Below are 72,089 nucleotides of genomic sequence, written 5' to 3' on the forward strand. Positions count from 1 at the left end.
TGAAGTCATAACCAGCGCATTGCCGGGGCATACGTTATAGTTAGCTCAGGTCAGTATAACTTATGAATTTCAATGATTTTGTACGAGTGAAATCTGAGCCTAAATATAACATCGTTGTAACCTTTGTTTTTTCCAGTGAATTTGTAAGTTTTTTTTAAATCTATTTACGTCTCTGTAAATTTCGTTTTTTAAATTCTATTTCCTAACTATAACGTCTCTGTAACATTTGTTTTTTTTTCAGTTAATGTCAATGTTTTTTACAAAGTTATTTCCTAAATGTAACCTTTCAGATTAGATGTGTGAGTGGTCATATAGGTAGGTGAGAAGGTGTATGAGTGGCTGTATGGGTCTGTGAGTGGGTGCATGAGTGCCATATTGAGTTTGTGAGTGAGTGCATGCGTGTCTGAGTGGATCTATGAGTGAGTGCATGAGTGTCGGAGTGGGTCTATGAGTGAGTGCATGAGTTTCTCAGTGGGTCTGTGAGTGAGTGCCTCACTCTCTGAGTGGGTCTGCCAGTGGTTGTGTGTGCTTGTGTGGGTTTGACAGTGGGTGTATGAATGTCCGAGAGGTTTTGTGAATTGGTGTGTGAATGTTTGAGTGGGTCTCTGAGTGCTTAAAATGAGTGTCTCAGTGGGTGTATGAGTGGGAGCGTGATTGTGTAAGTGGGTCTGAGTTTGAGTAGAAGAGTCTGTGACTGAGTGTGACTAGCTGTATGAGTGTCTGAGTGAGTGTCTGAGTGCATCTGAGAGTGTTCGTGTGATTGTCTGTGTGGGTGTGTCAGTAGGTGCATGAGAGACTTGGCCATAAAAAAACTACATCTGCCCAATTATTCAACAAGTGTCCACTGTTTTGCACAACATCTCTGTGCAGCTGAAATACTTCCTACTGGTTAGTAAGTGACAGCTACTTCTTTGAATAAATGTCCAGTGAATATTCTACACTACAGCTGGTTAATGGACCACGAGGAAATGTGCTCAGCAACCTTGTCTGCGTATAGCAATGTGATTGCGCCTCATGTCTCTTTTTGCAGTGTCCTGTGTTTATATAAATTATCCTATAGAGAGGCCAACAACAATACAAATATATAAATAAGAACCAAACTAGGGTCGTTCTCCTTAGCTATATGTTGTAAGTGTTTCTTTCTTAGGTAGTGGTCTCATATTCCTGACCATTAAAAAATGCACCACCAAAACCTGCAAGATAAGCAATACAGGTCCCTTTGGTAAGCTGTTTACCATTACGAAAAGGCAGGAAGACTTTAATACTTTGCAGAGTTCTAAGTTGGATGGGGCAGGACCCTGCTTTTTGAGATGGCAGTGGTGATGCTGCTCCATAGTATATCTGAAATACTTGTGCAGTGGGTAGAGCAATTTTTTTATAATCATTTTTTAGATCAGCCTGTCGCGTTGGCTCTCATTATCCTAAATGAGACTACTGGATTTCTAGGTGGCAGAGTTGTTCCTGGTGTGGGGGACTAAGTCTGACCCACTAAGAAGGACCCCTGTCACCTTCAATCCGGTTTTGCTCCGGCTAACTAGCAGTGCCTCATCTCTCCCAAGGGGAAGGGATGATTTGGCAGCCGAGCGCATGACATCTTAGAACTTCTCAGGGAAGTCGTGGTCGCTCAGGTCCCAACCAGCTCTCTCATTTACAGTATGATCTCATATAGAAATGACAGAGACAGTTTAAGTTTTAGAGATTGATTTAATAAAACGACTGTATTCTAGATAATAAGGCGTGAGCCGCAATAACCTGAACCATACAACACAGTAGGATTAAAATAGTAACGAAGAGAGTGAAACATAGGAATAACGCTATCATAGTATTAACAAACTACGTTCCCTCTAGTTTTGTTCTATTTCGAGCACAGCATGTTAAGCTCCAAGCTTGCCTTTCAGATTCCCTGGGAAGACATCAACCCTCATACCTGAGCAAAGGCCTGTGATCTGGATCAGCATCTGCAACAGGGCAGTCAGTGTATAGTTGTGGTTCCCTGGTCGGAATCTCCCTCTTGCCTGTATTAGGACAAGGAAGTGTTTTTATAACTAATATGTCGATGTGTTTGTGCCAGTGTGAGAGTGGGTGTATCAGTGTATGCCTGGGTATGTCAGTGCATATATGAGAGTGTGCCTGGGTGTGTCAGTGTATGCATCAGTGTGTACCTGGGTATGTTACTGTGTGCATCAGTGTGTGCCTGGGTGTGTCAGTGTTTGTGCCAGTGTTAGAGTGGTTGTTTTGTTGTTTTGTGTATATGGTGTTTGTTATATAAAGACCTCTGTCTGTATGTGTGTTAGTGTATGTATTCATTTGTATCAGGGTGTGTTAGTGTATATATGAGTGACTGTGTGAGTAAGTCTGTGAACGCATCAGTGTGTGTCTGTTTGTGTCAGCGTATGCATGTGAGTGTGCCTGGGTGTGTCAGTTTATGCATCAGTGTGTACCTGGGTGTTTCAGTGTATGCATCAGTGTGTGCCTGGGTGTGTCAGTGTATTCATCAGTGTGTACATGGTTGTGTCAGTGTATACATCAGTGTGTACATGAGTGTGTTAGTGTGTGCGTGGATATGTCAGTGAATGCATCAGTGTGAGCCTGGGTATGTCAGTGTATATATCAGTGTATGTATTAGTATGTGCATGGGTGTGTCAGTGTATGCATGAGTTTGCACCTGGGTGTGTGAGTGTGTGCATCAGTGTGTACATGGGTGTGTCAGTGCACACTTCAGTGTGTACATGGGTGTGTTAGTGTATGCATCAATGTGAGCGTGGATATATCAGTGAATGTATCAGTGTGAGCCTGGGTATGTCAGTGTTTGTGCCAGTGTGAGAGTGGGTGTCTCAGTGTATGTATCAGTGTATGCCTGGGTATGTCAGTGTATGTATGAGAGTGTGCATGGGTGTGTCAGTGTATGCATGAGTTTACACTTGGGTGTGTGAGTGTGTGCATCAGTGTGTGCCTGGGTGTGTCAGTGTATGCATCAGTGTGTACATGGGTGTTTCAGTGTATACATCAGTGTATACATGGGTGTGTCAGTGTAGGCATCAGTGCGTGCCCGGGTGTGTCAGTGTATGCATCAGTGTGTACATAGGTGTGTCAGTGTATGCATCAGTGTGTACATGGGTGTGTTAGTGTATGCATCAGTGTGTGCGTGGATATGTCAGTGAATGCATCAGTGTGAGCCTGGGTATGTCAGTGTATATGTGAGTGTATGCATCAGTATGTGCATGGGTGTGTCAGTGTATGCATGAGTTTGTGCTTGGGTGTGTGAGTGTGTGCATCATTGTGTGCCTGGGTGTGTCAGTGTATGAAATAGTGTGTGTCTGGGAGTGTCAGTGTGTGCATTAATGTGTGCCTTGACGTATCAGTGTATGCATCAGTGTGTGCCTAGATGTGTCGATGTATGCATCAGAGTGAGCCTGGGTGTGTGAGTGTATATATCAGTGTGTGTCTGGGTGTGTCAGTGCATGCATCAGTGTATGCCTGGGTATGTCAGTGTATATATGAGAGTGTGCATGGGTGTGTCAGTGCATGCACGAGTTTGCACTTGGGTGTGTTTGTGTGTGCATCAGTGTGTGCCCGGGTGTGTCAGTGTATGCATCAGTGTGTACATGGGTGTGTCAGTGTATACATCAGTGTGTACATGGGTGTGTTACTGTATGCATCAGTGTGTGCGTGGATATGTCAGTGAATGCATCAGTGTGAGCCTGGGTGTGTTAGTGTATGCATCAGTGTGTGCGTGGATATCTCAGTGAATGCATCAGTGTGAGCCTGGGTATGTCAGTGTATACATCAGTGTATGCATCGGTGTGTCAGTGTATGCATTAGTGTGCGCTTGGATGTATCAGTGTATGCATCAGTGTGTGCCTAGGTGTGAAGATGTATGCATCGGAGTGAGCCTGGGTGTGTGAGTGTATATATCATTGTGTCTGGGTGTGTCAGTGTAAGCATCAGTGTGAGCCTGGGTGTGTCAGTGTACATATCAGTGTATGCCTAGATGTGTCAGTGTATGCATCAGTCTGCGACTAGGTGTGTCAGCATGTGTACCAGTGTGTGCCTGGGTGTGTCAGCATGTGTATCAGTGTGTGCCTGGGTGTGTCAGTGTATGCATCAGTGTGTACATGGGTGTGTCAGTGTATACATCAGTGTGTACATGGGTGTGCTAGTGTATGCATCAGTGTGTGCGTGGATATGTCAGTGAATGCATCAGTGTGAGCCTGGGTATGTCAGTGTATATATCAGTGTATGCTCAGTATGTGCATGGGTGTGTCAGTGTATGCATTAGTGGGCGCTTGGATGTATCAGTGTATGCATCAGTGTGTGCCTAGGTGTGAGGATGTATGCATCAGAGTGAGCCTGGGTGTGTGAGTGTATACATCATTGTGTCTGGGTGTGTCAGTGTAAGCATCAGTGTGCACCTGGGTGTGTCAGTGTACGTATCAGTGTATGCCTAGATGTGTCAGTGTATGCATCAGTTTGTGACTAGGTGTGTCAGCATGTGTATCAGTGTGTGCCTGGGTGTGTCAGCGTGTGTATCAGTGTGTACCTGGATATCTCAGTGTATGCATGAGAGCATGCCTGGGTGTGTCAGTGTATGCATGGCTATTTGCCCAGGTATGTTACTGTATGTACCAGTGTGTGCCTGGGTGTCTTACTGTGTGCATCAGTTTGTGCCTGGGTGTGTCAGTGTATGCATGAGAGTGTGCCTGGGTGTGTTATTGTATGCATCACTGTAAGCCTGGTTGTGTCAGTGTATGTATAGGTGTATACCTGGGTATGTTAGTTATATGCATCAGTGTGTGCCTGGGTGTGTCACTGAATGCATCACTGTGTGCCTTGATGTGTCAGTGTATGCATCAGTGTGTACCTGGGTATGTTACTATGAGCATCAGTGTGTGCATGGGTATGTCAGTGTTTGTGCCAGTGTGAGAGTGGGTGTGTCAGTGTATGTATCAGTGTATGCCTGGGTATGTCAGTGCATATATGAGAGTGTGCCTGGGTGTGTCAGTGTATGCATCAGTGTGTACCTGGGTATGTTACTGTGTGCATCAGTGTGTGCCTGGGTGTGTCAGTGTTTGTGCCAGTGTTAGAGTGGGTGTGGCAGTTTATGTATCAGTGTCTGCCTTGGTATGTCAGTGTATGTATGAGAGTGTGCCTGGGTGTGTCAGTGTATGAATCAGTGTGTATCTGGGTGGCTCATTGTACACATGAGTGTGTCTGGGTTTGTCATGTATACATCAGTGTGTGTCTGGGTAGCTCAGTGTATATATGATTGTGTACCTGGGTATGTTAGTGTATGCAACCGTGTGTATCTTGGTGTCTCACTGAATGCATCAATATGCATGGGGGTGTGTTACTGTATGCATCAGTGTTTGCCTGGTTGTGTTAATGTGTGCATCAATGTGTACCTTGGTGTGTCAGTGTGTGTACCAGTGTGTGCCTGGGTATGTCAGTGTATGTGTAAGTGTATACCTGGGTTTGTTAGTGTATGCATCAATGTGTGTTTGGGTGTGTCAGTGTATGCATCAGTGTGTGTAACTGTGTGCATCAGTGTATCCCTGGGTGTGTCAGTGTATGTATGTATCATTGTGTGCCTGGGTGTCTCAGTGTATGTATCAGTGTGTGCTTGGGTGTGTCACTGTGTGAATCAGTGAGTGCATGCATGTGTCAGTGTATGCATTAGTGTGTGTCTGTGTGTGGCAGTATATGCATTAGTGTTTGCCTGGGTATATAATTTTATGAATAAGTGTTTCCTGAGTGTGTTAGTTTATGCTTATCTGTATTCATAGCTGTATTGACATTACAGTGTTGGTATGTCACTAAAACTAACTATGTGTACTCTGGTACATTTACGAGTGGTCTTTTCATGACAATATATGTAATTAGTCACCTACATTACTGCAATAAAAGGTACTTCAATCTATGTAAAAATAGACAAAACATAAAAGTTAAACTTTTATATTATTAAGTTATTTATTAGAAGTTCAGAATCTGTAATAAAAATGATATTGTTAATTACAAGATACAACATTTTATATATTACTGTGTAGCAATCATATGATTTCAGCATGTTACATTCCGTTGGCCACTATTCTCAGTTTCTATGCTTTTGCACTATAAATAAAGTTTGTATAGGTACTCATCCTTGAACATTGGAGTGGGGGGGGGCAGTCATATGGACTAAAAAAAAAAAAAAAGTACATAGCACGTTATTTCAAATTAACTTTATTATGTATGGATGTATGGCACTCACTAGAAATATTTACAAACTCTTTTAGCTATGCTTGTTAAGTAATAGAAATTATATTATAGCTTTGCAATATAGTTAATGTGTATGAATCACCGTAGAAGTTAATAATGTGTATAAAGACATCACCCTTGATAGGCCGCATGATGTCATAAAGTTTGGTAATCCATTCAACAAAAGTTCAGTATATCAGTAGTGTTATATTAATGTGATAGTTTTCCAGCTCTTCTTGAAGCAGAAGTTTTTCTTTTTATCTTCTGAAGGTGTTTTTTCTAGTTCAAACTTTCTGATCTCTATATCCAGTTTAGTAGTATGCATGTGGTTTCTTTCCAAGAGTAAGAAGATTTGAAGATTTAAAATTACTTTGAAAGACATCACCCCTGTTGGGCCGTATGATGTCTTATTTTGCTTTATTGAAAATCCCAGACAGTAGTCCTTTTTGTAGTAGATCTCTGTCCTAGTTTATACATTGTGATCTGTCTTTGCAATTTAGTGCTATCTCGCTCGTTTCCTTGCAAGAGTAAATAGATTTCAAGATTTGGAATCCCTTATGAAGACATCACCCTTGATAGGCCTATGATGTCTTAATTTGTTGTATTTTGAAGTTCTAGAAGTGTCCTATTCCATTTCTCCAGCATTAATCCTTCTGAGAACTCTGCTTTAGGGAACAGAAGGTAAGAATTTGGTGATTTACAGGGCAATCTCTTCTTAAATGTAAGTTTGCTATCATTACACTCTGTCCTTCAGTTGTATTTTTTTATGTAGATGGTGTAATGTCCAGATGTAATACTTACTCCTTCATGGAAAATAATGGCTGTATAAGTATAAGTTTTTCCAGAAACTGAGATTTGTCCAGCTTTAAAACTTGTAATTTGAGTTTCCAATTTAGTTTCATCTACTTTGCATTGTTATAGCATTAAGGTGATATACTTGCCAGTTTTTCTGATGTTCAAAGTTGATAGAAGGTTAGACTTACATTTTGTGTAAGTACTATTCAGTGATACATCTTCAAACAGTTTGGGAGAGTTAGGTAGATAAATCATTCTGAATCTACTTCTGGTTTTGAAGAAGCTGCCATGAGTATCTTAGTCCAAATAGTCCCTCAAAATGTACTATTTTCTCTTCTAAAATACCCAGTAAGACCATCAAAAATGTGCGTGCATCTTCTTGAGTGTTTTGAGTGGAGTGTACTGATCAAGTGCACCGATCTGCAAGATCTCTGATAGAAGATGCAGAATATTTTTGTTCTATCACTGCACAAGCGAACTAACAAGGTAAAGAGTGCAGAACACAATCTTTTATCCTTTTTCTGTCTAATTTCATTAACCAGAGTAAGTAAAGAGAATAGTACATTGATAACTACATTGGCATAGCAGTTGACCAGAGATGTTTGATGGTAACCTACAATTTCAACAGCATTTTTAGTATTCTTTTTCTCCAATACTTCTTTCTTCTCTTTTTTCCTCTTTATTCTCAGGATCATCACTCCTTTGAAATCTTTCATTTTGTTAAGATTGTAGGCTTTTTGTAAACTGGGTACTGTCCTAGCTGCGGAGCATACAGGCTTCTCAAACGGTGGTACTCCAGTACACAAGTGGAATCAGCATTTACTTTGCTCTCCTCAAACTCCATCAGATGCAAACCAGATGAAGTTCTAATCAGAGACAATGCTACATATGACATACCTTCCTTGAATACAGTGCTGCTAATATTAATAACTGCTTCATAGATACTTAAACCTTGAAACTTATGTATTGTGAGAGGATATGCTAGAGATTTTGGAAACTGCATTCTGCGAAGTCTTTTATAAGTAAGAAACATGCAACAGATTTTGCTATCTGTTTTGCTCTTTCAAGATCATCACATTGAATAGCTAGATTTCAAACCTCATTTGTGTTTGGATACAAAATGTGATCAATTATTTTATCCATAGCTCCATTAACCAATTCTTTTTCAACATTTACGTTATGCCGCAAAATCACCCTACAGTTCTTACAAACATTGAAACACTTTTCTAATCCTGCACTTTTAGAAGCAGATTTTTCCAAGAGCTGAGTTTTGATTGCAGTTTTTCACTCAACAGTATTGTCACTGCTTAGCATTCAATGTTATCAATTAATATTAATTCCAATATTTTATCTTTCTCCAGTTGTAGTAAATCTTCATTGAAAGAAGTATGTTCTTTAAGAGTAGGTATTAGACACGTGGTGGATTTTCCTTGTTGAATGAATTCAAACATTAACTGTGCTGCAGATGTTTATGAAGGAAATATGTTCTTTATAAGTCGGGTTTTCACACAATGCTTCCTTACTTTTGACAGTATTCCTACTCTGATATCCTTCAGAACATTTCCATATTGCATATCAAATGATTGACGCATGTTTCCAATTAGTTCTATGTAGAGAAAATTCAACCAAATGTTGACATTTCCAAAACTTTCTAATCAATTACGAATTTCTTCATGTAAGAGTTTTTTAAATACAGGCTGTCCTTTAACTGGGGTAAGTTGTAACAAATCTCTGAAAACAACGTTTTTCATTAAAAAGGACATCATACTCTGTCTTCAATATCTATTGCATTTTTAAATGTACAAAGGAGAGCATTAAGTTTGAGACCCTGCTTACCTTATTGATGATTAAAGGTTTAAATTTCTTCAAAACTCTGGAAAATTCATGACAAGCTTCTCCAGATAACTTTTGCTATTCCAGTATATGATTGTGTTCAAGCAGGAGAACAAGTAGACAATATAAGGTAATTCCTTTAATGTTGTATGCAGCTAATCCAGTAGGTGCTATTACTGCACACAATACAATACAATCTGTAATCGTTTGTAAATAGGTGTTCAAACTTATAAAAAAATGTTTTTCCCAGTTCCAGCTTGTCCACTGACATGCAATATAATTGATTTAAAGCTTGAACATTTACATTTCTGGTTTTCATGAAGGAATCCATGCTCTATTTTATCTTTGACTTCTATATATATTTCTTTCTGCTCATTATTGAGTTTCTCTACTAAGTCTTCCACGTTAACATTTTCTTCTCTTGCTTGTCTCTACTTCATTCATCGCTGTGGCAGCTTCATTTTCTATTAGTGGCTGTCCAAGAGGATCTTGACTGAGAGGTGCAGAACTCTGGCTACTTTGTGAACATCCCTTTGCTATCTCAGTAGCAATTGTTTCTTCTTGTTGAATTTCTTCATTTAACATTTTCAGGTAGTTAGAAAACATTGAAACCTGAATACTGTCTTTTATAACATTAAAAGAGTCTTCATAGCAATCAAATTGTCCAAGTAACTCTGTGTCAGATCGCCATGGTTTGAATATTTGGAGAAGAGACAAGTAGAAACATTATTTTTTGTCAGTAGTTCGACAAGTACGATTTCTCTGGTTGATTAAGTTACCCTTTGCATACCAAACTAAACAACCATCACAACCAGCTACACCATATTTGCTTTCATCAATGTTTTCTGACAGATTATTTCTGTACTTATAGTTTTGCAGAACTTCGTAAAGACACGTGTTTTCAAGGCGTGGACTTCTTGGATAGTAAGATTCCAGGATATTTCATGTAACTACATCTGTACTCTCTGGATCAAATTCTACTAAGTACTGAATTTCTGGTTAAGAGTTCAAGACTCTGTGTTGGCAAGGCCTAGACTAACCCAAACAATTTCCCTGTGTCTGTGTTGGTGTGAGAGTGGATGTGACAGTGTCTCTCTGGGTGAGAGAGTGTGTGTGACAGTGCTGTGAGAGTGAGTGTAAGAGTGTTTGTGTGGATGTGAGAGTGAGTGTCAGAGTGTGTCTCTGGGTGTGAGGATAGATGTGAGAGCATCTCTCTGGGTGTGAGAATAGGTGTGAGAGTATTTCTCTGGGTGTGAGAGTGAGTGTAACAGTGTCTGTGTGGGTGTGAGAGAAGATGTGAGAGCGTGTCTCTGGGTGTGATAGTGAGTGTCACAGTGACTGTGTTGGTGTGAGAGGAGATGTGACAGCATCTCCCTGGGTGGGAGAGTGGTTGTGTGAGTGTCTCTCTGGGTATGAGAGTGGGTGTAAGAGTGTCTGTCTGGGTGTGAAAGTGAGTGTCAGAGCATGTCTCGTGTGAGACTTGGTGCAAGAGCATCTCTATGGTTGTGACAGTGTCTGCCTGGATGTGAGACTGGGTGTGAGAGTGTCTCTATGAGTGTGACAGTTAACGTGTGTTTGTCTGTGTTACTGTGAGAGTGGATGTGACAGCGCCTCTGTGGGTGAGAGAGTGGGTGTGGCAGTGTCTCTCTTGGTGTGAGAATGAGTGTGAGACTGTTTGTCTGGGTGTGAGAGTGAGTTTGACAATGTTTGTCTGGATGTGAGAGTGTCTCCATGGGTGTGAAAGTGGATGTGAGGGTGTTTGACTGGGTGATTGAATAGCTGTATGACTATATATATATATATATATATATATGTATATATATATATATATATATATATATATAAATTATTATTATTGTTTTTGACGTTTCACGAGATCCGTGGATCCACTCGTGGATTTACACCGGGGACTTGCTGAGTGGATCTGTGGATCTCACGAAACCTCAAAAAAATATGTTTTCGGGTACTTGAAGCCTATTATTTACTGATTCATCACAACTGTTTCACCCCCATGGAGTCAGGAAACCTGTACCCTGACCCCATCAGCTCCATTGCCCCCCACATTTTAGAGCCGGGGACAGTTTCCCGACAAAATAAAATGGTGGCTGCAACATTTCTGTCAGGTTGCAGGCAGCCAAACAGATTCTTCCTGTGGCACATGGATCCGTGAATCAACCTGCAGTGGATAAACGGAGGATTCACATTCCTATATATAGTTTTTTTTGTGGCCTTAAATTACTCCAAAACTACTGAACAGAATTGCACTAAACTGCAAAAAGTAGAATCTGTGGAACAGTATCTAGCGTCCTGCCAAATTTAATGTAATTTGGTTCAGTGGTTTGGGATGTAGGCGTGTCTAAAGATGCAGGCAAAATTGAATGGGGAAAACATATTTTGGGACCCCCCCTTTTCTTTGTCCCTGCTTAATGAAACAACCCGAAACGTTCAAGACAGTAGCTCGACTGATCGAAATATACGTTTTGAAAATTTCATGAAGATTCATAAAGAGGCACCAAACTTATAGGCAAAACAAAAAAAACTCCATAAATGGAAACTAGGTAAAAAAATAAAATAATATATATATATATATATATCAACAAAAATACATATGTGTGTGTGTGTGTGTATATATATTACCTAATGGTGGTCACCACTAGGTATAGTTAGGACCTAGTTTCTCTAACAAAAATGTTTTTTTACTTAACTATTATGGCCCTCATTACAACATTGGCGGTAAAAGCTGCTTACCGCCGTGCAGAAGACTGCCAACACACCGCTGCGGCAGCAGAATTCCGCCACGGTCATTATGACCCACAGCTCGGAATCCGCCAAAATCGAGACCGCCACACCAAAGGTCAGTGATAAACTGGCGAAAACAAAACCTCCACCGTCACGCCAACAGAAATACGCCCACAGTATCACGACCCACGAATCCCCGCAACGGTCTTTCAACCGTGGTATTCCATTGGCGGTACACACCGCAGCGCTCAAAATACACACACATTTACAAAACACTACCACATTGGACAATTCCAAATACACACACCTGATACACATACACACACCACTCCCACACACCCAATACAATATAAAACACACACCCACATCACCCACAAACCCCTACGACCAAAATCCGAAGGAAGGCCAGAGAGAGACACCACAAACTACAACCAAGCATCCACAGGCACACAATACTATCACCCACATAACTTCCACGCACCTCACACAACACACCACTAAATATCACCCCACTTATCACAACACACACCACCCCACACATCACCCACACCACCCCATGGCACGGCAAAGACACCCTAGGTTCTCTGAGGAGGAGCTCAGGGTCATGGTGGAGGAAATCATCCGGGTAGAGCCACAGCTATTCGGATCACAGGTGCAGCACACCTCCATAGCTAGGAAGATGGCGCTATGGCGAAGAATAGTAGACAGGGTCAACGCAGTGGGACAGCACCCAAGAAATAGGGATGACATCAGGAAGAGGTGGAACGACCTACGGGGGAAGGTGCGTTCCGTGGTCTCCAGACACCACCTGGCGGTTCAGCGGACTGGCGGGAGACCCCCACCTCCTCCCCCACAACTAACAACATGGGAGGAGCAAGTCTTGGTTATTCTGCATCCTGAGGGCCTCGCAGGAGTAGATGGAGGAATGGACTCTGGTAAGGCAATTCTTTACTACTATATCCCCCAACCTACCTGCATGCCATCACATACCCCCACCTTCGCCCTCACCCCCATCACTCCAACTCCTCACAAATGTCCCAATATCACAAACCACACATCCCAACACCAAGCCCTGCATGCAACAACAAAGCATGGACACCCATCACCAAAGCATGGCCACTGCACATACCCATACACCCCCCTAAACCATAATCACACAAGGTCCCACACAGGAATGCAAGCACTGGGGTACACGGTCACCCACCCATTGCACACCATGACACACACAGATGCAATAATCATGCTTTTATACCCCTGCAGGACCCCTACCCAACGTCACCAACAGAAGAGGCCCACAGTGATGACAGCAGCTCTGTCCAACTGGATCTAGATGACCAGCCCGGCCCATCTGGGACTTCGGGACAGTCGATTCCCCTGACACAGTCACAGGTCACCACAGAGCTTCCCTCCTCTGGAAACACCAGCACAGCACCCACCCAGCGGGCCCATCCCTCTGTCCCCAGGACACGTCAATCAGCAGTGTGTCCACCACTGCAGGGAACCCAGGCTAACCCACCACCCCAACAACAACAGGGACCTGGGGGCAGTGGCAGTGGGCACACGGTCAGGGAAACAGGGGGACTGGGAGGGCTGCTGTGCGACAGGGGGAGGACAGGCCCAGGGAACCCACTCTCCACGAGGCCCTCTCCAACATCATGGGAGCGTACCATCATTCCCAGGAGACGATGGTAACGGTACTGGCCAAGTTTCAGGAGACCCAGCGGCTGCAGGAGGAACAGTATTTGGCGTTCAGGGAGGAACTCAGATCCATCAATTCTACCCTGGGCACCATCATAGGGGTGCTGAAGGAAGTCCTCAACACCAGGAGGGACACTGTGGCACAACAAGGGGCCCCTGACACTAGCATGGACGATGAACTGCCCACCACCTCCGCTGGCGCTAGTGGACAGGAGGCACCGCCACAGGACCACCACACCAGCACCCCACCCCCTGCAGAGAGAGAACCACCCTGCAAACGGTCCCTGAGATCCAGAACAAAGACAGAGAACGATGCCAAGACCCCCACCAAGAAATGAGACCACCCTGAATGTCATCCTTTTGTCCCACCTTGTCACCCTGTCCATCCTCAAACTGCCCCAGCTCCACTTCCTATGCCCCTTTGGACAATGCACCTGTGAGACTAATAGACTGGACTCTGCCATGGATATTCCTCCACCATCACCCCTCACCATTTTACAACCCCCTCCAATATTGAGCACTTAAACACCCTTAAAGCACAAAACAATCTGGAGTCTGTCTGTGATTTCGAAATAGTGTATTAGCAATTACAGTGACAAAATGCTTTTTCAATTGTAATGTCAAAATACCTATGTCACACAGCTCTAGTCCATGAGGAAACAAAGCAGATGTCACACAGTGGGACCCACATCTGTGAAATCGTAAGGGAAAGTGACAACTCAGTGACCATACACTGGGTGAAAAGGACAGACAGGAGAGAGGTAGTAGTGTTAAAGTACATTTAGTAGGCAGGTTTGTATTCTTACCTGTGTCTCACTGGAAGTATTGCAGGATCACAGAGTCCCTGTTGTCGACGTCCTCTTCTTCTGCTTCCTCGTCTTCGCTGTCCACAGGCTCCACAGCTGCCACAACACCTCCATCTGGACCATCCTCCTGCAGAAAAGGCACCTGTCATCGCAAAGCTAAGTTGTGAAGCATACAGCAGGCCACGATGATCTGGCACACCTTCTTTGGTGAGTGGAATAGGGAACCACCTGTCAAATGGAGGCACCTGAACCTGGCCTTCAGGAGGCCAAAGGTCCTTTCTATAATACTCCTAGTTCGCCCATGGGCCTCATTGTAGCGTTCCTCTGCCCTTGTCCTGGGATTCCTCACTGGGGTCAGTAGCCATGACAGGTTGGGGTAACCTGAGTCACCTGTAAATGGCGAGGGACAACTGTTAGACACACACTAACCTGTAGGGATATCCCTAGACCCCGACAACTATTCCCAACAATTTGGTTCCAGGTGCTCACCTAATAGCCACAAACGGTGCCTCTGGAGTTGCCCCATCACATAAGGGATGCTGCTATTCCACAGGATGTACGCGTTATGCACTGAGCCAGGGAATTTGGCATTAACATGGGAGATGTACTGGTCTGGCAAACACACCATCTGCACATTCATCAAATGGTAACTCTTCCGGTTTCTGTACACCTGTTCACTCCTGCGGGGGGGTTACCAAGGCCACATGTGTCCCATCAATGGCACCTATGATGTTGGGGATATGTCCCAGGGCATAGAAGTCACCTTTCACTGTAGGCAAATCCTCCACCTGAAGGAACACGATGCAGCTCTGCATGTGTTTCAGCAGGGCAGACAACACTCTGGACAACACGTTGGAAAACATAGGCTGGGACATCCCTGATGTTATGACCACTGTTGTTTGAAATGACCCACTTGCAAGGAAATGGAGTACTGACAGCACCTGCACTTGAGGGGGGATTCCTGTGGGATGGCGGATAGCTGACATCAGTTCTGGCTCCAACCGGGCACACAGTTCCAGGATTGTGGCATGATCAAGCTTGTAGGTGATGATCACATGTCTTTCCTCCATTGTCAACAGGTCCACCAGCGGTCTGTACACCGGAGGATGCCACCATCTCCTCACATGTCCCAGCAAACGGTGCCTATGAAGGACAACAGCGAGCACAGAGTCACCAACTCAGAGGTACGTAAACACAGCTTACTCAGAAATCCATTCATAACCCAAATTTTGCCTGTATGAGTGTTTAGCCAAGGCCTAGGTATGTGTGACGCAGTTATAAATCAAGCCATGTGGGCCCCTGAAATGGCGGCTGCCTGACCTGTAAAGTGGGACAATGGGTTGTGAGGTAAGTGCGCTGGCGTTGTACACCGTTGCAGTAGGCGGTCGAAGACCGCAGCGCAATTCTACATTGGTTAACATTGGACCCTATGGGTCCCAGGAGCCAATGACGATGTACGTCGGCGGTGACGGTACGCACCGCCGCGGACGTGACGGACATTTTCTTTCTGTTCAATCACTTGATACCTGATCTTCGACAGGAGAGGACCTACACTGCAAGTGCTGCTGTGATCTCAGTCTGGAAGAGACAATGGCTCGTGCGTCTGGGGAAAGGGCCCCTGCCTTCACCACGGAGGAGTTGGAGAAACTCGTGGATGGGGTCCTCCCCCAGTACACGCTACTCTACGGTTCTCCAGACAAACAGGTAAGTACACTGTGAGCATGTTGTATGGGCAATGCCTGTGTGGAGTGGGGTGGATGAAAGATAGGAGGGGGAGAATGATGCGTGCATGAAACGACGGTGAGTGCGTGTGCCACATGGCAAGGATAGGGATGCGGGCCAATGACTGTGACGGTTCAGTTGGTAATAACTTCTCCTTTTCCCCTGTACAATTCCTGTAGGTCAGTGCCAACCAGAAGAAGGATATTTGGCGTGCCATCACCAAGGACGTCTGGACCCTGGGGGTCTATCACAGACGGAGCACCCACTGCCGTAAAAGATGGGAGGACATTCGCCGCTGGAACAAGAAGACGGCGGAGGTCCAGCTGTGGAGGGCCTCCCAACGTGGGAGGGGTGCCCGTCGCACCATGACCCCCCTGATGTTCAGGATCCTAGCGGTGGTGTACCAGGAGTTGGATGGGCGCTTGAGGGCATCACAACAGCAACAAGGGGGTGAGTACACTCTCATTTTGCTGATTCAGCGCACAGTGGAGATGTCTGGGTGGGGGAGGTGGGCTGTGGGTTTCCCTAGGCCAGGGTGAGTGTGCTAGTTAAGTCCCCTTTTTCAGGCAGACCCTGTGGCACCTTCCCCACCTGGGTACAGTGCCAACTACACCTAGTCCGGCTCCTGTGACATCCATGTGTGTAGGCTATTTACCAGGCAATGAATAGTGGACCCCAAGTGCGCGGCGTAGTGCAGGGGGCTTATGTGTCTGTCATGTCTGTCAACGGTAGCGGCAATGCTTGCACTCAACATGTCTCTCTTCTGTCTCCCCCCCCCTTTTTGTGGTCTCCCTGTTCTTGTGTGCATTAGCATCATCAGGCGGAGGAGCAGTGGCACCGGAGCATGAGGGAGCTGCATCCCACATGGCCCTGGAGGGCTGACACTACGGAGTCTGATTTCACCAGTGGGACGGAGGCGAGGGGAGCTCCACAGCGGGCACAGGAGCTGACACCAGCGATACAGACTCGTCCTCTCAGCCTTTGCCCCGTGCCCACTCACCCAGGAGGGTGGGCATCTCCTTCGCCCCAGGCACCTCAGCCCCTGCCCCAGTCACCCCTGCTGCCCTCAGTGAGGAGGCCATTGACCTCCTCAGGTCCCTCACTGTTGGGCAGTCTACCATTTTGAATGCCATCCAGGGTGTAGAGAGACAGTTGCAACAAACCAATGCATTCCTGGAGGGCATTCATTCTGGTCAGGCAGCCCTTCAGCGAGCTTTTCAGACTCTGGCCTCAGCACTGATGGCAGCCATTGTCCCTGTCTCTAGCCTCCCCCTCCAACTTCCTCCACCCAGACGCAATCACCTGTACCTCAGCCTATCCCAAGCACACCATCAGACCAGCATGCACACACCTCAACACACAAGGGAAGCTCTGGCAAACATAAGCACCACACAACCCACAGGCACTCACGCAAGCATCACACACATGCAGACATAGCAACATCCACTACCTCCACTGTGTCCCCCTCCTCCTCGCCTCCCTCCTCCCTCCCAGTCTCGTCTCCACTCACACCTGCATGCACTACATCTACAGCCACTAGGTCCATCACCAGCACACCCACCACCACACCCCGCTCACGTGCAGTCACCACCCCCACTACCATTCACACATCCCCTGTGTCCTCTCCCAGTGTGTCTGTGACGCCACCTCCCAAGGTACACAAACGCAGGCACACACCCACCCAACAGCCATCCACCTCACGACAGCCTCCAGCGCATGCACCTTCACCCAAAGTCACCAAATGTACACCTCCTACAACCACAACCTCTTCCTCCACTCCCAAACCCCCTCCAGCTACCCGTCACAGTGTTCCTAAGAAACCTTTCCTGTTCAACCTTGACCTCTTTCCCTCACCTCCTCCACCCCGTCAGTCTCCTAGGGCCCGACTCTCCAGGTCCCAACCTAGCACCTCAGCCACAACATCTCCGGGACCAGTGGTGCCAGTAGTCACAGGATTCTGGAGTGCACCAGGCAGCAGGGCAGCCAGTGTGGCAAGGAGCCACAGCACAGACAGTCCCCCACCTGTCAAGCATCAAAAGTTGGCCAGTGCCTGGCGGGAGAAGGGGAAGACAACAGCCAGCAAAGCCGCTCCCAGGGGCACAGGTGGGAGTGTGGAGTCAGCAGCGACACCTTCCAAGGTGGGGAAGGGGCACAAGAAACCCGGCAAGTCTGGGAAGATCACCACGGCGGAGAAGACCGCCAGCAGCCCTGCTGGCCCAGACAGGACCGCCAGCATCAGCCCCGCTGGCCCAGACAGGACCGCCAGCAGCAGCCCCACTGGTCCAGACAGGGCCGCCAGCATCAGCCCCGCTGGCCCAGACAGGACCGCCAACAGCATCCCCGCTGCCCAGGAGGCAACCGCCAGCAGCCCCACTGGCCCAGGCAGGACTGCCAGCAGCAGCCCCGCTGCCCAGAAGGCAACCGCCAGCAGCCCCGCTGGCCCAGACAGGACCGCCAGTATCAGCCCCGCTGGCCCAGAGAGGACCGCCAGCATCAGCCCCGCTGGCCCAGAGAGGACCGCCAGCAGCTGAAGCACTGCCCAAGACAGGACCGCCACAGGCACCGCTGCCAAAAACAGGACCGCCACAAGCACCGCTGCCAAAGCAAGGACCGCAATAGGCACCGCTGCCAAAGACAGGACCGCCACAAGCACCGCTGCCAAAGACAGGACCGCCACAAGCACCGCTGCCAAAGACTGGACCGACACAAGCACCGCTGCCAAAGACAGGACCGCCACAAGCACCGCAGGCCCATGAGTGCCAAATGCACTGAGGCTACTGAGGCCGCCAGGAACAGGATGAAGCACTCTGGGCGCCAATCCCATACAGAACCAGTGGAGATTTCCATCCATTACCTCTGTCCTTGGCAGGATGAAGCACTCTGGGCCCCAAGCCCCCTCCAGAACCAGTGGAGTATCACATCCACTACCTCTGTTCTTAGCAGGATGAAGCACTCTGGGCACCAAGCCCCCTCCAGAACCAGTGGAGACTGTTATCCACTTGAGAGACTGTGGCTTTGCACTCCCCAGGATTGAACAGTGGGCAACCCACCCACTGTAGAGACTTGAGAGACTGTGGCTTTGCACTTCCCAAGATTGAGCAGTGGGCAACCCACCCACTGTAGAGACTTGAGAGACTGTGGCTTTGCACTCCCCAAGATTGAACAGTGGGCATGGGGCCCCCTCGTGGATTTGGCGTCGTGCACTCAACCGGCTGAGGTGCCCCCCCTTTCCCTTTCCCCTGAGGTGCCTTTTTTATTTCTATCTGATGCCTCTGCAGTGTTCTCTCTGTCACGTTCGGGTATCTTGTGTGGGCCTCGCCCATGCAGTGTGGGCCCAGTGGTCCACGGACTTTAAGGGTGGAATACCCTGGACTAATATTCTTGGTGTATATATTTGTAAATAGTGTATGTATATTATTTGACTACTGAATTTTAATATATTACAATCGTACAGCTCATTTACTTTTGTCTTTGCATTCTTCCGGGGGGGGGGTTGGGAAGTGTAACTGTAATGAATCATGCTGTATTGGTGCATGTATTGTAGTGCATGAGGGTGGGGGTGGGGGTCTTGCGTGTTGCATGTGTGTGTCACTGTTTTTTCCCTCCCCTGTGTCGTAGGTGCAGTACTCACCGTGGTCTTCGCCGCCGGCGTTCGTGCTCCTGGTAGAGGAGCAAGAAGATAAAGGCTGGTAAAATGTGGAGCTCTGGTTCCATGGCGTCCTGGTTCCTCGTGGGGTGTGCAGAGGTGATTGTTTTCCCTTCAGAGTCCTGTTTCCGCCGTATTTTTGTTCGCGGTGAATCTGCCTCGGAAAAGGTGGCGGATTGGTAGGTTGTGATACTGTGGGCGGTACATTGTCTCCCGCCTGTCTGTTGGCAGTGACCGCTGCGCTGTTTGTTTGTACCGCTGTGGTGGTCGGAGTGTTAAAGTGGCTGTCTTTGTTGGCGGTTTCTGCCACGGTCGTAATTCCAATTTTTTTACCGCCGGCCTGTTGGCGGTTTTACCGCCGCTTTAACACCGACCGCCAGGGTTGTAATGACCACCTATATCTTTGGCGCTGGTTGATGCATATTCACGAAATGTTTCCCAAAAATTGCCAGTCACGTCAGCTGCTGTCCAGAAATGTTCTGCGTGATCCGTCAAGCAGGGGCCGAGAAAAAAGGCACCCGCACTTGTTTAACTGTAGCACCCGGAAAGGAAAATTCCAGGGCCATTCATATTTTAATGCAGGGGGGTGGCCCCTCTGCCCCCACTGCCCTCGGGACCACCCCGGGGCAAATAAATTATGTGTGCGGGGGGGCAACCGGCCCCCCCAGCCTGAGGCACCACCACCTCCCCGGGGCTTAAATGCAATTCAGTGCCGTAGGCCCTGCATCGCTTCCCCTACCACCTCCAGCTGAGAGGTGTAGGAGGCTGACCTGGTGTGTGGTGGGTACCTATGGTACTTACACCTTATACCAGGTCAAGGTATTCCTTATTAGTGTAGTGTAGTCCGTGTCTAGAAGTCAGGCTCTCTAGAGGTAGCTGTGGATGAGCAGCCAAGGCTTATCTATGAGAAATGCTAAGCTCATGCAATATCGCTTTAGTCACGCTTAATACTTACACACATGAAAGAAAACACTCAGTTGTTGGAAATGGTCTTTCTGCAGGGTCACCCCCAAACTTTTTACCTTCCTCCTTCTATTTTTCTGACCTCATTTTTGCTGGTTTTAGGACTCTACACACTTTACCACTGCTAATCAGTGCTAAAGTGCATATGCTCTCTCCCTAAAACAAGGTGACATTGACAAATACCCAATTGGCATATTTATTTTACAAAGTGCACTACATGTTCCCAGGGCCTGTAAATTAAATAGTACAAGGGGCCTGCAGCACTGGTTGTGCCACCCACATAAGTAGCCCATAACCATGTCTCAGGCCTGCCACTGCAAGGCCTGTGTGTGCAGTTTTGCTGCCACTTCGACTTGCATTTAAAAGTACTTGCCAAGCCTTAAACTCCCCTTTTTCTACATATAAGTCACCCCTAAGATAGGCCCTAGGTAATCCATAGGGCAGGGTGCTATGTAGGTACAAGGCAGAACTTGTACCTGTGTAGTTTAAATGTCCTGGTAGTGTAAAACACCTAACTTAGTTTTCCACTACTGTGAGGCCTGCTCCTTTCATAGGATGGCATTAAGGCTACCCTCATTTACTGTTTGAGTGGTAGATTCTGATCTGAAAGGGGTAACCAGGTCATGTATAGTATGGCCAGCGTGGTAATAGAAAATCCTGCTTATTGGTGAAGTTGGATTTAATGTTGCTATTCTAGAAATGCCACTTTTAGAAAGTGAGCATTTCTCTACACTCAAATCGTTCTGTGCCTTACGGCCTGTCTCCAGTCCACGTCTGGTTGGGCTGGTTGACAGCTCCCTTGTGCATTTCACCCAGACAACCACAAACACAGGATGCTCAGTCACACCTGCACATATCTGCATACTGAATGGGTCTTCCTGGGCTGGGAGGGTGGAGGGCCTGACACATGTCAAAGGACAGTGGCCTGCCCTCACACAATGGACTGCCAAACCCCCTACTGGGACCCTGGCAGACAGGATGGAACTGAAAGGGGACCTTGTGCACTTCTAAGCCACTCTTTGAAGTCTCCCCCACTTCAAAGGCACATATGGGTATTTACACTGGGTCTCTGATCCTACCAACTCAGAAACTTCTTGACAAGCTACATACTAGGAAAGGAACTCTGAAAAAGAACCTGCAACCTGCTAAGAGAAGCTGCCTGGCTACCCAAAGCACTCACCTGACTGCTTTGCTATAAAGGACTGCTGCCTTGCTGTTGCCCTGCTGCCTTTCTGCCCTCTGGCTCTGCTGAGAAGTGCTCTCCAAGGACTTCGACTGCTTGCCTCCTGTTTCCTGAAGTCTGAGGGCCAAAAAGACTTCATCTTTGCAAAGGACTCCTTGTGCGGTACAAATCGACGCACAGCCTGCCAGAATCGACGTACAGCCTGTCCTGCGGTGAAAAAATCACTGCATCGCCGAACCAGAACAACAAAGCCAGGCTACCCGGGTGGAGATCGACGCATTGCCAGCGCTGCAACCAGAACTTTGATGCACGGCACACTGGATCGACGCATCGCCGAGCCGGAACAACGCGGCCTAACTTCCTTTGAGAAGAATCAAAACAGCACCTGTTGTGTGGTGGAAATTTCCCTGCATCACCTACTGAATCGACGCAGCTCCTGTGACTTCGTCCTGCACACTCAGGATTTCTCCGCATCGTCCCCGGGGCCTCCAAATACCCGCAACCCGAAGAGGCCCAAAGCCTGCGCGTTAGAAATCGACGCACAGCCCTTGCTGTATGGAAAAACATTGATGCATCGTCGGTGTGCGCACCGAAAAAACGACGCACACCTCTCCATTTTCCATGCATGTTCACCTCTGTGGTCCTATGTCGATAATTTGGATGCAAACCAGGTACTTTGTGGTTGCAAGAGATACTTATTGCTTTCTAAGAACTAAAGACTATATTCATCATTACAAAAGTGATATTTCAACTTGTATTTATCCAATCTTGATCATTTTGACCTTAATCTACTCAGATAAATATTCTATATTTTTCTAAACCTCTGTGGTGTATTTTTTTGGTGTTTGCACTGTGTTATTGCATGATTTATTGCACAAAGACGTTACACATTGACTTCTAAGTTAAGCCTGACTGCTCAGTGCCAAGCTACCAGAGGGTGGGCACAGAATAATTGGAATTGTGTGAGACTTACCCTGACTAGAGTGAGGGTCCTTGCTTGGACAGGGGGCAACCTGACTGCCAACCAAAGACTCCATTTCTAACATCAGTGATACAAAAATAAAGGTACTTTATTTTGGTGACACAAATACAAAAAATACCATACTGTAGTGAATAAACTCCCTTGGGAGGTAAGCAATACACAAATTATATACACAGAAATATGCATAAAAACCGTTAGAAAATAGTGCAGTTAGTGAAAATCACAATACTTAGAAATGGGCCTAGGAGGAGCACAAACTATATACTAAGAAAGTGGAATGCGAACGTTGGTCCCCCAACTAGGTAAGTGTAGTGTGTAGAGGGGAGCTGGGAGTACTAAGAAAGCCCAAAGGTAAGTATCACAACCCACCCCAGCGACCAGGAAAACAGGAGTAAATCACAGTAGGTTTCCCAGAACACACACAGAGAAATAAAGAAGAATATTGCAACACCACCCAGAAGAGACTGCAAGACACCAACAGTGGATTCCTGGACAAAACGACGTGTGGAAGAAGGGGACGAAGAGGCACAGAAGGGTCCAGAAGGGCAGGAGCCCCTACCCACCAGGATGAAGGTGCAAAAGGTGAACCACTGGTGAAGAAGAAGAGTCAGTACTGCACCCAAGAAGATGAAGTCGGGTGCCTGGAGGGTGCAGGTGGTGTCCCATGCCGGATGGAGTATTGCAGTCGGGTTTCTGTCATCGGAGTCCACCAATAAGCCTTGGCCCACGCAAAGCTCGCGGTTAGCGGAAAGTGGCGTTGCCAGGGACCAGGAAGGACCAGGTGTACTCTACCCAGGAGGGGTAGCCAGAGGGGGCCCTCAGCAGCACAGAGAGCCCGCAGAAGACCAGGCAGTGCTCAAAGGAGTCCCACAGGACGGGGACTCGAAAGTTGCAGAAGAGGCCCATGCAGCACTACGAAAAAGGCTCCCTTGCAGCCAGATAACCACTCAGCAAGCTGTGAATTGTAGGATAGAGTGCTGGGTGCTGGAGCTTCAAGATGCATGAAGATGTTAGAGGAAGGATGGCAACAAGCCTTGGCAACTGCAAAGGACGCAGTGCATGGGGGTACTATCTTTCATGGGGAGGCCAGATCTTACCTCCACCAAAGAGGATCGTCTGGACCACTTCAGTCTACCAGCTGTGATGCAGGATACATGCAGCTCAGCAGGGGAGGGGATCCACACAGCCAGTAATTGTTGCAGTTGGTTCCTGCAGAAACTGGAGAGTGACTCCACTCCAAGGAAAATTCCTTCTTTCTTCTGATGCAGGCTGAACACAGGCTGTCCTCAGAGGATGCACGATCGGGGAAATGTTGCAGTTGCTGGAAGGAGCCGGATAGACAATGTTGCAGAAGGTGTCTTGCTTCTTTGTTGCAGCTTGTAGGGTCCTGAAGAGTCCAGATGCAGTTTCTTCAGTCAGAAGTTGAAGTGGAAGGTGCAGAGGATTCCTGCTGGAGTCTTGCAATCCGAACCACCAAAAGGAGAGACCCATATAGCCGTGAAAGGGGGATTTTTCACGTAGCTGGGTGACCAACTATCAGGAGGGGGCTCTGATGTCACCTGCTGGCACTGGCCACTCAGCTGCTCCCAGAGCTCCCAGTGATCTTGAATCGAAGATGGCAAAACCCAGGGACCCTCTGTAGGAGCTCTGAGCACCACCACTGGGGTGGTGATGGACAGGGGACTGGTCATTCCCCTTTCCTTTGTCCAGTTTCACGCCAGAGCAGGGACTGCGGTCCCTGAACTGGTGTAGACTGGTTTTTGCAAGGAAGGCACCAAGGGGTCCGCCAAAGTTCCCCCAGCCAGAATACCGCTGCGCGGTCAAAAGACCGCCGCGGTAATTCTGAGTTTCCCGCTGGGTGGGCGGGCGACCGCCAGAAGGCCGCCCGCCCGCCCAGCGAGAAACCCCCTTCCACGAGGATGCCGGCTCCGAATGGAGCCGGCGGAGTGAAAAGGGTGCGACGGGTGCAGTTGCACCCGTCGCGATTTTCAGTGTCTGCATAGCAGACACTGAAAATCAATGTGGGGCCCTGTTAGGGGGCCCCTGCAGTGCCCATGCCAGTGGCATGGGCACTGCAGGGGCCCCCAGGGGCCCCACGACACCCGTTACCGCCATCCTTCGGAACAGGATGGCGGTAAGGGGGTCGGAATCCCCATGGCGGCGCTGCAAGCAGCGCTGGCATGGAGGATTCCCTGGGGCAGCGGGAAACCGGCGGGACACCGCCGGATTCCCGTTTCTGACCGCGTCTGTACCGCCGCGGTCAGAATTGCCCTGGATGCACCGCCAGCCTGTTGGCGGTGCATCCGCGGTCCCCGGCGCCAGGGTCGGAATGACCCCCCCAAATGTTCCATTTCCAGCGGCTTGGGGAGGCTACCCCTCCCAAGCCTGTAACACCTATTTCCAAAGGGAGAGGGTGTAACACCCATCTCCCAAAGGAAATCCTTTGTCCTGCCTTCCTGGGCTCGAGCTTTTCAAGCAACAGGAGGGCAGAAACCTGTCTGGGAGATGGCAGCAGCTTGGGCTGCCTCGAAACCCTCAGAAGGCTGAGATGGCAATACTGGGGGTCCTCTAAGGATCCCCCAGAGTGCATTGAATCGTAGAAACAATGCATTCAAAAGCCTTGGGGTATGATTCCAACATGTTTGATACTAAACATACCTATGTTCTGAGTTACCATTATGTAGCTGGACATAGGTAGTGGACTATGTCCAGTTCACGCTTAAAATGGCGTCCCCATACTCACAAAGTCCAGGAAAATGGGCCTGGAGTTCATGGGGACACCTCTGCTAGTGCATGGGTGCCCTCACACACAGGTACTTTGCACCCTGCCCTCTGGGCTAGAAGGCCTGACGTAGGGGTGACTGATAAGTGACCTGGTGTAGTGAAAAGTGGTAGTGAAAGGATGCTTGCACCTTTTCACGCAGGCTGCAATGGTAGTCCTGCAGAAGACTTTGCCTGGGCTCCCTTTGGGTGGCAAAATATATGCTGCAGCCCATAGGGATACCCCGGAACCTCAATGCCTTGGCTACCTAGGTACCATATACTAGGTACTTATAATGGGGGCACCAGTGTGCCAATTGTGGGTGAAATACAGAATGTTGGGAGAGAGCGCATAATCACTGGTGTCCTGGTTAGCAGAATCCCAGGGAACAATCAATCAATCAATCAATCAATCAGAGTATTTGTAGAGTGCACTACCACCCATGAGGGTCTCAAGGCACTGAGGGGAGGGGGGGTGCTGCTACTGCTCAAATAGCCAGGTTTTGAGCCGCTTCCTGAAAGTCAGCAGGTCTTTGGTCTGTCATAGGGGTAAGGGAAGGGTGTTCCAGGTCTTGGCGGCGAGGTGGGAGAAGGATCTGCCTCCGGTAGTCGCTCTTCGGATGCGGGGGACGGTGGCGAGGGCAAGGTCGGCTGAACAGAGTTGGCGGGACGGGTTGTAGATGGTGAGTCATCTTTTGAGGTACGCTGGGCCGGTGTTGTGGAGCACCTTCTGTGCGTGGGTGAGGAGCTTGAAGGTTATCCTTTTGTTGATGGGGAGCCAATGTAGGTCTCTCAGAAGGGGAGTTATGTGGCGGTGGGAGTCGAGGATCAGGCATGCGGAGGTGTTTTGTATTTGTTGCTGCCGTTTGAGGAGTTTGGCCGGGGCTCCTGCGTAGAGGGCGTTTCCATAGTCAAGTTTGCTGCTGACAAGGGTTTGGGTGATTGTTCTTTATATACCTGTGTGGATCCATCTGTAGATCTTGCAGAGCATGCGGAGGGTGTTGAAGCAGGATGAGGAGACGACGCTGACTTGCTTGGTCATGGAGAGAGTTGAGTGGAGGATGACGCCCAGGTTGCGTGCCTGTTTGGTGGGTGTTGGGGCTGCTCCCAAAGCGGTCGGCCACCAGGAGTCGTCCCAGGCTGAGGGGTAAGCACCGAGGATGAGAACCTCCATCTTCTCTGAGTTCAACTCCAGTTTGCTGTTCCTCATCCATTCGGCGATGGCCTTCATTCCTTCGTGGAGGTTGGATTTGGCGGTGAGGGGGTCCTTGGTGAGGGAGAGGATCAGTTGGGTGTCGTCAAACACAGTCAAACACATCAGGCAGAAAAAGAGGGGTAGCCATGCCAAGAAAGAGGGTACTTTCCTACACAACTTCCCCCCCAAACGAGGGACAAGAAGGCTAACCTTGCCCAGATGAGTCTTCCTTGTCTAAGTGGAAATATCTGGAGAGTCCATCTGCATTAAAGTAATTACTCCCAGGTCTATGTTCCTCTGTAAAGTCCATACCCTATAGGGAAATGGACCACCTCAACAATTTTGGGTTTTCTCCTTTCATCTGTTTAAGCCATAAGAAAGGTTTGTAGTGTGCCTGAACAATGAAGAAAGTACCAAAGAGGTATGGTCTCAACTTCTTCAGGGCCCAGACCACAGCAAAGGCCTACCTCTCTATGGCTGACCAACGCTTTCCTCTGAGATCAATCGTCTGCTAATAAAAGCTACTGGTTGATCCTGGCCCTCTGTATTAAGTTGTGAGAGAACTACTCCAACCCCATCCTCTGAAGTATCAGTCTGAACTATGAACTTCTTGGAATAGTTTGTGCTCTTTAGAACAGGTGCAAAGCACATGGCCTGTTTGAGTTCCTCAAAAGCTTTTTGACAACTGGCTGTCCATAATATCTTTTTAGGCATTTTCTTGGAGGTGAGGTCATTAAGATGGGAAACAATGGAGCCATAGGGGGTCATTCCGACCCGGACGGGCGGCGGACGCTGCCCGCCGGGCGGAAACTGCCCAAATACCGCCCGCGGTCAGGAGACCGCGAGGGGCATTTCAACTTTCCCGCTGGGCCGGCGGGCGATCTTTAAAAGATCGCCCGCCGGCCCAGCGGGGAAAGCGCCTTCCATGAGGATGCCGGCTCCGAATGGAGGCGGCGGAGTGGAAGGTGTGCGACGGGTGCTGTGGCACCCGTTGCGCTTTTCAGTGTCTGCAAAGCAGACACTGAAAAGCTTAGAGGGTCCCTGTTAGGGGGCCCCTGCAGTGCCCATGCCATGGGCATGGACACTGCAGGGGCCCCCAGGGGCCCCACGACACCCGTTCCCGCCAGCCTGGTTCTGGCGGTTCAAACCGCCAGAGCCAGGCTGGCGGGAAGGGGGTCGGAATCCCCATGGCGGCGCAGCATGCTGCGCCGCCATGGAGGATTCCCCAGGGCAGCGGGAAACTGGCGGGAGACCACCAGTTTCCCGTGTCTGACCGCGACTGTACAGCCGCGGTCAGAATGCCCATGGGAGCACCGCCGGCCTGTCGGCGGTGCTCCCGCGGTCGTTGGCCCTGGCGGATGACATCCGCCAGGGTCAGAATGACCACCATAGTTCTTAATGAACCTCCTGTAATACCCAGTGAGACCTAAGAAGGCCCTGACCTGGGTTTGTGTGGTGGGGGAGTCCAATCCAAAATGGTATGAATCGTCCCCGGTTGTGGTTGAATCTGTTCCCCACATACTAGGTGTCCCAGATAAACCACCTTCCCCTGCCCTATCTGGACCTTTGAAGGCTTGATTATAAGGTCTGGTTTCTGCAGAGTCTCCAAAACTTTCCAAAGGTGGACCAGGTGAATATCCCAGGTTGAGTTACAACAGCTAAATCATCTAGATATGCTGCACTGAAGGCTTCAAAACCTTGGAGGACTGTGTTCACCAGCCTCTGAAAAGTGGCAGGTGCATTCTTCAGACCAAAGGGCATTATTGTAAATTGGCAGTGCCCTCCAGTGGTGGAGAATGCTGCTTTAGGTTTACCATCTTCTGGCAGCTTAATCTGCCAATAGCCAGCAGTAAGGTAAAAAGTGCTAAGATACTTGGCAGATGCAAGTGTATCAATGAGCTCATCTGCCATGGGGATAGGCTGAGCATCTGTTTTGGTTACTGTATTGATCCCTCTATAGTCAACACAAAACCTCATCTCTATTTTCCCATTTTGAGAATATGATTTTGGGACCAGCACCACTGGGCTAGCCCAGGGGCTATTTGAGTGCCCATTAACTCCCAGATCAAGCATCTTTTACACCTCTGCTTTGATGCAGTCCCTTACATGATGAGGTTGCCTGTAGATTTTACTCTTGACTGGCAGACTGCCCCTGTATCAATGGTGTGTTCATACCATGTGGTTTGACCAGGTGTAAGGGAAAACGGTTCTGAGAACTGTCCCAGGAGATTTCTGCAGTCTTCTTTTTAAGACTGAGAAAGGCAATCTACTAAAACTAGCCCCTCAACTGAACCATCAGCTGCAGAATTTGAAATGACGTCAGGGAGAGGGTCACTCTCATCTTCCTGTCCCTCATCAGTGGCCATGAGCAGGTTTAAGTCAACCCTGTCATAGTAGGGCTTTAGGCGGTTCACATGAAGTACTCTAAGAGGACTTCTTGGAGTGCCAAGGTCTACTAAGCAAGTGACCTCACCCTTCTTTTCCACTATAATATGTGATCCACTCCACTTGTCTCGGAGTACTCTTGGTGCCACAGGCTCTAGGACCCACACTTTCTGCCCTGGTTGGTACATAGTCAGGACAGCCTTCTGGTCATGCCATTGCTTTTGCAATTCTTGGCTTGTCTGTAGCTTCTTCCTGGCCTTCTTCATGTACTCAGTGTAGGAAAATGCCACTGTTAACATGGTCACCCCCCACGTTTTGCCTAGTGTTGATGCCAGCTTTGATTGGAAGTGTGCTGGACTCTGCTAACCAAGCCCCAGCACCAGTGTTCTTTCCCTAAAACTGTACCTTTGTTTCCACAATTGGCACAGCCCTGGCACACAGTTAAGTCCCTGGTAAAAGGTACCCCTGGTACCAAGGGCCCTATGGCCAGGGAAGGTCTCTAAGGGCTGCCGCATGTATTATGCCTCACCCAGTACATGCACACTGCTTTGCAGCTTGTGTGTGCCAGTGGGGAGAAAAGACAAAGTCAACATGCCACTTCCCTCAGAGTTCCATGCCCACAAACCACTGCCTGTGGCATAGGTAAGTAACCCCTCTATCAGGCCTTACAGCCCTTAGGCAGGGTGCACTATACCACAGATGAGAGCATAAGTGCATGAGCACTGTGCCCCTACAGTGTCTAAGTCAATTCTTAGACATTTTAAGTGCAGGGTAGCCATACTGAGTATATGGTCTGGGAATCTGTCATTATGAACTCAACAGCACCATAATGGCTACACTGAATACTGAGAGGTTTGGTATCAAACTTCTCAGCACAATAAACTCACACTGCCAGTGTGGGATTTATAGAAAAATGCACACAGAGGGCATCTTAGAGATGCCCCCTGTATGTTAGCCCAACTACTAGTACAAGGCTGACCGGTCTGTGCCAGTCTGCCACTTCCCAACAAGTTTCTGACCACATGGGGTGAGTGCCTTTATGCACTCTGTGGTCGGAAACAAAGCCTGTCCTGGGTGGAGGTGCTTCACACCTCCCACTGCAGGAACTGTAACACCTGGCGGTGAGCCTCAAGGGCTCAAGCCTAGTGTTACAGTGTCCCAGGGCACTCCAGATAATGGAGATGCCCGCCCCCGGGACAAGCCCGCACATTTTGGTGGTAATTCCAGAGGGATAATGAGAAAAACAAGGAGGAGTCACCCCCTCAGGCAGGTCCATCCCTAAGGTGACCAGAGCTGAAGTGACGCCCTCCTTGAGAAATCCTCCATCTTACTTTGGAGGATTAGGACCAATAGGGAGAGGGATGTGCTCCCCTCCCCGAGGGAGTGGGCACAAGGAGGGTGTAGCCACCCTCAGAGACAGTAGCCATTGGCTACTGCCCTCTGACCCTAAAACACTCCTAAATTGACTATTTAGGGATGACCCTGAACCCAGCTCTTCAGATTCCTGATGACCTTGCAAGAAGAAGAAGGACTGCTGAGCTGAAAATCCTGCAGAGAAGAAAAGTAGACGACAACTGACTTGGCCCCAGCCCTATCGGCCCGTCTCCTGCTTCAGAGATCCTGCAACCAGACAGCGATGCGTTCTACAGGACCAGTGACCCTGAAAACCCTACAGGGGACTGCCTGCAACAAAGATGATTAAGAACTCCTCTGGGCAGTGGCTTTGCCCAACAACAAGAAAAGACATCCACCTTTAAAGGGACTCTCACCTCACTCCAGAAGCGTGAGCCCAACTACTCTGCACCAGATGCCCCAGGCCCACTTCCAGAGAAACCAACTATCCAGAGGGGACCCCAGGCGACTCCAACGACGTGTCCACCCTAGGCTGACCTCCCTGCACCCCCCACGAGGACCCCCCTGACCTCGACTGACCGGGATGAAGATATCCGACGCCTGGAAGAAACACTGCACCTGCAGCCCCCCAGGCCCGTGAGAAACTAAATTCCAGTGCAGCAATTGCCAGCAGGTGGCCCTCACACTTGCCCAGTCAGCGGCTTGCCCGAGAGGCACCCCTGTGTCCTGGCTACAGCGGCGAAGTGACCCCCGGTTCCCTCCATAGAGTTCTATTGAGAACCCGACGCCCTGTTTGCACACTGCACCCGGCCGCTCCCGTGCTGCTGAGGGTGTGGTTTGTGTGCCTACTTGGGGCCCCTCCAGTACTCCTCCAAACCCCCCTGGTTGGCCCTCCGACGACATGGGTACTTACCTACAAGCAGACTGGAACTGGAGTATCCCCTATCTCCATAGGCGCCCATGTTATTTTGGCTCCTGTTTGACATCTGCACCTGACCGGCCCTGTGTTGCTGGTGCAGGGTGTTTGGGGTTGCCTTGAACCCCCAATGGTGGGCTATCTATGCCCCAAAAACCCGTAAGTATGGTACTTACCACTGAAACTGTACTGTACTTACCTCCTCAGGAACTGTTGAAAATTGCAGTGTCCACTTTTAAAATAGCTTTTTGCCATTTTAATGAAAACTGTGTACAATATTGAATCTGTTTAAAGTCTCAACTATTCCTATGCCAAGTACCTTTTATTTAATATATGTACCTGCTAAATGAATCTTGTGGTTCTAGAAATAAATTAAGAAACAACAGTTCTCTATATAAAAACCTATTTGCCTGGAGTTCAGTCATTGAGGGGGTTATTCCAACCCTGGAGGTCGGTGTTAAAGCGGCAGCTAACCCGCCAACAGTCGGGCGGTAAAACAAATGGAATTCTGACCCTGGCGGAAACCGCCAACAGAGACCGCCGCTTTAACACTCCGACCGCCACAGCGGGACAGACAAACAGCGCGGCGGTCACCGCCAACAGACAGACGGAGTCAATGTACCGCCCACCCTATCACAACCCACCAATCCGCCACCTTTTCCGGGGCGGTAGCCCCGCCGATAAAAACATGGCGGAAACAGCCATTTCAAACGGAAAACGCTCACCTCTACTCCCTCCACGAGGAATCTGGACAGCATGGAACCCGAACTACACATACTGCCAGCTATTGTATTCCTGCTCCTCTACCAGGAGCACGAACGCCGGCGCAGAAGACAACGGTGAGTACTGCACCTACGACACAGGGGAGGGGGGAGGAGAAAAGATTACGGGCACACACATACGCGACACACCCACCCTCACCCTCACCCACCACTACACACACATCAATGCATAGCAACAACTCAGAGTGACACCCCCAAACCCCCCGGAAGAATGCAAACACAAAAGGAAATGATGATGAAATTTGAATTATATTGTACGGCTGAGTAAAAAAATATATAAAACATCTATAACTATAGATATATATATATATAAAAAGTCCAGTCCGAATTGTGTAACAGCCATTGTTTGTGGGCCACTGGGCCAAAACACATGGGCAAAGCCCACACAGGATACCCGAGTCCAATGGAGAGAACACTGCAGGGGCATCAGATAGGAAAACTACAGGCACCTCAGGGGGAAGGGAAGGGGGGGGCACCTCAGCCAGATGAGTCCATGACACCAGATCCACGAGGGGCCTCCATGGCCACTGTGCAATCCTGGGGAGTGCAAAGCCACAGTCTCTCAAGTCTCTACAGTGGGTGGCCTGCCCACTGTGCCATCCTGGGGAGTGCAAAGCCACAGTCTCTCAAGTCCAGACAGTGGGTGGCCTGCCCAATGTGCCATCCTGGGGAGTGCAAAGCCACAGTCTCTCAAGTCTCTACAGTGGGTGGCTTGCCCACTGTGCCATCCTGGGGAGTGCAAAGCCACAGTCTCTCAAGTCTCTACAGTGGGTGGCTTGCCCACTGTACCATCCTGAGGAGTGCAAAGCCACAGTCTCTCAAGTCCATATAGTGGGTGGTTTGCCCACTGTGCCATCCTTGGTAGTGCAAAGCCACAGTCTCACAAGTGGATTACAGACTCCACTGGTTCTGGAGGAGGCATGGTACCCAGAGTGCTTCGTTCAGCCCTGCCCGACATAGATGCGGGCCTGCCCCTTCTGCCAATGGGCCAGCGGTGCTTGAGACAGCGGTGCCCTGTTCAGCGGTGCTTGAGATGAAGGGCCCAGAGGAGCGGTGCTTGAGACGGCGGTGCCCAGCGGAGCGGTGCTTGAGATGGTGGTGCCCAGCGGAGCGGTGCTTGAGATGAAGGGCCCAGCGGAGCGGTGCTTGAGACGGCGGTGCCCAGCGGAGCGGTGCTTGAGACGGCGGTGCCCAGCGGAGCGGTGCTTGAGATGAAGGGCCCAGCGGAGCGGTGCTTGAGACGGCGGTGCCCTGTTCAGCGGTTCTTGACTTGAAGGGCCCTGTTCAGCGGTTCTTGAGACGGCGGTGCCCTGTTCAGCGGTTCTTGACTTGAAGGGCCCTGTTCAGCGGTTCTTGACTTGAAGGGCCCTGTTCAGCAGTTCTTGACTTGAAGGGCTCTGTTCAGCGGTTCATGACTTGAAGGGCCATGTTCAGCGGTTCTTGACTTGAAGGGCCATGTTCAGCGGTGCTTGACATGAGTGTCCAGGTCACCAGATCCGGCCATGCCATGGATTTCACTCGCCACCTGACATGTGGCTGCCGGGCCCTTCCTGCCCATCTGTCTTTTCGCTTGCGGGGCCCTCCTGTGCTGCCGTACCGGGCCTGTGGGTGTCCTCCTACACACCTGGAATGGGGCTGGTGGGGCCCTCCTGGGCAGCTGGCCTGCTGCCGGACTTGTCAGGCCTGCTGCCCTTGCCACCCTTCCCTGCTCGTCTGTGGCCCTTTCCTCCCTTTGGCGGTGTGCCAGGTGGCACCCCACTTCCTGACGGAGCCAGGGTAGTGATTTTGGAGCCTGCTGTCTTTGGCCTCTCGCGCCAGGCATTGGCTTTCTTTGCTTTTTTTTCAGGGGGTGGGCTGGCCGTCTCTATGCTCCTAGCCGAACTAACTGCCCTTGAAGGTGGGGGACTCCAAAACCCTTGGACTATTGTCTTTGTAGGTCCAGGTTTTGTGGTGGCTGAGGTGCTGATTGGAGTCTTATGAGATGGACGGGGTGGGTGAGTTGTTGGAAAGAAGTCAAGTTTGGAAAGGAAAAGCAATTTTGAAAGAGAGGGACGGGTAGGTGTAGTGGGTATGGGAGTGGAGGAAGAGGATGTGGTTGTAGGAGAGCAAAGTCGGGTGTCTTTGGGTGCAGGTGCTGGTGCTGGAGGCTGTCGTGAGGTGGATGGCTGTTGGGTGGATGGCTGCCTGCGTTTGTGTGGTTTGGAAGAGGGGGTGACAGACACACTGGGAGAGGACACAGGGGACGTGTAAATGGTAGTGGGGGTGGTGACTGCACGTGTGCGGAGTGTTCTGGTGGGTGTGCTGGTGATGGACGTAGTGGCTGAAGATGTTGTGCATGCAAGTGTGAGTGGAGACGTCACAGGGAGGGAGGAGGGAGACGAGGAGGAGGTGGACACAGAGGAGGCAGTGGCTGTTGGTATGTCTGCATGTGGATGTTGCTTGGGTGAATGCTTGTGTGATGTGTGGTGCTTATGTATGGATGAGCTTCCCTTGGGTGTTGAGGTGTGTGCAGGCTGGTCTGTAGGTGTGTCTGGGATAGGCAGAGGTACAGGGGAGTGGGACTGGGTGGAGGAAGTTGGAGGAGGGAGGCAGGAGACAGGGACAATGGCTGCCGGCAGTGCTGAGGCCAGAGCGTTGAACGATCGCTGATGGGCAGCCTGACCCGAATGAATGCCCTCCAGGTATGCATTACTCCGGTGCACCTCCCTTTCTACACCCTGGATGGCATTCAAAAGGGTAGACTGCCCAACAATGAGCGTCCTCAGGAGGTCAATGACCTCCTCACTGAGGGCAGCAGGGGTAACTGGGGCAGGGCCTGAGGTGCCTGGGGCGAAGGAGATGCCCACCTTCCTGGGTGAGCGGGCACGGGGCGAACGCTGAGGGGCTGCTGGGAGGGCGGGGCTGGTGCGCTGGGTGGCGGCTGTACCTGTTGTTGCGGGGGGCACGGATGTTGCCGCCACCACAAGGGAGCTCCCTTCCGAGGACGAGTCTGTGTTGCTGGTGTCACCACGTGTCCCCGCTGCGGAGCTCCCCTCGCCCTCCGTCCCACTGGTGTACTCTGAGTCCGTTGCATGGCCCTCCAGGGCCATGTGGGATGCAGCTCCCTCGTGCTCCGATGCCACTTCTCCTCCGCCTGATGATGCTAATGCAGACATGAACAGGAAGACCACCAAAAAAAGGGGGGGGGAGAAATAAAGACATGTTGAGTGCATGCAGACACAGAAGCCCCCTGCACTACGCCGCGCACTTGGGGTACACTAATCAGTCAGTGGAACATGGCCTACAACCCTATGGACGACAACTCCACACATAGGTGACTCAGGGCCATGAATAGCTGTACTAGGCAACCTACAGAGGTGGGGGGCGGGGGCACAGGGCCATGCCTAATGGAGGGGCCTAGCCTACAGAAATCGCCCTGGCCTAGGGAGACCCACAGCCCTCCTCCCCCACCCAGACACCTCCACTGCGCGCAAAATCAGCAGAATGTGCTTGTACTCACCCCCTTGTGTCTGCTGTGATGTCCTCACGCGCCCATCCAAATCGGGGTAGACCACCGCCAGGATCCGGAACATCAGGGGGGTCAAAGTACGACTGGCACCCCTCCTACGTTGGGAGGCCATCCCCAGCTGAGCCTCCGCCGTCTTCCTGCTCCAGCATCGGATGTCCTCCCACCTCTTCCGGCAGTGGGTGCCCCGTCTGTTGTGGACCCCCAGGGTCCGGACGTCCTTGGCGATGGCACGCCAAATGTCGATCTTCTGATGGGCGCTGACCTATTTGACATGTACAGGGGGAGAAAAAAAATCATCACCTTCAGCATGCTCGATGGGAGTGGCCCCCCATCCCCACCCTTGCCATGTGGCACATGCTCTTATCTGTCGTTTGATGCATGCCTCATTCGCTCCCCTCCCCACCATCTTTCATTCACCCCACTCAACACAGGCATTGGCCACAAAGCATGGTCCCAGTGTACTTACCTGTTGGTCTGGAGGACCGTAGAGTAGCGCATACTGGGGGAGGACCCCATCAACGAGTTTCTCCAATTCTTCAAAAGTGAAGGCAGGGGCCCTTTCCCCAGTCGCAGTAGCCATTGTCTCTTCCAGACCGAGGTCACAGCAGCACTTGCAGTATAGGTCCTCTCCTGTGGATGATCAGGTATCGAGTTATAAAGCAGATAGATAATGTCGGTCACGCCCGCGGCGGTGCGTACTGCGGCGGTGCGTACCGCGACCGCCGGCGCACATCATCATTGGCTCCTGAAACCCATAGGGTTCAATGTTAACCAATGCGGCTTTGCGCTGCGGTCTTCGACCGCCTACCGCCACGGTGTGCTACGGCAGCGCATTGACCTCACATCCCATTGTCACACTTCACAGGTCAGGCAGCCGCCATTTCAAGGGCCCACATGGCTTAATTTCTACTGCGTCACACATACCTAGGCCTTGCATCAACACTCATACAAGCCATTCAATGCATTGAGAATCGTGTTGTGTGCAAGCTGTGGGAACGTACCTGTGGGTTGATTGACTCTGTGCTCCATGTTGTCCTTCCTAGGCACTGTCCGCTGGGACATGCGAGGAGATGGAGGAATCTTCCCGTGTACAGACCGCTGGTGGACCTGTCGACAATGGAGGAACGACATGTCATACTGACATACAGGCTTGACCGAGCCACTATACGGGAGTTGGAGCCCGACCTGATGTCACCCATCCGCCAACCCACAGGGATCCCCCCTCTAGTGCAGGTGCTGTCAGTGCTCCATTTCCTAGCAAGTGGGTCATTTCAGACTACTGTGGCCATATCATCAGGGATGTCCCAGCCTATGTTTTCCAAGGTGTTGTCCAGAGTGTTGTCAGCCCTGCTCAAACACATGCGGAGCTACATAGTTTTCCCTGAGGTGGGGGATTTGCCTACCGTGAAGGGTGATTTCTCTGCCCTTGGACATATCCCAAACATAATTGGTGCCATTGATGGGACACATGTTGCTTTGGTCCCCCCAGCAGGAGTGAACAGGTGTACAGGAACAGGAAGAGTTATTATTCCATGAATATCCAGGTGGTCTTTTTGGCAGACCAGTACATCTCCCATGTGAATGCCAAGTTCCCTGGCTCAGTGCATGACGCCTACATCCTGCGGAATAGCAGCATCCCTTATGTGATGGGTCAACTCCAGAGGCACCGGGTGTGGCTATTCGGGGACTCTGGTTACCCCAACCTTTCCTGGCTATTGACCCCAGTGAGGAATTCCAGGACCAGGGCAGAGGAACGGTACAATGAGGCCCATGGGAGAACTAGGAGGGTGATCGAGCGAACCTTTGGCCTCCTGAAGGCCAGGTTTAGGTGCCTCCATAAGACATGTACTCACCAAAGAAGGTGTGCCAGATCATCGTGGCCTGCTGTATGCTTCACAACCTCGCATTGCGACGCCAGGTGCCTTTTCTGCAGGAGGATGGTCCAGATGGTGGAGTTGTAGCAGCTGTGGAGCCTGTGGAGAGTGAAGAGGAGGAAGCCGAAGAGGACGACATAGAGAACAGGAACACAGTAATACAGCAGTATTTTCAGTGACCCACAGGTAAGAGTCCAACCCGTCATTTTACATATACTTCAACACTCCTATCTCTCTACTGTCTGACTTTTTTCCCCAGTGTATGGTAACTGTGTTGTGACTTTCCCTTTCGTTTTTAGAGATGTGGGCCCCACTGCGTGACATCTGCTTTGTTTCCTCATGGACTACAACTGTGTGACAGCGGTTTGTTGGCATCACAATGTGAATGGACATTTTTGCACGGTCATGTCTAATACATTTGTTCAAAATCACAGCCAGACTCCAGATTGTTTTGTGCAACAAGTGTGTTTATTCAAGTGCTCTAAATGGGATGGGTGGTTGCAAATCGGTGAGGGGTATTGGTGAAGGATTGTCCATGGCAGAGTCCATACTATCAGTATCACAGGTGCATTGTCCAAATGCCTGTGGGAAGTGGAGCAGGGGCAATTTAAGGTTGGACAGGGTGACAATGTGGGACAGTGGGATGACAATCAGGGCGGTATCCTTTGCTGGCGGGGGTCTTGACATCTTACTCTGTCTTCTTCCTGGATCTCAGGGCCCGCTTGCGGGGTGGTTCTCCTTCTGCAGGGGGTGGGGTTCTGGTGGCCTGTTGGTCTTGTGTTGGGGCCTCCTGTCCACTAGCGCCGGCGGAGGTGGTAGGCATTTCTTGGTCCATGCTAGTGTCAGGGGCCCTTTGAGGTGCCACAGTGTCCCGCAATGTGGTGACTACCTGATTCAGGGCCACTACGATGGTACCCATTGCGGAACTGATGTTTCTTAGTTCCTCCCTGAACCCCATATACTGTTGCTCCTGCAGAAGTTGGATCTCCTGAAACCTGGCCAGGACCGTCGCCATCGTCTCCTGGGAGTGGTGGTATGCTCCCATCATGGAGGAGAGGGCCTCGTGGAGAGTGGGTTCCCTGGGCCTGTCCCCCCCTGTCGCACAGCAGCCCTCCCAGTTCCCCTGTTTCCCTGGGCCTCTGTCCCCTGGACCGTGTGCCCACTACCACTGCCCCCAGGTCCCTGTTGTTGGGGTGTTGGGTTATCCTGGGTTCCCTGTAGTGGTGGACACACCGCTGATTGACGTGTCCTGGGGACAGAGGTATGGGCCCGCTGGGTGGGTGCTGTGCTGGTGTTCCCAGAGAGGGGAAGGTCTGCTGTGGCCTGTGACTGCCTGAGGGGAACCGACTGTCCCGAGGTCCCCGATGGACCGGGCAGGTCATCTAGATCCAGGTCGACAGAGCTGCTGTCCTCACTGTGGGCCTCTTCTGGGGGTGGAGTGGACATTTGTGGACCCTCCTGCGCGGTGACGTGGCGTTCGGGTCCTGCAGGGGTACAAACGTATGATTATTGCTTCTGTGTGTGCCATAGTGTGCAATGGGTGGGTGCCCGTGTACCCCAGGGCTGGCATTCCTTTGTGGGGGCTGTTGTGACGGTGCTTTGGGGGGTGGGATGGGTATGTGCAGTGGGCATGCTTTGGTGATGGGTGTCCATGCTTTGTGGTCGGATGCAGGGCCAGGTTTTGGGATGGGTGGGTTGTGATGGTGAGACATTTGCAAGGAGTAGGTGTGATGAGGTGGGGGTGAGGGTGGGGGTATGATTTGGCATGCAGGTGGGGTGGGGGGGATGAAGTAGTGAAGATGAGACTTACCAGAGTCCATTCCTAAAGCTACTCCTGCGAGGCCCTCAGGATGCAGGATGTTCAAGACTTGCTCCTCCCATGCTGTAAATTCTGGGGGAGGAGGTGGGGGTCCGCCGCCAGTCTTCTGCACCGCGATGTTGTGCCTGGATACCATGGAACGCACCTTCCCCCGAAGGTCGTTCCACCTCTTCCTGATGTCATCCCGATTTCTTGGGTGCTGTCCCACAGCGTTGACCCTGTTCACTATTCTGCTCCATAACTCCATCTTCCTGGCAATGGTGGTGTGCTGCACCTGTGTCCCGAACAGCTGGGGCTCTACTCGTACAATTTCCTCCACCATGACCCTTAGTTCATCATCTGAGAACCTGGGGTGTCTTTGAGGTGCCATGGGGTGGTGTGGGTGATGTGTGGGGTTGTGTGTGTGGTGATTGGTGTGGTGATATGTGGTGGTGTGTGGTGTTTTGTGCGTGGGAGTTGTGTGGGTGATGGTGTTGTGTGCCTGTGGCTGCTAGTTTGTTGATGGTGGTGTCTCTCTCTGGCTTTCGTTCGTGAATTGTTGTTGTAAGGGTTTGTGGGTGATGTGGGTGTGTGTTTTATGTTTTATATTGTGTTGGGTGTGTGGGTGTGGTGTGTGTATGTGTATCAGGTGTGTGTATTTTGAATTGTCCAATGTGATAGTGTTTTGTACAGGTATGTGTATTTTGAGCGTGGCGGTGTGTACCGCCAATGAAATACCGCGGTTGAAAGACCGCCGCGTGGATTCGTGTGTCGTGATAGTGTGGGTGTATTTCTGTTGGCGTGACGGTGGAGGTTTGGTCATCGCCAGTTTGTCGCTGGCCTTTGGTGTGGCGGACTTTTGTGGATGTCGGGATTTTGTCGGTTTGCCTGTTGTGGGTCAGAATGACCGTGGCGGTTTACCGCGACCGCTGCGGTGTTATGGCGGTCTTCTGTCTGCCGGTAAGCGACTTTTACCGCCGAGGTTGGAATGACCCCCTGAGTGTGTGTTTTCACTTATTGCTTGTGTGTGTACAACAAATGCTTAACACTACCCTCTGATAAGCCTAACCGCTTGCCCACACTACCACAAGTAGAGCATTAGTATTATCTATTACTGCTTCTGGCAAACCTCTTGGAGAACCCCTGGACTCTGCACACTATTATGGGGGTTATTACAACTTTGGAGGAGGTGTTAATCCGTCCCAAAAGTGACGGTAAAATGGCGGATATACCACCAGCCGTATTACGAGTCCATTATATCCTATGGAACTCGTAATACGGCTGGTGGTATATCCGTCACTTTACCGTCACTTTTGGGACGGTTTAACACCTCCTCCAAAGTTGTAATAACCCCCTATATCTCATTTTGATATAGTATATACAGAGCCAGCTTCCTGCACTCAGCCACCCTTGATCTGAGGCCAAGTACATAATCCACTATATCTTGTTTAGTGGATTTCAGGGTTTACTCCCAACCCTCCTTCACAAGAGCCACTGGGCCCCTAACAGGGTGACCAAAGAGGAGTTCAAACGGGCTGTAGCCCACTCCTTTTTGGGGTACCTCACTGTAGGCAAAGAGGAGGCATGGTAACAGGACATCCCATCTCCTCCTGAGTTTTTCAGAGAGTCCTATTATCATACCTTTGAGTATTTTTTTAAACGCTCAACCAACCCATTTTTGGGGGGATGGTAAGGTGTGGTAAATTTGTAGGTTACATCACACTCTTTCCACATTGCTTTCAAGTATGCAGACATGAAGATGCTACCTCTGTCTGATACAACATCTTTTGGGAAATCCACCCTGGAAAAGATTCCCAGGAGGGCTTTGGCCACTGCAGGAGCTGTAGTGGTCCTAAGAGGTATGGCTTCTAGATACCTGGTGGCATGGTCCACCACCACCAGTATAAACCTGTTTCCAGAAACTGTAGGAGGGTCAAGGGGGGCAACAATGTCAACCGTTACCCTTTCAAAGGGTACCACAACCACTGGAAGTGGAATTAAAGGGGCCTTTAGAGTGCCACCTGTCTTGCCACTGGCTTTACAGGTGACACAGGTATAGATTCTGTCCAAGGACTAGATTCATACTCCTCATAGGGAAAATCATCTGTGGAGGGAGGGTTGGGGAATAATTTCTTACCATTCCTAGCCCTGTGTTTGGGAAGCTCTTGGTCCATAATTTCAGGATCCAAGTTTCCCTGTTCTCTCTGCTTTTTGTCCTGAGCTCTTGTTAAAGAAAAGATATGCGCAGGAATGCCCAGCATGGCTGCATAGGCCTCCAGCTCTACTTCAGCCCAAGCAGAAGTCTCCAAGTTGTTCCCTAGTAGACACTCTACAGGTAGGTCTGTGGACACTACAACTTGTTTAGGACCAGTAAACCCCCAGCTGAGATCAACAACTGCCATGGGGTGACTCACTGTATTGTTGTGGGCGTCAGTCACTTGGTACTGGTGACCAAGTAGGTGTTGCTCAGGGGGAACCAGTTTTTCAGTCACCCTGGTGACACAGGCACCTGTGTCCCTGTAGGCTTCAACCTGAACACCATTTATTAGGGGTTGTTGCTTGTACTTATCCATATTAAGGGAACAAGCAAAAAGGTTGGCAAGGTCAATGCCACCATCAGAGACTAAAACAGCCTCAGTGGCGTCCCTAACTAAACCAGCCCCCACTACACTTCCCAGAGTTAGCCCTGCTACACCCTTGGATTAACTATTGCTAGTATTAGTTTGCCCACTATCACTGCTATTGCTAGGGGTACTAGTTGTAGCAGTGGGGGTAGTGGTGGTGGGAGGTTTGGTGCTTTTCTTAGAGCAAGAGCTGTCTCCTGCCCTATGGCCCTTCTTCCTTCAAATATTGCACTGCAGCTTTTTGTTCTGATTGTGGTGTGAAGGGGATTTAGACCCTCCCCAGAAGAGTTTTGTGGACCTAATGACGACTCCTTCTTTTCTTTGTCCCCACCCTTGTCAGTAGACTTACCATCCTTATTCTTGTCACCCCCTCTGCTCACTCTTGTTCTGATGCATTTGTCTGCATTCTTTCCCAATTCATGGGGAGAGGTCAGATCTGAGTCTACCAAGTACTGGTGCAACAAGTCAGACACACAATTATTCAAAATATGCTAGCTCAGTAATAGATTATACAAGCCCTCATAGTCAGACACTTTGCAGCCATCTAACCAGCCTTCTAAAGCTTTAACAGAACAGTTCACAAAGTCAACCCAGTCTTGAGAGGCCTCTTTTTCGTCTTTCTGAACTTAATTCTATATTGCTCACTTGTGAGACCGAAACCATCTAAGAGTGCTGTTTTGAGTATGCTGTAATTATCTGCATCCTCCTCTCTGACAGTGAGAAGTCTATCCCTCCCCTTGTCAGAGAAGGACAACCAGAGAATAGCAGCCCACTGCTCTTGAGGGACCCTATGAACTTTACAGGCCCTCTCAAGACCACTTGTAGATATCATCCACCACCTTGTATGGGGGAACAATTTTGTGAAAGTTTCTGGAATCCAAGAAGTCCTCTCTGACTCTGTAATCCTTGAAACTTGAGCTGCTGCTGCTGCCACCAAGGGGTGCTAGCCACAGCCCATGTCTCTCTCTCTCTCTCTCTCTCTCTCCACTGCCAAGGCCTCGCTTGAGTTGTGCAGTGTGACCCCTCAGACACTGAAGTGACATGAGAGTGAGCAGAGGTGGATCATTCCCTAGTCTTAGTGACCCTTTCTACCTGTCCCCTTGGTATAAAGGGAGCCCTACCTGTGTGACTTCCCCTCCCACTACCAGCTACACTAGTTGGTCTGCTTGGAACTGTAAGATCCTTTGAGGAACCCTCCCCTGGGCCTGAAATGTCATGCTCTACCTCAGTGGGGTCAGGGTCTTCTCTCTCCTCCTCCTCCTTGTCACCAGCTGGCTCCTCATCATCCTGGAGGAGGCGGCCCAAAAGCAGACTCTTGTTAGGATTCCTCCCTATGTCCAACTTCCTCTCTGCACACAGCCCCTTCAATTCCTTGAAGGTCAGGTTCTCATAAGTAGCCTCCATGACCTCAGAGCTATGTCCAGCTGTAGACATGGTGTTTGTTAGAATAGTGTAGGGTATACCTAACCTACCTAACCCCTAGTCTCTCAGAAATCAGTTTAGAGCAAGGGCTATGCCTATACCCTAGTTTGCCTAAACCTTAGGGACTAGTTTCCTGCACTAGGTACTATGTATGTCTCTAGGTAAGGAGTTGTCTTTCCTGTAGAAAGCACCAGGTGACAGAGTGATAAGACAATTGCAAGTACTTATCCCACTGGTGCCACCAATGTAGGAGGCTGGTCTGGTGTGCGGTGGGTACCTGTGGTACTTACACCTTATACCAGGTATCCCTTATTAGAGTAGTGTAGTCAGTGTCTAGAAGCCAGGCTCTCTAGAGGTATCTGTGGATGAGGAGCCAAGGCTTATCTAGGAGACAAGCAAAGCACGTGCAACACCACTGTAGTCACACTTAGTAGATACACACATGAAAGAAAACACTTAGAGGGTCATTTTGACCCTGGCGGACGACGTTAACATGGAGGAAAGTACTGCCAACAGGCTGGCGGTACTTTTCTCCATATTAAGACATTGGCGGTTTGGCTAAAGCCAAACTGCCAATGTACCACACCGACTGCCATGGCGGTAGCACCCGCTGGGCTGGAGACTTCACTCTCCAGCCCGGCGGCCATCACTTGCCTGCCTGCGGGATTATGACCCCGCCTACCACCATGGTTTTCGTGGCAACCTTACCGCCATGAAAACCATGGTGGTAAGCACTATTAGTGACAGGGAATCCTTTCCCTGTCACAGGTAGGGGTCTTCCCCACCCACCTCCCCAGGTTTCCCCCGACCCCTCCTTCCTCTCCAGACCCCACCATTCATACATGCACCTTCATTCACACACGAACACATGCATACACACACTCATTCCCACTTTCATCCATGCATGCATACATCCATTCACACACACATCCACACACACATACATATAAGCACACACGCATTCACACAACATACTCGCACTCACACATCCATACATGCACACACATACAACACGCAACACACACCCGCATCCACGCATGCACAGACACACCCACACACACACACACAACACTCCCCACTCCCCTCCCCTGTCGGAGCACCCAACTTACTGGCTGTCAGGGGGTCCTCCGGCAAGAGACGGGACGGGCGCTGGTGCCAGCAGCAGCGACCGTCAGCAGAACACTGCCAGGCCGTATCATGTGTCATGATACTGTCTGCGGTGGTCTACTGACGTGGTGCTGCTGCTGGTAGCAGCGCCTCCTTACTGCCATCTGTAGGAGGCTGGCCTGGCTTGTAGTGGGTACCTGATGGTACTTACACCTTTTGCCAGGTCCAGTTATCCCTTATTAGTAGATTAGTAGTGTACTAGCAGCTTAGGCTGATAGAGGTAGCTATAGCAGAGCATTTTAGGCTGAATTAGGAGACATGCAAAGCTCCTACTATACCACTTACATCATATAGCACTATATCATAAGAATCACACTACTCAGAGTTACTAAAAATAAAGGTACTTTATTTTAGTAACAATGTGCCAAAAATATCTCATTGGATATACTCCCTTAGGAGGTAAGTAAAATACACAAAATATACACACAAACCAAAATCAGGTAAGTAAACAATTAGAAAAGTAGTCATACACTGTAGAATACAATAGGATGCAATAGGCCTAGGGGCAACACAAACCATATACTAAGAAAGTGGAATGCGAACCACTTAGGGACCCCAGGCCTAGTGTAGTGTGTAGAGGGATGCTGGGAGTGTAAGAAAACACTAATGGTGTCCAAGATACCCCACCCCAAGACCCTGAAAAGTAGGAGTAAAGTTACCCTACTTCCCCAGAAACACACTAAAGTTGTGATAGGAGATTCTGCAAAGACAACAACTGACTGCAAAGCACTGAAGATGGATTCCTGGACCTGAGGACCTGCAAAGGAAGGGGACCAAGTCCAAGAGTCACGAAAGTGTCCGGGGGGCAGGAGCCCACTAAACCCCGGATGAAGGTGCAAAATGGCTGCCTCTGGGTGGAAGAAGCTGAAGATTCTGCAACAACGGAAGATGACAGGAACTTCTCTTTTGCGTAGAACATGTCCCACGTCATGCTGGAGAACGCAGAGTAATTTCCACACAGAAAGACTGCAAACAAGACTTGCTAGCTGCAAAGGTCGCAGTTGATGAAAATGGGTGCTGCCCGGGCCCAGGAAGGACCAGGAGGTCACCCCTTGGAGGAGGAGACAGAGGTGGCACTCAGCAACACAGAGAGCCCATGCAGAAGCAGGCAGCACCTGCAGACGCACTTGACCAGGCGTTCAAGAAATCTGAGCACAGCAGTCGTCTCAACACTACAAAGGAGGGTCCCACGAAGCCGGTGGTCAACTCAGCAAGTTGAGCAATGCAGGACGGAGTGCGGGGGACCTGGGCTATGCTGTGCACGAAGGATTCCTTGCAAAAGTGCACAGAAGCCCTAGCAGCTGCAGTTCACGCAGTACACAGGATTACTGTCTGGCGTGGGGAGGTAAGGACTCACCTCCACCAAATTTGGGAAGAAGGACCACTGGACTGTCGGGGTCACTTGGTTCCAGGGACCACTCTCGTTGAGATGAGAGGGAACCCAGAGGACCGGTGAAGCAGAAGTTTAGTGCCTGCATTAGCAGGGGGAATATTTCATCGACCCATGGGAGATTTCTTCTTGGCTTCCAGTGCAGGGTGAAGGCAGACTGTCCTCAGAGCATGCACCACCAGGAAACAGTTGAGAAAGCCGTCAGGATTAGGTGCTACAAAGTTGCTGGTAGTTGTCTTGCTACCTTGTTGCGGTTTTGCAGGTGTCCTGGAGCAGTCAGCGGTTGATCCTTGGCAGAAGTCGAAGAGGGAGATGCAGAAGAACTCTGGTGAGCTCTTGCATTCGTTATCTGACGAGAAACCCACAGGAGAGACCCTAAACAGCCCTCAGAGGAGGATTGGTCACCTAATCAGGTAAGCACCTATCAGGAGGGGTCTCTGACGTCACCTGCTGGCACTGGCCACTCAGAGGCCTCCATTGTGCCCCCACACCTCTGCATACAAGATGGCAGAGGTCTGGGACACACTGGAGGAGCTCTGGGCACCACCCCTGGGGTGGTGATGGACCGGGGAGTGGTCACTCCCCTTTCCTTTGTCCAGTATCGCACCAGAGCAGGGGCTGGGGGACCCCTGAACTGGTGTAGACTGGCTTATGCAAGGAGGGCACCATCTGTGCCCTCCAAAGCATTTCCAGAGGCTAGGGGAGGCTACTCCTCCCCAGCCCTTAACACCTATTTCCAAAGGGAGAGGGTGTAACACCCTCTCTCAGAGGAAATACTTTGTTCTGCCTTCATGGGACTGGGCTGCCCAGACCCCAGGAGGGCAGAAGCCTATCTGTGGGTTGGCAGCAGCGGTAGCTGCAGTGAAAACCCCAGAGAGCTAGTTTGGCAGTACCCAGGGTCCATGCTGGAGCCCCGTGGATGCATGGGATTGGCCCCCCAATATCAGATTCGGGATGGCGGGGACAATTCCATGATCTTAGACAAGTTACATGGCCATATTCGGAGTTACCATTGTGAAGCTACATATAGGTATTGATCTATATGTAGTGCACGTGTGTAATGGTATCACCGCACTCACAAATTCTGGGGAAATTACTCTGAACGATGTGGGGGCACCTTGGCTAGTGCCAGGGTGCCCTCACACTTAGTAACTTTGCACATAACCTTCACCAGGTGAGGGTTAGACATATAGGTGACTTATAAGTTACTTAAGTGCAGTGTAAAATGGCTGTGAAATAACGTGGACGTTATTTCACTCAGGCTGCAGTGGCAGTCCTGTGTAAGAATTGTCAGAGCTCCATGTGGGTGGCAAAAGAAATGCTGCAGCCCATAGGGATCTCCTGGAACCCCAATACCCTGGGTACCTAGGTACCATATACTAGGGAATTATAAGGGTGTTCCAGTGTGCCAATCAGAATTGGTGAAATTGGTCACTAGCCTGCAGTCACAATTTTAAAAGCAGACAGAGCATAAGCACTGAGGCTCTGGTTAGCAGACCCTCAGTGACACAGTTAGGCACCACACAGGGAACACATTCAGGCCACAAACTATGAGCACTGGGGTCCTGGCTAGCAGGGTCCCAGTGAGACTTATAAAACACACTGACAAATTTGGTTTTCACTATGAGTACTGGGGTCCTGGCTAGCATGATCACAGTGAGACAGTAAAAACACCCTGACATATACTCACAAACAGGCCAAACGTGGGGGTAACAAGGCTAGAAAGAGGCTACTTTCCTACACAACCTCCCCTTCCCCAAACGAAGGACAGTAAGGCTAACCTTGGCCAGTTGAGTCTTTATTGTCTAAGTGGTGATAAGTGGAGAGTAGCTATGCAATAGATTGGTTGCTCCCTTTATCATCCAATGTATGGTTACTTCCCTATGGGGTTGTAAACCACCCTGTTTGGAGTTTTTTAGCTAGCCAACAATGTGAAGGTATATTGTCAGAGTTCTTATTAGTATGTTTTAGTTTAGAGCAGTGGGAATTGTCCACTGGGACTATATCAAGTGATGAAAATGCCCGACAGGGATGCAGTCTCAATAAAGCCATAGCTGGGCAAAAACTTTGTCCATATGGCTGTAAGAGAGAACAGGGCTGCTGTTTCTCTTGAATTGGAGCAGGGCAGGGCTGGTGTGCTATTAGCTCCACACTAGGGCAGGGCTGCTGTCCTAAGTGTTGTGAGGCAGTGCAGGGTTGCTGCACTGAAGTTTCTCTGGGACGGTTGGAGGGATGCTCCATGTTAACTAAAATGGTACACTTTTTCTCACCAATATTAGTTATCCCGGAGAGAGGTACTTTCACCTCAGGGAGTACAGCTGTGCTAGCTGATGGTTCCCTTGGTACAGGTTCCACTCCAGGAAAGGTTTCTCCCACCACAGGAATGGTATCCTTAATGGCAGGGTGGGTAGGGGATACTTTGATGCCCTTTTACCTGTTGTTGGAGAGGGATCCTGAGTTTTCCGGCCTTTTTCTCTCCTTTGCTTTTTCATTTCAGCTAAAATGAGAGGAAGCAATTCCTCAGGGATACCCAGCATGGATGCATGGGTATTAAGATCTGCCTCAGCCCAACCTGAGGTCTCTGGGTCATTACCTAAGAGGCAGTTTACAGGTAAGATAGGTGATACTACCACCTGCTTAGGGCCAGTAACTCCACCCCAACTAAACTGAACTATAGCTAAGGGGAGGAACTGAGTGGAGTTATGGACATCAATAATCTTATACTGTTGTCCAATGATGTGTTGTTCAGAAGCCACTAGGTTTTCAGTCACCAACGTGATACTGGCACCTGTGTCCCTGTAGGCTTGGGCCTCAACACTGTAGGAGGTTGGACTGGTTTGTAGTGAGTACCAATGGGTACTTACACCTTGCACCACGCCCAGGTATCCCTTATTAGTGTAGAGGGGTGTCTAGCAGCTTAGGCTGATAGAAAAGGTAGCTTAGCAGAGCAGCTTAGGCTGAACTAGGAGACAAGTGAAGCTCCTACAGTACCACAAGTGTCATATGCACAATATCATAAGAAAACACAATACACAGATATACTAAAAATAAAGGTACTTTATTTTTATGACAATATGCCAAAGTATCTCAGTGAGTACCCTCAGTATGAGGATAGCAAATATACACAAGATATATGTACACAATACCAAAATATGCAGTAATAGCAATAGAAAACAGTGCAAACAATGGAATGCAAAGGGGGCACCTAGGGATAGGGGCAACACAAACCATATACTCTAGAAGTGGAATGCGAACCACGAATGGACCCCAAACCTATCTGACCTTGTAGAGGGTCGCTGGGACTGTAAGGAAACAGTGAGGGTTAGAAAAATAGCCCACCCCAAGACCCTGAAAAGTGGGTGCAAAGTGCTCCTAAGTTCCCCAAAGAGCACAGAAGTCGTGATAGGGGAATTTTGCAAGGAAGACCAACACCAGCAATGCAAAAACAATGAATTTCCTGACGAGACTACCTGTGGAACAAGGGGACCAAGTCCAAGAGTCACAATCAAGTCGGGAGTGGGCAGATGCCCAGGAAATGCCAGCTGTGGGTGCAAAGAAGCTACCACCGGATGGTAGAAGCTGTGGATTCTGCAAGAACGACAAGGGTTAGAAACTTCCCCTTTGGAGGATGGATGTCCGACGTCGTGAAGAGTCGTGCAGAGGTGTTTCCGTGCAGAAAGACTGCAAACAAGCCTTGCTAGCTGCAAGGGTTGCGGTTAGGGTTTTTGGATGCTGCTGTGGCCCAGGAGGGACCAGGATGTCACCAATTGCGTGAGGAGACAGAGGGGGCATCCAGCAAGACAAAGAGCCCACTCAGAAGCAAGCAGGACCCGCAGAAGTGCCGGAACAGGCACTACAAAGTGGAGTGAACCAGAGCTCACCCAAAGTCACAAAGGAGGGTCCCACGATGCTGGAGGACAACTCAGGAGGTTGTGCACTGCAGGTTAGAGTGCCGGGGACCCAGGCTTGGCTGTGCACAAAGTAAATCCTGGAAGAGTGCACAGGAGCCGGAGTAGTTGCAAAACACGCGTTTCCCAGCAATGCAGTCTAGAGTGGGGAGGCAAGGACTTACCTCCACCAAACTTGGACTGAAGAGTCACTGGACTGTGGGAGTCACTTGGACAGAGTTGCTGAGTTCAAGGGACCTCGCTTGTCATGCTGAGAGGAGACCCAGAGGACCGGTGATGCAGTTCTTTGGTGCCTGCGGTTGCAGGGCGAAGATTCAGTCGACCCACAGGAGATTTCTTCGGAGCTTCTAGTGCAGAGAGGAGGCAGACTACCCCCACAGCATGCACCACCAGGAAAACAGTCGAGAAGGCGGCAGGATCAGCGTTACAAGGTCGCAGTAGTCGTCTTTGCTACTTTGTTGCAGTTTTGCAGGCTTCCAGCGCGGTCAGCAGTCGATTCCTTGGCAGAAGGTGAAGAGAGAGATGCAGAGGAACTCTGATGAGCTCTTGCATTCATTATCTAAAGAATTCCCCAAAGCAGAGACCCTAAATAGCCAGAAAAGGAGGTTTGGCTACCTAGGAGAGAGGATAGGCTAGCAACACCTGGAGGAGCCTATCAGAAGGAGTCTCTGACGTCACCTGCTGGTACTGGCCACTCAGAGCAGTCCAATGTGCCAGCAGCACCTCTGTTTCCAAGATGGCAGAGGTCTGGAGCACACTGGAGGAGCTCTGGGCACCTCCCAGGGGAGATGCAGGTCAGGGGAGTGGTCACTCCCCTTTCCTTTGTCCAGTTCCGTGCCAGAGCAGGGCTGGGGGATCCCTGAACCGGTGTAGACTGGCTTATGCAAAAATGGGCACCATCTGTGCCCATGAAAGCATTTCCAGAGGCTGGGGGAGGCTACTCCTCCCCAGCCCTAACACCTTTTTCTAAAGGGAGAGGGTGTAACACCCTCTCTCTGAGGAAGTCCTTTGTTCTGCCTTCCTGGGCCAAGCCTGGCTGGACCCCAGGAGGGCAGAAACCTGTCTGAGGGGTTGGCAGCAGCAGCAGCTGCAGTGAAACCCCGGGAAAGGTAGTTTGGCAGTACCCGGGTCTGAGCTAGAGACTCGGGGGACAATTCCATAATCTTAGACATGTTACATGGCCATGTTCGGAGTTACCATTGTGACGCTATACATATGTCGTGACATAGGTATAGTGAACGCGTGTAAAGGTGTCCCCGCACTCACAAAGTCCGGGGAATTTGCCCTGAACAATGTGGGAGCACCTTGACTAGTGCCAGGGTGCCCACACACTAAGGCCCTCATTCCTACTCTATCGGGAACCGCCATTTGCCCGCTCCGCGGTCAAAAGACCGCTGGGGTCATTCCGACCTTCCCGCTGGGCTGGCGGGCGCTAACATTGTTAGCGCCCACCGGCCCAGCGGGAAGGCGGCCTGCAACACTGAAGCCGGCTCCGAATGGAGCCGGCGGTGTTGCAGGTGTGCGACGGGTGCAGTTTCACCCGTCGTGCTTTTCACTGTCTGCCAATGGCATGGGCAGTAAAGGGGCCCCCAGGGGCCCCAGGACACCCGTTCCCGCCAGCCTCTTCCTGGCGGTGTACACCGCCAGAAACAGGCTGGCGGGAAGGGGGTCGGAATCCCCAGGGCAGCGCTGCCCTGGCGGATTCGCCCAGCCGGGGCAAAAATGGCGGGAAACCTCCGGCCCCGGTTTTCCGACTGCGGCTTTACCGCCGCGGTCGGAATGGGCTTTGAAGCACCGCCAGCCTGTTGGCGGTGCTTCCGTCGTTCTGCGCCCTGGCGGTCCGAGACCGCCAGGGTCAGAATGACCCCCTAAGTAACTTAGCACCCAACCTTTACCAGGTAAAGGTTAGACATATAGGTGACTTATAAGTTACTTAAGTGCAGTGGTAAATGGCTGTGAAATAACGTGGATGTTATTTCACTCAGCCTGCACTGGCAGGCCTGTGTAAGAATTGTCAGATCTCCCTATGGGTGGCACAAGAAATGCTGCAGCCCATAGGGATCTCCTGGAACCCCAATACCCTGGGTACCTCAGTACCATATACTAGGGAATTATAAGGGTGTTCCAGTATGCCAATCTGAATTGGTGAAATTGGTCACTAGCCTGTTAGTGACAATTTGTACAGAGAGAGCATAACCACTGAGGTTCTGGTTAGCAGAGCCTCAGTGAGACAGTTAGGCATCACACAGGGAACAGATACATATAGGTCACAAACTTATGAGCACTGGGGTCCTGACTAGCAGGGTCCCAGTGACACATAACAAACATACTGAAAACATAGGGTTTTCACTATGAGCACTGGGCCCTGGTTAGCAGGATCCCAGTGAGACAGTGAAAACACCCTGACATACACTCACAAACAGGCCAAAAGTGGGGGTAACAAGGCTAGAAAGAGGCTACTTTCTCACAAACACCATTTATTGAAACTGTCTGCCTGTACTTATCCATTGTCAGAGGACAAGCAACCAGTGTGGCAAGGCCAGTGCCACCAGGTGTGACAGAAACTGTCTTGGGACTCACTACACCAGTTTCTATGATGGACCCAAAAGCGAACCCAACTACACCCTTATTTTGACTGTTACCAGCAGTCCAACCACTATTACCACTACTGCTAGGAGCACTAGAGTTCGATGTATTAGTGGTGGTAGGCTCAAGGGTTTTACCTGGGCAGGACTTATCCAATGGCCTACGGCCTTTATTTTTACACACATACCACCAAGGCTTTTAAGTGTGTGTGGGTTGTGCAGAAGAGGAAGAAGATGATTTATCCCCATCCCCTGAAGAGTATCTAGGATGTGAAGAAGGATCTTTAGTTTTACTTTTATCCCCATGCTTATCCTGAGATTTCTCACCATCTTTCTTCTTGCCATCCTTGTCACCACCTGTATGAACTTTTCTGTTCACTCTTGTTCTGACCCATTTGTCTGCCTTCTTTCCCAATTCTTGGGGAGAGGTCAGATCTGAGTCTACCAAGTACTGGTGCAACAAATCAGACACACAATTGTTCAAAATATGCTCTCTCAGGATTAGATTATACAGGTTTTCATAGTCAGTCACTTTACTGCCATGTACCCAACCCTCCAAGGCCTTCACTGAACAGTCTACAAAGTCTGTCCAGTCTTGAGAGGACTCTTTTCTAGTATCTCTGAACTTTATCCTGTATTGTTCAGTGGTTAAGCCAAATCCATCTAAGAGTGCTTCCTTTAAAACTTTGTAATTATTAGCATCACTTTCTCTGACAGTAAGGAGCCTATCCCTACCTTTACCAGTGAAAGATAGCCACATGATAGCAGCCCACTGCCTTTGAGGGACCAACTGTTCCATACAAGCCCACTCAAGTGCAGCAAACCACTTGTTAATGTCATCCCCCTCCTTGTAAGGGGGGACTGTCTTCTGCAGGTTTCTGGAATCTTGTTCTCCTACAGGATTGCTATCACAAACACTGCTGCTGCCACCATGGGGAACTAACCCCAACCTCTGCCTTTCCCTCTCTACATCTAGAGATTCCCTTTCTAAAGCCAGCTGGTGCTGTCTTAGCTTCAGCCTGGCCTCTTCCAACCTCAGCTTTCTGAGTTCCCTTTCCGTAGTGTTATCCTCAGGGTGGGAGGCTTGGGAATTCTGAGATACAGAAGAAATGTGGGAATTGGCAGAGTGTGACCTGTCTCTAACTGGCTGGACTCTAGTAACCTGGCCTTTTGGAGTGAAAGGTGCCCTACTAGTGTGTGACCCCCTCCCACTACCAGTGTCACTAGGAGGCCTGTTAGCTGGCAGGTCTTTGGATGAACCCTCCCCAGCATCCTCAGGGGACTCCTCTGAGTCTGGATGGGTACCCCCCTCCTCTACCTCCTGATCCTGGGATGGGCCAGACTGGTTCTGGTCACTTTCTAGGAGAAGGCTGAGGAGAAGATCTTTGGCAGGGTTCTTACCAATGCTTAAACCTCTTTCTATGCAGAGACCCCCTCTAACTTTTAAATTTTAAACTACCATAGGTTGCCTGGACAACTGTGGGAGTAAGTTCTACTGAAGACATGATTGTTAGAAAGGGTTTAGGAGAGAGAGAAAAAAGTTTAGAAACTTTTAGAGAAAAGAGAAAAACTTTATCAAACTTTTCAAAACTTTTGAAAACATTTCTGAAACTTTTTGGAACGTTTTTAGAAAGAAAGTAAACTGTTCAGGTTAACTGTGTATATTTTTAGGTATTTGGTATATGTTTTTCTTATGAAAAGCACCAATGACAAAGTGGTAAATCAGTTACAAGTACTTATTCCACCGCTGCACCACCAATGTAGGAGGCTGGCCTGGCTTATAGTGGGTACATGATGGTACTAGTAGGAAAGTACCATTGTGCCTGGCATGTTACCCCCATTTTTACTGTATATATGTTTGTTTTTGCCTGTGTCACTGGCATCCTGCTAGGCAGGACCCCAGTGCTCATAAAGTGTGCCCTGTATGTGTTCCCTGTGTGGTGCCTAACTGTATCACTGAGGCTCTGCTAACCAGAACCTCAGTGTTTATGCTCTCTCTGCTTTTAAAATTGTCACTGCAGGCTAGTGACCAATTTTACCAATTCCGATTGGCACACTGGAACACCCTTATAATTCCCTAGTATATGGTACCTAGGTACCCAGGGTATTGGGGTTCTAGGAGATCCCTATGGGCTGCAGCATTTCTTTTGCCACCCACAGGGAGCTCAGACAATTCTTACACAGTTCTGCCACTGCAACCTGAGTGAAATAACGTCCACATTATTTCACAGCCATTTTACACTGCACTTAAGTAACTTATAAGTCACCTATATGTCTAAACCTCACTTATTGAAGGTTAGGTGCAAAGTTATTGAGTGTGTGGGCACTCTGGCACTAGCCAAGGTGCCCCAACATTGTTCAGGGCAAATTCCCCAGACGTTGTGAGTGCGGGGACACCATTACATGTGTGCACTACATATAGGTCAATACCTATATGTAGCGTCACAATGGTAACTCCGAACATGGCCATGTAACATGTCTAGGATCATGGAATTGTCACCTCAATACCATTCTGGTGTTGGTGGGACAATTCCATGCATCCCCTGGTCTCCAGCATAGAGCTCGGGTACTGCCAAACTAACTTTCCGAGGTCTCCTCTGCAGCTACCGCTGCTGCCAACCCCTCAGACAGGTTTCTGCCCCCCTGGGGCATGCGCAGCCTGGTCCCAGGAAGGCAGAACAAAGGATTTCCTCTTTGGAAATAGGTGTGAAGGGCCTGGGAGGAGTAGCCTCTCCTGGCCTCTGGAAATGCTTTGAAGAGCACAGATGGTGCCCTCCTTGCATAAGCCAGCCTAGACCGGTTCAGGGATCTCCCCAGCCCTGCTCTGGCGCGAAACGGACAAAGGAACGGGAAGTGACCACTCCCCTGTCCAACACCTCCCAGGGGAGGTACCCAGAGCTCCTCAAGTGTGTCCCAGACCTCTGCCATCTTGGATGCATAGGTGGGAGGGCACAATGGACAGCTCTGAGTGGCCAGTGCCAGCAGGTGACGTCAGAGACCCCTCCTGATAGGTGTTTACCTTTCTCTGTAGCCAATCCTCCTCTGTGGGCTATTTAGGGTCTCTCCTGTGGGCATCTCACCAGATAACGAATGCAAGAGCTCACCAGAATTCCTCTGCACTTCCCTCTTCGACTTCTGCCACGGATCGGATCGACCACTGACTGCTCCAGGAAGCCTGCATAACCCCAACAAAGTAGCAAGAGAACTACCAGCAACATTGTAGCTCCTCATCCTGCTGGCTTTCTCGACTGTTTCCTGGTGGTGCATGCTCTGAGGGCTGTCTGCCTTCACCCTGCACTGGAAGCCAAGAAGAAATCTCCTGTGGGTCGACGGAATCTTCCCCCTGCCAACGCAGGCACCAAACTTCTACATCACCGGTCCTCTGGGTCCCCTCTCATCCTGATGAGCGTGGTCCCTGGAACACAGGAGCTGGGTCCAAGTGTCTTCGACAGTCCAGTGGCCCTTCTGTCCAAATTTGGTGGAGGTAAGTCCTTGCCTCCCCACGCCAGACAGTAATCCTGTGTACTGTGTGAACTGCAGCTGCTCAGACTCCTGTGCACTTTTCCAAGACTTCCTTTGTGCACCACCTAGCCCAGGTCCCCAGCACCCCGTCCTGCATTGCCCAAGTCGCTGAGTCGGACTCCAACGTCGTTGGACCCTCTTTTGTTGTTCTGAGTCGACCGTCGTCCTCAGATCTTCTAAGTGCCTGTTCAGGTGCTTCTGTGGGTGCTGCCTGCTTCTGTGTGGGCTCTCCGTATTGCTGAGCGCCCCCTCTGTCTCCCCCTCCAAGGGGCGACCTCCTGGTCCTTCCTGGGGCCTGGCAGCACCCAAAACCTTCAACCGCGACTCTTGCAGCTAGCAATGCGAACCACTTAGGGACCCCAGGCCTAGTGTAGTGTGTAGAGGGTCCCTGGGAGTGTACAAAAACACTAAGGGTGTCCAAGATACCCCACCCCAAGACCCTGAAAAGTAGGAGTAAAGTTACTCTACTTCCCCAGAAACACACTAAAGGAGATTCTGCAAAGACAACAACTGACTGCAAAGCACTGAAGACAGATTCCTGGACCTGAGGACCTGCAAAGGAAGGTGACTAAGTCCAAGAGTCACGAAAGTATCCAGGGGGGAAGGAGCCCACTTAACCCCGGATGAAGGTGCAAAATGGCTGCCTCCGGGTGGAAGAAGCTGAAGATTCTGCAACAACGGAAGATGCCAGGAACTTCTCCTTTGCACAGAAGATGTCCCATGGTGTGCTGGAGGATGCAGAGTTGTTTCCATGCAGAAATACCGCAAACAAGCCTTGCTAGCTGCAAAGGTCGCGGTTGATGAAAATGGGTGCTGCCTGGGCCCAGGAAGGATAAGGAGGTCGCCCCTTGGAGGAGGAGACAGAGGGGGCGCTCAGCAACACAGAGAGCCCATGCAGAAGCAGGCAGCACCCACAGAAGCACTTGAACAGGCGTTCAAGAAATCTGAGCACAGTGGTCATCTCAACACTACAAAGGAGGGTTCCACGAAGCCGGTGGTTAACTCAGCGAGTTGAGCAATGCAGGGCGGAGTGCTGGGGACCTGGGCTATGCTGTGCATGAAGGATTCCTTGCAAAAGTGCATGCAGTACACAGGATTACTGTAAAGAAATGGCTCCCTGTTGCAGTTACCCCCCACTTTTTGCCTGATACTGATGCTGACTTGACTGAGAAGTGTGCTGGGACCCTGCTAACCAGGCCCCAGCACCAGTGTTCTTTCACCTAAAATGTACCATTGTCTCCACAATTGGCACAACCCTGGCACCCAGGTAAGTCCCTTGTAACTGGTACCCCTGGTACCAAGGGCCCTGATGCCAGGGAAGGTCTCTAAGGGCTGCAGCATGTCTTATTCCACCCTAGGGACCCCTCACTCAGCACAGACACACTGCTTGCCAGATTGTGTGTGCTGGTGGGGAGAAAATGACTATGTCGACATGGCACTCCCCTCAGGATGCCATGCCAACCTCACACTACCTGTGGCATAGGTAAGTCACCCCTCTAGCAGGCCTTACAGCCCTAAGGCAGGGTGCACTATACCACAGGTGATGGCATAGGTGCATGAGCACTATGCCCCTACAGTGTCTAAACAAAACCTTAGACATTGTAAGTGCAGGGTAGCCATAAGAGTATATGGTCTGGGAGTCTGTCAAAAACGAACTCCACAGCTCCATAATGGCTACACTGAATACTGGGAAGTTTGGTACCAAACTTCTCAGAATAATAAACCCACACTGATGCCAGTGTTGGATTTATTAAAAAATGCACACAGAGGGCATCTTAGAGATACCCCCTGTATTTTACCCAATTGTTCAGTGCAGGACTGACTGGTCTCTGCCAGCCTGCTGCTGAGAGACGAGTTTCTGACCCCATGCGGTGAGAGCCTTTGTGCTCTCTGAGGACAGAAACAAAGCCTGCTCTGGGTGGAGGTGCTTCACACCTCCCCCCTGCAGGAACTGTAACATCTAGCAGTGAGCTTCAAAGGCTCAAGCTTCGTGTTACAATGCCCCAGGGCACTCCAGCTAGTGGAGATGCCCGCTCCCTGGACACAGCCCCCACTTTTGGCGGCAAGTCCAGGAGAGATAATGAGAAAAACCAGGAGGAGGCACTGGCCAGTCAGGACAGCCCCTAAGGTGTCCTGAGCTGAGGTGACTCTGACTTTTAGAAATCCTCCATCTTGTAGAAGGAGGATTCCCCCAATAGGAATAGGGATGTGCCCCCCTCCCCTCAGGGAGGAGGCACAAAGAGGGTGTACCCACCCTCAAGGACAGTAGCCATTGGCTACTGCCCTCCCAGACCTAAACACCCCCCTAAATTCAGTATTTAGGGGCTCCCAAGAACCTAGGAAATCAGATTCCTGCAACTACAAGAAGAAGAGGACTGCTGAGCTGAAAGACCCCTGCAGAAGAAGAAAAGAAGACACCAACTGCTTTGGCCCCAGACCTACCGGCCTGTCTCCTGCCTTCTAAAGAAACCTGCTCCAGCGACGCTTTCTCCAGGACCAGCGACCTCTGAATCCTCAGAGGACTGCCCTGCTTCAAGAAAGACAAGAAACTCCTGAGGACAGCGGCCCTGCTCCAAAAAGACTGCAACTTTGTTACAGAGGAGCAGATTTAAAGACCCCTGCAAATCCCCGCAAGAAGCGTGAGACTTGCAACACTGCACCCGGCGACCCCGACTCGACTGGTGGAGAACCAACACCTCAGGGAGGACCCTCCGGCGACTCCAAGACCGTGAGTAACCAAAGTTGTCCCCCCTGAGCCCCCACAGCGATGCCTGCAGAGGGAATCCCGAGGCTCCCCCTGACCGCGACTGCCTGACTCTAAAATCCCGACGACTGGAAAAGACCCTGCACCCGCAGCCCCCAGCACCTGAAGGAACGGAACTTCAGTGTAGGAGTGACCCCCAGTAGGCCCTTTCCCTTGCCCAGGTGGTGGCTACCCCGAGGAGCCCCCCCCCTTGCCTGCCTGCACCGCTGAAGAGACCCCTTGGTCTCCCATTGACTCCCATTGGAAACCCGACTCTTGTTTGCACACTGCACCCGGCCGCCCCCGCGCTGCTGAGGGTGTACTTTTTGTGTGGACTTGTGTCCCCCCTGGTGCCCTACAAAACGCCCCTGGTCTGCCCTCCGAAGACGCGGGTACTTACATGCTGGCAGACCGGAACCGGGGCACCCCCTTCTCTCCATTGAAGCCTATGCGTTTTGGGCACCACTTTGAACTCTGCACCTGACCGGCCCTGAGCTGCTGCTGTGGTAACTTTGGGGTTGCTCTGAACCCCCAACGGTGGGCTACCTTGGACCCCAATTTGAACCCCGTAGGTGGTTTACTTACCTGCAAAAACTAACAATATTTTACCTCCCCCAGGAACTGTGAAAATTGCACTGCGTCCACTTTTAAAACAGCTAAATGTGTTTTATGTAAAAAGTATATATGCTATTGTGATTATTCAAAGTTCCTAGAGTACTTACCTGCAATACCTTTCCAATGAGATATTACATGTAGAATTTGAACCTGTGGTTCTTAAAATAAACTAAGAAAAGATATTTTTCTATAACAAAACCTATTGGCTGGATTTGTCTCTGAGTGTGTGTTCCTCATTTATTGCCTGTGTGTATGTACAACAAATGCTTAACACTACTCCTTTGATAAGCCTACTGCTCGACCACACTACCACAAAATAGAGCATTAGTATTATCTCTTTTTGCCACTATCTTACCTCTAAGGGGAACCCTTGGACTCTGTGCATGCTATTCCTTACTTTGAAATAGCACATACAGAGCCAACTTCCTACAATTACTGTCTGGGGTGGGGAGGCAAGGACTTACCTCCACCAAATTTGGACAGAAGGACCACTGGACTGTCGGGGTCACTTGGATCCAGCTCCTGTGTTCCAGGGAGCACGCTCGTTGAGATGAGAGGGGACCCAGAGGACTGGTGAAGCAGAAGTTTGGTGCCTGCGTTAGCAGGGGGAAGATTCCGTCGACCCACAGGAGATTACTTCTTGGCTTCCAGTGCAGGGTGAAGGCAGACAGCCCTCAGAGCATGCACCACCAGGAAACAGTCGAGAAAGCTGGCAGGATTAGGCGCTACAATGTTGCTGGTAGTCGCCTTGCTACCTTGTTGCGGTTTTGCAGGTGTCCTGGAGCAGTCAGCAGTCGATCCTTGGCAGAAGTCGTAGAGAGAGATGCAGAGGAACTCTGGTGAGCTCTTGCATTCGTTATCTGACGAGAAACCCACAGGAGAGACCCTAAATAGCCCTCAGAGGAGGATTGGTCACCTATCCAGGTAAGCACCTATCAGGAGGGGTCTCTGACGTCACCTGCTGGCACTGGCCACTCAGAGACCTCCATTGTGCCCTCACATCTCTGCATTCAAGGTGGCAGAGGACAGGGACGCACTGGAGGAGCTGTGGGCACCACCCCTGGGGTGGTGATGGACAGGGGAGTGGTCACTCCCCTTTCCTTTGTCCAGTTTCGTGCCAGAGCAGGGGCTGGGGGATCCCTGAACTGGTGTAGACTGGCTTATGCAAGGAGGGCACCATCTGTGCCCTTCAAAGCATTTTCAGAGGCTGGGGGAGGGTACTCTTCCCCAGCCCTTAACACCTATTTCCAAAGGGAGAGGGTGTAACACCCTCTATCAGAGGAAATTATTTGTTCTGCCTTCCTGGGAGTGGGCTGCCCAGACCCCAGGAGGGCAGAAGCCTGTCTGTGGGTTGGCAACAGCGGTAGCTGCAGTGAAAACCCCAGAGAGCTAGTTTGGCAGTACCGTGGCTCTATGCTGGAGCCCCGTGGATGCATGGGACTGGCACCCCAATACCAGATGTGGAATGGGGGGACAATTCCATGATCTTGGACATGTTACATAGCCATATTCGGAGTTCCCATTGCAAAGCTACATATAGGTATTGACCTATATGTAGTGCACGTGTGTAATGGTGTCCCCGCACTCACAAAGTTCAGGGAAATGGCCCTGAACGATGTGGAGGCACCTTTGCTAGTGCAAGGGTGCCCTCACACTTAGCAACTTTGCACCTAATCTTCAGCAAGTGAAGGTTAGACATATAGGTGACTGATAAGTTACTTAAGTGCAGTGTAAAATGGCTGTGAAATAACATGTGCATTATTTCACTCAGGCTGCAATGGCAGTCCTGTGTAAAGGTTTGTCTGAGCTCCCTATGGGTGGCAAAAGAAATGCTGCAGCCCATATGGATCTCCTGGAATCCCAATACCCTGGGTACCTAGGTAGCATATACTAGGGAATTATAAGGGTGTTCCAGTATGCCAATTGAAATTGGTAAAAGTGGTCACTAGCCTATAGTGACAAATTTAAAGGCAGAGAGAGCATAAGCATTGAGGTTTCGATTAGCAGAGCCTCAGTGACAGTTAGTCACTACACAGGTATTCATTCAGGCCACAAACTATGAGCACTGGGGTTCTGGCTGGCAGGATCCCAGTGAGACATGCAAAAACAAACTGACAATAATGTAAAAATGGGGGTAACATGCCAGGCAAGATGGTACTTTCCTGCAGTGATGGACAGGGGAGTGGTCACTCCATTTTCCTTTGTCCAGTTTCATGCCAGAGCAGGGACTGGGGGTCCCTGAACTGGTGTAGACTGGTTTATGCAAGGAGGGCACCAAAAGTGCTCTTCAAAGCATTTCCAGTGACTTGGGGAGGCTACCCCTCCCAAGCCTGTAACTCCTATTTCCAAAGGGAGAGGGTGTAACACCCATCTCCCAAAGGACATCCTTTGTTCTGCCTTCCTGGGCTTGAGCTTTTCAAGCAACGGGAGGGTAGAAACCTGTCTGGGAGGTGGCAGCAGCTTGGGCTGCCTGGAAACCATCAGAAGGCTGAAATGGCAATACGGGGGGTCCTCTAAAGAGCCCCCAGAGTGCACAGAACCAATGCTTGCAAAAGCCTTGGAGTATGATTCTAACATGTTTGATACCAAACATGCCTATGTTCGGAGTTATCTTTATGTAGCTGGACATAGGTAGTGACCGATGTCCAGTACACACGTAAAATGGTGTCCCCGCACTCATGAAGCCTGGAAAAATGGACCTGGAGTTCATGGGGGCACCTCTGCTAGTGCATGGGTGCCCTCACACACAGGTACTTTGCACCCTGCCCTCTGGGTTAGAAGCCTGCCATAGGGGTGACTTATAAGTGACCTGGTGTAGTGAAAAATGGCAGTGAAAGGGTGCTTGCACCTTTTCACACAGGCTGCAATGGCCATCCTGCAGAAATCTTTGCTTGGGCTCCCTATGGGTGGCAAAATATATGTTGCAGCTGATAGGGATGCCCTGGAACCCCAATGCCCTGGGTACCTAGGTACCATATAGTAGGGACTTATAATGGGTGCACCAGTGTGCCACTTGTGGGTGAAATACAGAGTTCTGGTAGAGCGAGCATAATCACTGGGGTCCTGGTTAGCAGGATCCCAGTGAACACAGTCAAGCACACTGACATCAGGCAGAAAAAGGGGGTAACCATGCCAAGAAAGAGGGTGAAAATGCGGAGGGCTGTGGTGCCCACCCGCAGTCCTGGGGACCACCACCTCACCAGGGCTATTATTAAATTTAATGCGGGCCGAATGGCTCCCCCACAGCCCTGGGGACTGCAACCTCCCTGGGGCTATAATCAAAATGGATGCAGGGGGGGCCATACGCCCATCTGCCCTGGGGACCCCTACCTCCCCACGGCTATATTTAAATAGAGTGCGGGCCGGCTGGCTCACCCATTGCCCCAGGGACCACCACCTCTCCAGACCGATATTTAAATACAGTGCGGGGGCTGTGAGGTCCCCGCGAAGCACTGGGAACCGCCACCTCCCCAGGCTATATTTAAATAGATTACAGAAGGGCCTCACGGCCCCCCCCACAGCCCCAGGGACTGCCACCTTGTCAGAGCTATATATAGAAAATGAATGCGTGGGACCGCATAGTCCTCCCCCCACAGCCCTGGGGTCCTTCCACCTTCCTGGGGCATAAAATATAATTAAGGGGGGGCGTGCAGCCCCCGGCAGCCCCGGACACCACCACCTCACCAGAGCTGCTTAACATTGCAGGTGGGGCGCATGGCTCCCCCATGTGGAGCCAATGATGGTCCTGGTGAACGCAAGCCCCCAGGGCCAGCTCCTGCTATGTCCCAGGGTGCCCGTCCCCGGGGGCACCCGGGACATAGCACCTGCCCAATCAGAGCAAACACTCCGGTTCCAGCACTTGAGAGCTGTCAAACAACTCCCGCCCGCTAGAAGCAGAGGTTTCATCTGCTTCACTGCCCACAGATATGTGGGCAGGGAAACAGAGGAAACTGTTGCTTTCACCGAGAGGGAGCTGCATCTTTAGCAGCTCCCTCTCTTTGACAACAATGCTGGCTCCCGCAGGGGTCTTCAGGCTCCCCCGCGGTTCCCAACCATTTTGACTGAGTGCCCTGGGAGACACCCAGATAACATGGTCGGGCCCTAGGGGATGGGGTCCCCGGGGCCAAGATTGAACTGAGAAGGAGGGCAGCATGCCCCACTCCCCCAAAAATTAAATGTTTAGGCCAGGCCCGGGAAGGGGGGCTGTGTGGACCCCATCATCCCCAAAAAAATAATATATGGATGCCAGGCCCTCAGTAATAGAGTCCTCGGGGTCGCAATTAGCCAGGGGAGGAGGCTATGTGGCCGCCTTCTCTACCACAAACATTTTTAGAAGGCTGGGTGATGGGGTTTCCGGGGCCGAGATCCACTCAGGGAGGGGTGCCCCTCCCACCTAATAAATGTTTTCAAAAGGCTGGACGCTGGGGGATGGGGTCCCTGAGGGCCCAAATTGGATGGGGAAGAGGGGCCGCATGGTCCCCCAATGGAATTGTAGTGGGCCTTGGGGAATGGGGTCCCTGGCGCCGAAATTAGCTGGGAGAGGGTGCCATACGGACCTGCAGCCAAATCCTGCTACACCTGGCCACAGGCTGTGTGCAGCGTGGGGTTGGGTGGTTAGCTGCAGAGTTTGGCTGCAGCCCATGTGTAGCACAAGGTTGGGTGGTTATAGGGGATTAGCCCTGTGGCCAACTCCCGCCACGCACGGCCAAAGGCCAAGCGCAGCAGTGTGGATAGCGTATAGTAATAAAAATTACTTCATGTTAAAAAAAACATAGAAATTCACTTAAAAAAGCAAAGGTTACAGGGACGTTTGAGTTAGGCTCACATTTCAAAAGTACAAAACCATAAAAATTCAACTATTATAGATAGTTATCTCAAGTAACTTGTGCCCTAAGGTAACTTGTGTCCACACCATGCACTGCTAATTACCCCACAAATTACGGCAGTCTTGAGATCTTTGATAACATCATTGATAAAATCAATGTAATATTTGCAGTAACATTTCTGATGAAAAAACTGTGCATGACGGGGCGCCTGGGGGTTTAACCTTACCTTGATAGATCAATGGCAGTTGGCATTTGTAACAAACTTGATCGTAAATTGGTTGAGGAATGCATGTTATTGGTTTATCGGGCAACGCCTAAAGCTTCCAGTGGAGTATCACCATTCATTCTCTAGAAAGGGTACATTACTGGTTTCAAGTTGAATAGGGAATCGATGGATCAAAATGTATTCAACGCATCTAGGTTTTCTAATGATGTAGGTGTGAGGAGGAGAGTCCAGAGTTCATATGCTAACCTGCATGGAAAAAGGGATGTTTGAGATCTGTCTGTTGGACTTTGAGAGAGGAATAAAATTCTTGGTACAGTCGGAAAATGGTTGTCCAAGTTTACAAAAGCTGTACACATTGATTGTTGCTTGCCAAATACAGTACATACCTGTGGTGGCGATGTTCGGAATAAGGACATGATTGCTTTCGTACCTAGCAATATGGAGGGACTGGTGCATGTCTACACATTAGAAACACTCTGGGCCTGATTTAGAGTTTGGCAGATGAGTTAGTCCATCACAAATGACGGATATCCCTTCTGCCCTTCCACGATCTCCATAGGCTATAATGGGATTATAATATGGTGGACGGGATATCCGTCACGTTTGTCACAGAATAACTCCTTCTGCAAATTTAGGGTCTGATTAAGACTTTGGCGGTCCCACCACAGGACCACCAAAGCAGCGGGGAGCACCCCACAGCCATGGGGGTGACGTTCCCACCAGAGCGTATTACAATGTTCCTGCCGAGCTGACCATTGGAACCATTGTAGTGCGTGGTTCCTGCCAGGCTGACTCTAGCACCCTCGGAATGTGCACTGTCTGCACAGCGTGCAGACAGTGCGCATTCCGTTGGGTGCAGGGCAGGTGGGCCGCCAGCGCACCCTTACCATCAGCCTTTTCATGATATGGTGCCCCCCATGAAAAAGCTGGCTGGAAAGTGAGTTGTAATCAGCCCTGGCAGAGTACAACTCAGACTGCCTTCACTGCATCGGGAACAATGTTACCGGTGGGAACGGCGGTCTCCTGGCGAGTCCGCCGCCTCTCTTGTAATGTGGTGGTCGGACCAGCACAGTTGCGGTGGTCTGACAGTCAGCGAGAGTAATGAGCCCCTGAATCAGGCGCTTCATTATGTAAACAGTATTATGTTAAGTGAAGTTTGAGTAATAGCACACTATTTGCACATATGTTAGTAGGATGGTATACTGTGCAAATTCGATGTGTAATTTTTTACCATTAACCATGATTTCTGCTTTCAATTTTTGTATAATCTTAGCTTTATTGTTTTTTTTTTTGTTATCCTAAGTAATAAACTGTTTTCTATTATTTTAAGAGGGAAGAAATGTGGGGTTCTGATTTGTGCAGTTCATCGTGGTCCCTGCGAGGCCTTGTGAGGTCTGAACAGAGTAGTGTATTTGGTCTCTTTGACTACCCATGCAGGTCACGATACTGGCTGAGCAACATTGAGAGGGAATCACATTTATTGGTTGTTGATGCCATGATGTCCTGTTGAAAGCTACACTCTCCCTAGTCATGTTGCTAGCACTTTGAAATGCTAAGGACTTGCTTTTACCAGAGGGAGGGGATGAATCATGTTGGCCACTGAATTACACAGTGTTTTATACTGATTGATTGATTGAAAGACTGACTCCTGTAGAAATGAATAGAGATTCTTTTTAATAAATTATGCCTATTTCAATATATAATCCTGCTTTTGAATCTATTTGTCAGCTGGCATATTAGCTTTCGTAACTCACATTATTGATAGTTATTGTACAGAAATTACACATGCATCACCTTGTCTTATTACCTAAAGCAAACAAACTCTGTGCATAACAAACAGGTACACAAGCTGATCTGATTAAGCAACATCAAGTGACTAATGTGGAAAAGACACGAAGAACGCGTCCTCTAACTAACAGCATGGTGGCTGCCTGGAGCAGAGAGGGATAAACATTCACATAGATGTCAATGATGTTAGTTGTCCCTGGACCCCAATAACACATTAACAATTCTCACCTAAAGCCCATGAGGCCCATCACCAAAGGTAGAGGGAAAGAAGATGACAGGTGTGTCAAGCATTCTGCTGAGATCATTAGGTTTGGACAAAACACCCTCACCCACAATTAGTGGAATGCTTCATCAATGGGTCCTATGCACATTCAAGGCTCATTATTGCCTGAATGGGCTCAGCCAAATTTGGAAGCTTGTGTACATTCGGTATTAGATAATGGATGGGATTAAGGCAGTGAATTTAAAATTTCCTTGTGGGTCATCCAAGATATTTTAATTGGAGTGTCCTAGATACGATTAAAAGACCTAATAAACAGAGCAAGGCAATTATTCAGAATGTCAGTTATTCCTATATCCTCAAGTCGACATTTTTCAGCGAACACTGAAGCGCGGATGGGTCAGTGGCCTTCTTCAGGTCTTGTGATCTGAGTCACTGAGCCCTAAGTTGTATTGTTGTTTAAGGTATAAGAGGTAGTGTTCCATCAGTCACACAAAACAAAAAAAAATATTTGGCGGATTAAATGACAAGAATTGAATACTTGTTAGTAAGAAAAAACAGAAAGCAGTGTCACTCATACAGTGCATGCACACTTTTGAGAGAAATTGATTCCTGTAAAGGGTTTAGGACCTAACATCAGTGGCATCAAAATGTTGCCCCTCCAGCACCATCTGGCACAGAGAGTGAAGCTCCTCTTTACAGCTTCGAGCTGCCGAAATGTAAACGCACAAACTGACAGATCCATCAATTCATCCTTTGACCATGTCAGACTCCAGCTGTAGCCCAAAAATGATACATTTTGGGGTACGGCTAAGACACCAAAGATGGCAGTCACTCCTTTCTGAGCTACGTAACAAACGGCGCCATATCCATTACTATCCGCCTACATCTATATCATCAGATCACATTGGTTGAGGGGTCAGCACTCCACGTTTTCATGCTCACCTAGAGTATGCTTCAGGAGTGGAAATTGGAGGATGGCACCACAAACACCATGCTGGCCATGTCACGGCCAGAAAGCTGTTGGGTGAAACTGCTGACAGGTAGCCACGAGGTGTGGACACCGACGTCCAGGGACGTCGACGGCCCTCAAGACTGAGAGTTCCCACACGCAAGAAGTACAGGGAGGAAGTGCTATGGGTAATGGTGAGTAACCGGACACTGTCATGCTAAAGTGGAGATAGATGGATCCCACGGGTTGGCCCAACAGACTCAAAGTACGACCACGGCATTGTGAACATGCTGCGTGGAGAGGCTGAGGCAGCGGCTGGGAAAAACTATCATGGGCAGAGAAATTAGGGATGAGGTGGGCCACCAACCTGGATTCAGTGTTGGGCAGTTGCCACCGAGACCCGGTAGGTGGGGCCCCGGAAGGCAGATGAATGACGCTTACCATGGAAGATCTTCCAGGTGGACAAATAGGCCCCTAGTGGTGGCACCAGTAAGTGGAACTCTCCCCCCATTTGTGGAGCAGAATCCCTCCCGGTGTGGAATTGACTGATGGGCCCAACGTGCGGGATTGTGGGTGGTTTGGCTACTCTCATATGTGTCACCCCGCATGCTAGTGGTCATTTGATTGGGGAGCAGCTGACTAGGTGCATGCAGAAATGAGACCTACTATGGGTAGACATGGTGGCCTCTGAACTCCTGGAGACTTTCCTTGCCTTTTAGCAATACATCTTCACAGGTGGGGACCGCCCTTGGGACAACATAGAGTTAGCCCCAATCTGATGGCGGATTCTATATGGCCAAGTGCCAGTGGGCAGAGAAGGCAATCCCCTCTATACTATGAGCCACATTAACCTTGTGCAGTGATGTAGACCCATAGCTCAGATAAATCATCTAATACTGTCAACCACTGACTAATTCCTGGATATGGTCGCTGCTGCCCACTGTGCTGCAATAAGTTATCCGAGGTGGATATTGTAGGATGAGGGAGGGAGGGATGATCCAGATTGATGGCAACAATCACAAAAAAAGCAGATAAACAACAGTTCACTGGAAAAAACAGATAAACTCAACAGGCCCACTCCGACTGCAACCACTGAATAATCCACAATGGTAAACAAATCTCAATCTTCCAGGCCAGTCAGGAGTTCAGACACTCTCTGGAGGGGAAAATTGGCAAAGTCAGCATTGACCTTTTGTTGTTCAAACAAGACTTCTACAGTACAATGGAAAAGGTCACAGAGATCTAATGAAGGGACTCAGAGGCTGAGTACTCTGGTTGGGAATTTCACACTAACATCACCTTGTTGCAAAACAACTGTATCACAACTTGAAGCCAGGATGGAAGATAGCGAACGGTGCTCTTGAAAGAGCAACATCAAGATTGTGGGGGAACCGGAAAGTGCAGAGGTCAGGTTGGCCACTGAATTTATCAGACACTGACTGAAGTCCTAGGTTCCAGGTGAAGATATGTGTTGCACAAGGGAGCAAGCCAACAGATCCAAGGCTTCCCACCCCCCTCTGGGGACACCACGTAGCCTATCATCGCTTGTATATTTAATTTTGCAGGCAGAGACGCTATTCTGAGGGCCACTCATAAACAGGAATCATTACAATGTAGGTCCTCCCATGTCATACTATTCCTGGACAACACTTTGAAAGTCCAACAGCAATGTTACACATTTCTGGAAGAAAAACGTAAAGGAAGGCAATGCATATTCAATACATGCTACTCTTTCCGGTGCTTCTGAAGTTTATTTTTGATGGGAAGCCCTTGTTCTTTGATACTCCCGAAGGTGCATGGGCCTGGGTTGAGGAACAGCCAAACTTCTCCCTGATACGTCCGTCACAGGCAGAAACATCTGACAGACAGTGCGGAGATCAGGCATTGAAACAACTTCCACAGTGTAAGCGGAGGACAGGGAGAAGACATTGCATCGAGAAGATGCAGACAAAAAGCCTGAAACACCAGTGTCCCTCATTCGGGGAAGCCAATATGGCTGAGAGAAGACTCAATACTCTACAACTGTAGAATTTGATGTTGGTTAACCCTGTTGTCTCCTCTCCCCCGTGCAAATTCAGTTATTTTTTAAATGTCCTGTTTGATGGTACTGCAGGTCTTGGCTAGGTCCAAACCTTTGTTTTTGTAGAGTTTGAATCATGGGAGTCATTTTAGTTATATCTCCATGCACGTTAGTTTAACACACTAGGCCGCTGTGCACTTTCACCTAGATATATCTTATTCGGCTTTGCATTATTATTTTTACAATAACCAGTTTTACGGTCTTGTTTTATTTTCATTTATCTAACTGTTTTGCTTAGTCCAGCACTGTGTTCTCAAACACAACATTCTTGATCACTTTGTGCTTCAGTCAAGGCTACAGTTTGGTACATTGCCGGTGAACGTGGTAGAAGTTTAGTCTCCAACATTCGTAGACATTACACATCCTTACGTAGGGACATTTTTTCAGAACATTAGCTGTTCTCCTAGTCCCAGTGCACGTCAAGAGGGAGATTCCAGCCAGGGAACAACGACTGTACGCTGAATGCTGAATGCTTCGCCGCAGATGCTAACGCAGACTCCAGGCCTTTGCTCAGGTATGAGGGTCGATGTCCTACCGGGGGAACCCGAAAGGCAGAGTTACAGCTTACCATGCTGTGCTCAGATTATGACCTAGATAGGAAATAGTCCACCAAAAACAGTGACAATATGATAGCGTTATTCTTGTGCTTCACTCTCCTAGTCGCCATTTTAATATTGTCATGTTGTGTCATTCTGGTTATTGCAGCTCACGCTTTGCTATCTAAAAAGTAGTTGTTTTATTAAACCAGTCTTTAAAACTTATACTGCTCTTATTGTCATTTGTATATGAGACTGAATTGTGTATGAGAGAACTGGATGCGACCTGAGTGACCACGACTTCCTTGAGAAGTATAACATGTCATGCGCTCAGCTGCCCCATCTTCTCTATCCCGTGAAGGAGACGAGGCACTGCTAGTTAGCCGGAGCAAAACCTGGATTTGGAGCGACAGGTGTCAACTGCAGTGGGTCAGACTCAGTCTCCCACACCGTGGATGATCTTGCTGCTCAAAATCCAGTAGTCTAATTAGAATAGTGAGAGCCTACGCGACATCGTCATGGGATTGAAGATGCAGAGGGACCGAGTTGTAGTTGGTTTGCCCTTTTGGCAAATGTCCTTAGTGTATACCTCAACAGGTACTTCTAGTTCTTATAACTATAGGGTGTCGAGTGGGTAGAGGGGTTACGCTCCTTGTTTTGAGGCTGATTTCAGATAGTCCCCACATGGGCAACTTGAAAAATGTCTTTCCACATATATTTTTGGTATGTGTTTTAATGATGTTTCTATCTCTCCCCACGGCTAATCAGGATAATGATCCATCTCAGGGTCTCATAAGACTCTGCATGTGGAATATTAATGCTCCACTGGATAAAGTCAAATGAGGGGCAGTGTTGAGAGTCTCCAAGCAACTGATGCAGGAGACTCACTTAGTGGGTAATAGATGCCCCTTTCTTGTCCGGCCAGTGTTCCCGGAGGGATTTTCTAGAGGGTCATGGGCAAAATGTCCAAATCCTTTTTACCAGGAAAAGATTGTGAGCATATAGAATTACCTCAACTCCGTCAAAGGGATGTCGCCATTCATATTATTAAAAAGAAGCCCACACTCCTCTAGTGTTTGTACTTGGTTGCTCACATCTAGACATCCCACATCTGATAAAGCTATGTTAGAAGGGATTCCTTGTGATACCCAAAGAAGAATTTCTCATCCCCAAAATAAATCCAAAGCCTCGGATCATGCAACTCATAAATTCCAAGATAGTGGAAAAAGATAAATGCAGATTTTTCAAACCAAAGTGAACAAAAGAAGTGTCATCACAGAAGATGGTAAATGCTGAGAACATTTCAAGTGTGACAAGAATAGTCAATCAATCAAACAGGATTTGTAAAGTGCGGCTTATCACCTGTGAGGGTATCCAAGCGCTGAGAAAATATCTGCTAACGGGTTCAGTTAAACAACCAGGTCTTGAGTCCTTGCCTGAATTTCAGAAGAGCGGATGAGGTCCGTAGGTGCAGTGAGAGATTGTTCCAGAATTTTGCAGCAAGATAGGAGAAAAAGCGTCCTACGCTTCTGCGGATGCAGGGTGTGTGTGCAAAGGGCAGGGAAGCGGAACATGGGTGTCTGGAGGGTTAGAGGAAGTTCAGGTGGTGGCTAATGTATGCTGGTCCTTGATTGTGAAGGGACTTGCAGGTGTGGATCGGCATCTCAAATTGACATCTGCTCTGAATGTGAAGCCAGCAGAGCTTCTTCAGGGGGGGTGGTGGGGGTCCATTTGGGGAGGTCGCGGATGACTCTGGCCGCACAGTTCTGAATGGTCTGCAGCCTCCTCAAGAGCTGCGTGGTGAATCCTACGTAGAGTGTGTAGTCCAGCCGGCTGGTGACTAGGGCTTGGGTGATGGTTCATCTGGTGTTGATATGAAGCCATTTGAAGATCTTACCGAGCATGTAACAAGGGAGGATGCTGGCGGAAGAGACTGAGTTGATCTAGTTTTTCATGGTGAGCTTGCAGTCCAGGATGATGCCAAGGTTGCAAGCATGGTCTATCTGAGTGGGTGCTGGTCCTAGTTCGGTAGACCACCAGGAGTCGTTCCACAGGGAGGTGTTGTTCCCAAAGATCAGCAGTTCCATTCTGTGTTGCGTTTTAGGCAGTTGTTATTCATCCAGTCGGTGAAGCCTGTCATGCACCTGCGGAAGTTGGCCTTTGTGGTTGAGTGGTCTTGGCAGGAAAGGAGGGCAGAGAGATGGGCAGTAGTTTGTGGGTTCTGACAACGGGGCCAAGGGGGTCATGATGATGTTGAACAGTGTACAGCCGAGGGACGAGCCTTGAGGGACGCTGCAGATGATGTTCTTGGGT

Source organism: Pleurodeles waltl, chromosome 8 (assembly GCF_031143425.1).
Source record: "Pleurodeles waltl isolate 20211129_DDA chromosome 8, aPleWal1.hap1.20221129, whole genome shotgun sequence".
NCBI classification, from domain to species: Eukaryota; Metazoa; Chordata; class Amphibia; order Caudata; family Salamandridae; genus Pleurodeles; species Pleurodeles waltl.